Below are 72,089 nucleotides of genomic sequence, written 5' to 3'. Positions count from 1 at the left end.
CAAATTTAGCTCTCAGACGAGCTAGGACACGAGTAGAGGCTATCAATGGCGTACCTAGTTGATCCGTCTAAATAATCAAGTGAAATGAAATTTTCATGTAAAAAAGAATTACAATTAAAAAATGAAATAAATATAGATAAATATAGATAAATATAGAGTGGGATGGAAAAGATAGAAAATCAATAGAATGAGTAGAAAAACTTATTAGATACCACAGAGGCAACGGTATCTAATAAGTTTTACCTACTATTGGATTTGAACAAATGACTCCGGCCGTATGAAAGCAATACTCTAACCACTGAGTTAAGTAGGTCATTTATCATCACAAAGAAAAACAAATGGGCCATATCACATCGATAGATTATAAATCTAATATTATTGATAAGCAATACCAATCAAACAAATCAACAAAATGGATCAGAGAATATTCATCTTGACGAGAAATAATCTACATGATAAGATATGTATCACAAGCACAAGGGCTATAGCTCAGTTGGTAGAACACCTCGTTTACACGCGCGCCAATGTTTTTCAGAGAAGTACATCATGTAATCAAAAAGGTTGATCTTATTGAGAAATCGATGTCTTACTCCATTACTTTTAGGGAACAAAACAAGAGAACAGTAGCCTGACAAAAGAAAGGTTCGGTCCGAATCGAGTGCCCCATTTAGGCACTAAAAAAAAAATCCATCATTGATTTGAGATATTGATAAGGTGAATACCGGGTCTATTCAATGCTAGGCATAATGAGTATTAGGACCTCAAACAAAATTATCTTTCGTCCTATCTTATGAACAACTTTATGGTGTATGAAGTTTCATATTTTATGCCTTAAGCAGAAGCAGGACGATAGAGATTCCATTTAACTTAAGTTGATCTAGGTCAGAAGCAAACCTACGTCAGGATAACCCTTCTTTGAAACACTTTGGTAGTGCTCCTAGATTCGAATCAAAATAATGAATCAGAGCACATGGAACCATCTCTTTTCTTTATGTCAAGAAAAAATATGGTAGACTAACTTGCTTATTATTTATAGCAGTTAATGAAAGAGCCCAATGCAAAAAAAATGCATGTTGGGTCTTTGAAACAGTTCAAATCATTTTGATAATAATAAGTTTGATCTGTTTTACCGAGAAGGTCTACGGTTCGAATCCGTATAGCCCTATATTTTTAATAATTAAAAAAAAGAATTGTTTTCCATTCCTCATTATTGTTTGTATTTGTATTGTTTGTAACTGTCCACTTGATTTGGTTCATCATTAATGTCTCATCTTTGTAGATAAATTACATATGCAAATTTGCCTAGTTTCCCATACAAAATCAAGAAATTTGTAATACTTCTTCTCTTTGGGCTACCTACCCCAATTCTAGTAAATTTTGGGTTTCAAAATCATGACATGAAACCAGTTAAAAACTCCACCCTAACCCAATGCAAATCGAATGCAATAGTAAATCACATGGATCTATGAACGACTTACTGTATTTGATTTGTGGCCAAGCTAGAGTTTGAGAATTTGGTAACTTTCATTGTAAACATTGTCAAATAGGCTTTTCTCTTGGTATACTTTATCTAGTACAGCACAAAACTAAAGTAGTCGTCTTCTGTTTCCTTACTCAATCACTAAAAGTTCCTAAATAGAAGTTCCTACTTTAATATATAAATTATATATAAATATATAATATTTATTATGGATATAATAGATATTATATAAATAGGAATCTAGTGGATGAATCTTCAAACGAGACATGTACCGAAGCAAACAAACGAAAGGAGGTGATTCGGTAAAAAAAAAAAAATGAATTGTTTTTTTGAGGATTACTTAAAACAACAATTCATTTCAATTCGAATCGACTAATACGGTATATTTTCCACATTGATAGGAGTACGTTTATGTTTCTGCTTTATGAATATGATATTTTCTGGGTATTTCTAATAATATCAAGTGTTATTCCGATTTTTTCATTTCTTATCTCTGGAGTTTTAGCCCCTCTTAACAAAGAGCCAGAGAAACTTTTGAGTTATGAATCGGGAATAGAACCAATGGGCGATGCTTGGGTACAATTTCGAATCCGTTATTATATATTTGCTCTAGTTTTTGTTATGAATAGTGGACAAATTGGTGTATTACAAATCTTAATTGTATTTACATTTCATTTTAATATTGATATANTTAAATAGTGGACAAATTGGTGTATTACAAATCTTAATTGTATTTACATTTCATTTTAATATTGATATATATTTCTAGAAATATTATTTACTTTCTTTAATATATTTATATATATTTATATTTAGTATTTCTAAAAATTATATATTCTATCTAATAAACGAAAAGAATGAAATTATTTCATGTTTAAGTTTTAACATTTTCAAGTTATAAAATTTATTTATACTTTACTCTTTTTCTTTTATACTTGGTTTTGAAGTAGAAAACGTTACATCTGTTCCTGAATAGCTTCTTTCAAAAGGGCTTCCGCTTCAGGGGTGAATGTCTTGGTGGAAGATATTATTTCTTGAAACTGAGGTTTATTCGTTTTTACGTAAGTACGTAACTCAACGAGAAATTTTCTTACTTGTTCAATTTCTAATGAATCAAGATAACCATTCGTTTCGGTATAAATAGTCATTATCTTTTCTTCTACCGTGAGAGGGGCTGATTGGGATTGTTTGAGCAACTCACGTAATCGTTGACCTCTTGCCAATTGATTTTGCGTAGCTTTATCGAGATCAGAAACGAATTGCGCAAAGGCTTCTAATTCAACAAATTGAGACAATTCCAATTTTGATTTTCCGGCTATTTGTTTCATGGCTTTAATTTGAGCTGCAAATCCTACTCTGGAGACGGAAATACCCACATTAATAGCAGGTCTGATTCAAGCATTGAATAGATCCGCAGATAAGAATATTTGTCCATCAGTAATGGAAATTACATTAGTAGGAATATAAGCTGAAACATCTCCCGATTTGGTCTCAACTATTGGTAAAGCAGTCATACTTCCTTCACCTAAAGCAGAACTTGATTTAGCGGCTCTTTCCAAAAGGCGTGAATGCAAATAAAAAACATCTCCCGAATAAGCTTCGCGGCCGAGCGATCTTCGTAAAAGAAGAGACATTTGTCGATAAGCTTGTGCTTGTTTGGAGGGATCATCATAAATGATTAAAGTGTGTTGTTTTCTGTACATAAAATATTCAGCCAAAGTTGCTCCTGTATAAGGAGCAAGGTATTGTAATGTAGCCGGAGAATCAGCCATTTCGCCTACTATAATAGTGTATTCCATTGCCCCCCTTTCCTCAAGTAGTAACTACTTGAGCCACAGAAGAGGCTTTTTGACCAATAGCTACATAAACACATATTACATTTTGCCCTTGTTGATTCAGAATCATATCCGTGGCTACTGCAGTTTTATGGGTCTGCCTGTCACCAATAATTAATTCTTGCTCACCACGATCGATAGGAATCATCGCATCAATAGCAATAAGTCTTGTTTGAAGAGGCTCATATACAGAACGTTTCGAAATAATACTAGGAGCGGGGGATTCAATTAACCGAGAGTCAGAAGCTGAAATTTCACCTCGGCCATCAATAGGTTTAGCCAGGGCGTTTATAACGCGACCTAAATAAGCCTCGCTTACTGGTATGTGAGCAATTCTTCCCATTGCTTTTACACAACTTCCCTCCTGAGTACAAGAGAAAAGTGCTTAAAATAGTTTCAAAATATAGAAAAAAAAAAGATAATAGGGATTGGTCAAAGTCAACATTTGTTTTATGGTTAGCATGATACCATCAAAACTTGTTTATTTCTTTGAAATGTTTGAGTTTACAATTTAGACGTTTTCATTTAGAAATGAAGCAAAATTAGTCTTGTTGTCAAATGTTGTCACGCTTAAAACTACCATAAAGGTATAATCGACCTATTATCTTTCCACCAATAGGAGCAAAAGGCAACCTTACTCAGTGAAACTAGTTTCATGTCATTTATTCAACAATAAGGGTGTTAGCATGCATTTGGAAATGAACTCATATTTAAAAAATTTAGATAAAATAAAAAAGAATTGTTATTTCAGAGATAATGATACAATGTGAAACTAGCTTCCAGATGCTTCCTTAACTCTTAGGGGCGGTAAACCAACGGTTCCTTCACCCAAGACCCATGACCCAACTCCAAACATGGAAGGGATAATCTAGGGAATCATTCCAAGAACCCTAACGGATGGGTTACAAACTCACATTATCAAGCTCGACGACAAACAATGTCGCCGGCAAACTTATGAAGACTACATGAAATTATGAATATATTAATGTAGGATTTTTTTAATTTACCGATTTTTAAAATGTTAAATTATGTAAAATTACTGACAAATAAGAATATTTTAGAGAGCTTTTCCTTTTTATTTAAGATTTTGATATTTAAGAAAAGAGAAAATGAATAAAAATAGGAAACATTTTATAGATTTAGGAGTGAAATAAGGGTATTTAAAAAGCTAAAAAACAAGGAGATGAAATATTAATGATATTAATGGGTCATAGGTTGAAGAAGAGGAGTGAGTGAAAATAAAAAGGGAGATGATTTATGCAACTCACTAATAGTTAGAACTTTATTTTAGAATGTTAAGGGCATTAGTTTTGAAAGTTCATGAATATTTTTGGTACTAATGGTTTTGTCAATATAAGAATGCAACTTATATTGATATTCATACTAAAAAATTACTTTATGTTTAAGTCACGATCTATTTCCGGTGGGTTCTCGAAGCACGGATTTCAAGTTAAAAGAGGTTGAACACAAAGTAAAATGTTTTCTCGAAATAAAAAAAGAATTAAAATATAATGAACGTATATATTTACAATATATTCAAAATAGAGTTTATAGGCTCATAGTACAAAATAAGGGAAAGGTTAAAAAAAATCATTTTAAAACATCAAAAAGAGTTAGGCTATCAAAAATAGTTTTGGTGGGTGTTATTGGTCTAGGACAACTACTCTTAGTTACATGAAAAAGATGGAAAAGATGGAGTGAGTACAAGACTCAGTAAGTAGCCTAATTGTACGTTTTTAACCATGTTCATAGTGGGTGCTTGGATACCACACTCTTTTCTTAATGATAGCTTGGTTCTTGTCCGAGAATAGTGGCCCTTAGGTTCTAAGTGGTGGAGGACTTTGGAATAAGGTTTGGAATCAGTAATTATTCTTATTTCAGTAGCCTAATTGTAAGTTTTTAGCCATGTTCATAGTGGGTGCTCGGATACCACACTCTTTTCTTAATGATAGCTTGGTTCTTGTCCAAGAATAGTGGCCCTTAGGTTCTATGTGGTGGACTTTGGAATAAGGTTTGGAATCCGTAATTATTCTTATTTCTTTTCCTTTAGACACTCGGTGGTTGGGAGCAAATCGAACAAAGTGTCTGTCCAAAATAAAAGGAGCAAATCGAACAAAGTGTCTATCCAAAATAAAAGGGCCCAACCAAATTCAAACTAGTGACTGCAATCAAATACTCTACCACTGAGCTATGAACCCATTTTACATGATTTTAGCCTTAGTGGCCCCTTCTACCAAGTGTCAGTCCAAAAGTGTAAAAAGTGTCTGTCAAAAATAGAAAGGCCCAACCAAGTTCAAATGGGTGACTGGTTAAATTCTCTACCATTGAGCCATGGATCCATTTTGTAGGATTTTAACCTGAGTGACCCCTTAGACATAGTGTCGGTCCAAAAAGTGTAACAAATTTCTATCCAAAATAGTAGGGCCCAACTAGGTTCGAATTGGTGACCTCTTGATCTGCAATCAAATGCTCTAATATTGAGCTATGGACCCATTTTGTATGATCTCAACCTTAGTGACCCCTTATATAGATTATCGGTCCAAAACTGACCCTACCGAATCGGCTATGGACCAATTTTGTATAAATGTGTGGATTACCTATCAGAAATTAACACAGATCGTTAGATGCAAAGTCGAAAGTGCTAACCACTACACCATAGAACCACTTGTTAAACTTTATTTTGGCAGCGATTTTGATAAGCGCCAATAACGCTAGATTTTGCAAAGCTAGAGGTCGTAGTATCCTTGCAAACTTTTACAAAGAAAGCTAACTTAACAAATTGATTTCAACCAGGAGCAGGTTAAAAGGATAAATAACTCTTAGATTGAACTTGGAATCTATGATTGTCACTCTTAGATTCCAAGACGACTCACTCAAGAATTAACTTGATCACGACCAATCTAATGAATAGATTTTAACACCAAATCTAAAACAAGGTTTGAAAGAAACATAACACCAAATGGTTTCAAACACAAAGTTTTTGTATTCCAAAATGTTTTCAAACTTGAATATTACAAGCATTTAAATGGCCAAAAAGATAATTCAAACAAAGCTCATCTACAGACTACCCAAAACTATTAAATACAAATTGAAGAAAATAAGAAATAACATAAATAATTTTAAATGTAATTAACTCCCGAAGATAAAAAGTCTTCAAATTACATTCCAATGTCAAGTGATATTTTATTACCACTCAATTCTTTTCTTGATTTATTGTAGTTGAACTTAAAAGTATGACAAATAAGCTGGATTTATTTTAAATTTCCTTTAAAATTTTTGTGCACAAAATACAATGGAAATAATATATATATATTTTTTTTACTGTTTTGTAATTTGTATGGTATTATTAGAGGCTTTTGAATGAAATATGATAATTGATTCCCTGTCCTCTTTGACAATTTTAGATACCTCCAATATTTGATGCGTCACGTTTCACTGTGAGATCTGCCCTTGGGTCAATAAGACTTAAGCAGAGAGTTTATTTGACTAATGGTTTGATTTTTTTGGGTTGTAGAGATATCTTTTACAAATCAAAACTTTGTATTATTTTCAAGACATTCATCAAGACATTTGTGAACGTGCCTGATATCTTGAAGGATTTAAGACACATAATTGAGAGAACCTAAATTTTTTTTGAAGTTGGCTTTTCTAGGATACGTCATCACGAAAGTTTGAGACAAACTCAATGGACCATTGGATGGGTTTTATAAGGCTCAAATAAATTTAAAATCCAAGAAAACAGATCTGAGTTTGATATTATTTGATTTTGGGTATGGTCACAACTAGCTGATTTCTTTTGATTACATTAATGAATGTAGGTAGATATTTAAAGGGTTGATCTTAATGGTTTTAGAAAATATCAATACATCATCATTATAAAAACTATTGAAATTTTTTGAAAGGATTGAAAATATCATTCATAATCATCTGAAATTCGGATGGAGTGTTTTTTAGCTTAAATTGCATGACGTTCCTCTCATATTTTCTAAAGGTGACATTAAATGCTATTTTATATTTGTCCTTTTAGGAAATTAGAATTTTTCGAAATCCCAATTTCATATCGAATTTTATAAAAACATTTGACTACAAATTCTTTTTATCAAATCATTTTTTTTTTATTTATTGAATATCTTATTTATTCTAAAACCTTATTCAAAGGTTTGTAGTTAATTACCGGTATCAGAATTTCTGGTTTCTTTTTAACATGTTGTTAACCTAAAACGTCAGACATGACCACATGCTCTTTAAAGACCTTATCAGCTTCCTCTGCAAAATATCACCTAAAATTTCAAAGTATTTAGTGTTTGATGCTTTTTGACTTAACCCTAGGGTTCTATTTATGGTGAACTTGTGATAATTTTTGTCAAATTATATATTTGAATACCTAATACATTAAGATATAATATCTTATTTAAATAATATTAAAATTTCGTAGAATATCATAATATATGTTTAATTAATATGAATCTCATTCAAATTTTAAATATATATTTTTATTTAATGTTTATGATACACATCAATTATTTTAATATTTAACATATCAAATATGTTAATATGTTTTGATATTATATTTCAAGACTATAGGAACTTACTCAGAGGACTTGAGAGTTATGTTGGCCCACAATGCATCTCATGGACGATGCAAAACTATGGTGGCGCTCGAAGGTGAATTGTATAAAAAACTAGTCATGCACCAAAAAATCATGGGAAGACCATTGATGGAATTGAAGCAATCGACGCTCCCCTGGATGGGTTTCCAATCAAAGACCTAATGTTTGATGTTGACTCTTTTGAAGAAAGAGCCACACGATCGAAGAACAAGAAACGTGGCAGTAGCTCTAAGAACTCTATCACACACATAAAAAAATGTGTGGATGAGTTAGACATTATACAGAAGATCTGGCTTTCATCGAGGAGACCCGAGTTTGATTCTCGACAATGAAATTTTATTTTCTTATTTTTTTTATTTTATAGTTTCATATTTAAACTTTACCTAGGTTTGAGAAGCACTATAATGGATGAGTTCAATAGTATCTTAAATTCAAAAGACTCTTCTGAACTTGGTTTGAGAGTCACTATAATGATAAGTTCAATAGTATCTTAGATGATATAGAAAATGGGTCATGCACCAAAAACTCATGGGAAGACCATTGATGGAATCGATGCAATCGACGCTCCCCTGGATGGGTTTCCAATTAAAGACCTAACGTTTGATGTTGACTCTTTTGAAGAAAAAGCCCCACGATCGAACACTTTGAAATGTCGCGGTAGCTCTAAGAACTCTACCATACGACCCGAGAGTTGAGGGCTACAAGAACTTTCTCATACGACCTGAGAGTTACGTTAGCAGCAATGCATCTCATGGACGATGCAAAACTATGATAGTGCTCGAAAGTGAATGGTATAAAAAAGGGTCATGCACCATATAACTCATGGGAAGATCGTTGATGGAATCGATGCAATCGACGCTCCCCTGGATGGGTTGCCAATCAAAGACCTAACATTTGATGTTGACTCTTTTGAAGAAAGAGCCACACAATCGAACAGCTCGAAACATCTCGGTAGCTCTGAGAACTCTAACACACAGGGAATGAAGTGTCGAAGAGTTAGACATTAAGCAAAAGATCATGCTAAAACTCTTCAGCGATCTAACAAAAGACATCAGGACATCTACACCAAAAATTCATTGTCGTTGGGCTATAGAGAACCACACCTCAAACCAAGTTCATGTGGGCTTAACAAGCTTTAAATCCAAGAACACAACCCCTTAAATGGAAACCGGGATGCTAAGGAATTAAAAAGCTTTATTTTTGACGTAGAACAATACTTGAAGGTTACTGAACTTGCTTATAGGACCTAAGAGTTACGTTGGTCGCAATGCATCTCATGGACGATGCAAAACTATGGTGGCGCTCGAAGGTGAATGGTAAAAAAAAGGGTCATGCACCATAAACTCATAGGAAGACTGTTGATGGAATCGATGCAATCGACGCTCCTCTGGATGGGTTGCCAATCAAAGACCCAATGTTTGATGTTGACCCTTTTGAAGAAAGAGCCACACGATAGAAAAACTCGAAATGTCTCGGTAACTCTGAGAATTCTATCACACACATGAAAGGACGTGTCGAAGAGTTAGACATTACCCAAAGCATCATAGTAAAACTCTTTAGCAATTAGACAAAAGACTCCAAGACAACTACACTTAAAATTCATTATTGTCCAACGGTTTGGATATTTGGCTTTCACATAGGAGATTCTGGTTTGATTCTCTCAAATGGAACATTATTTTCTTATTTCTTTTTATTTTATAGTTTCATCTTTTGTCACCAATTATATTTAAACTTTACCTAAGTTTGAGAGGCACTTTAATGGTCAAGTTCAATAGTATCTTTAGATTAAAAAACTTTTATGAACATCGTACCTATGTTAGTGTTTTGTTATAGATATTTGTTTCAATTTCAATAAGTGGGGTTGAGGTGATTCAAATGGTTAATGCGATAATCCGGCTATTTTTGAGGTCTCCCTTGTTGAACGCCATAATGGTTGAGATGAGCACCCGTGTGAGTTCGACAAGGAGACCCGAATTTAAACTTTACCTACGTTTGAGAGGCACTATAATGGTCAAGTTCAATGGTATTTTAGATTAAAAGAACTTTTATGAACTTTGTACCTTTGTTAGTGTTACTTTGTACCTTTGTTAGTGCGATGTTATAGACATTTGGTCAAGTTCAACAAGTGGGGTTGAGGTGATTCAAATGGTTAATGTTACTTTATTTGATTCAAATTGTTAATGTGATAATCCAGTTGAACAGTTACCAGTTATTTCCAATGTCTCTCTTATTGAACGCCAACAAGGCTGAAATGATTGAGATGAGAACCCAAGTGAGTTTGACAAAATTGAAATAAAATCAAATAAAATCACTCAAACAAATTAATAAAATTGAAAAAAAATTAGCCTTATCACACTTCCTTCAACTGGAAGGGGTGGTAAACCAAGGATTCCTGCGCCTAAGACCCATGATCCAACTCCCAACATGGAAATGATAAGCTATAGAATCATTCCAAGAACCTCAATGGATGGGTTACAAAATCACATTACCAATCTCGACAACTGGACGTGTTGCCGGAGTTAGAAGAACGACTGCAACAGAGCAGTCATGGGGATAGAAGATCCCGTTGAAGGATGATAGACCAACCGTAATCTTCAGCCCAACAAGCCAAGCTTTTGTAGAAGCAAGAACCTTTAATTAAAGAAATTAACACCTTCTTATACAAAATTTGGATAAACCAAGAGATAAAGTTAGAATTAGATTACGAGATCCAAGAGTGAGAAGCAAGATTTGGAACCTTTTTCTAAATTGAGTCACTCCACAATCAAACTTGATCAAGGCTTGATTAAATAACTCAGATGCAGTCTACCACAAGAATTGCATGAAACTTAAAAACGACAAAGATATGCTCAGATTTCTATAAGGGGGAACCTCTCAACTTGAGAGATCAATTTCATTGATCACAAATATGCTTTTACATAATAATTTGTGGGTATTTATAGTCTCCCCACAAAAAAGTTAGTGACAGTGATTTAATCTCGATCCCTTTAAATCTCCACAGAAGACGAAGTCAATTTGAGCATTACAAACTTTATGAAATTAAAATAATAAATAAAGTTTTCTAACCACTATGAAATGATGCTTGCAACTTCATCCGCTACTTCAACCGTGCAAATATTTACTTTTGAATCTCCAAATGGTCTTGACTCAAACGAATCAGCTAGTAACATATGAAATGATGGTTGAACCTAACCTATCCAATTTTGTAGATGAAGTATGAATACTTGTTCAATCTTCTTGGCCTTGGGTTGTGTAATATGTCCAGTTGGAACACCGTAATTTTTATCATCATCCCCCTCTTCAAAAGGATTCGTCCTCGAATCAAAAAAATCATCACCTACGTCAAAATAACTCAACTCAGTAACATTGAAAGTAGAATGTACACCGTGATTCTTATCATCTATCCCTCTCTTCAGGATTCGTCCTCGAATCAGAAAAATCATCATCTTTATCAAAGGGACTCAACTTAGCAACATTGAAAGTAGAATGTATTGACAATTCTACAGGAAGATCAATTTTATTGTTCCATGCAATAAAATGAGTCATCTCATTTTACTAAATGTCTTACAGAGCATTTATAGTCAAATAAATAATTAGGAATCCACGCTATCTTTAAATCTACAGACACGTGGATTGAACACGATTCATTATATTTTAAACATAAATAATCACTAATTTCACTAATTTTAGTATGAACGTGGATGAAACACGTGACCTTCAGATCTTCAATCTAACGGAGCTATCCTTGCAATCATTTGAGTTGTGATTTTAAAAAGAAATAATCACTAATGTAGTGAAGATGGATCAAAAACATAAATAATCACTAATTTTATAGTCAAATTATGCAACGTGAACCAAGTGCTGACCTTCAGATCTTCAGTATGACGCTCTCCCCGCAATTACTAATAATGAAAATTCATCAGTAAATGTATTTTAGCTAATTTTTTATTGAATAGCCAGGTTGTGCGAAACAGGTGTCGTGAACATGGAGATCGAACACGTGACCTTCAAATCTTAAATTTGACACTCTACAAACTGAGATATCCCCGCTAACATTAAAAATGAAAGTTTTTAAGTAAAGGAATTTCCGCTAATTAATTGAAATTTTAGAAAGAAATAATCACTACTTTTAAATTGAAGAGTCAAATTATGCAAGATCGAACATGAGACCTTTAGATCTTCAATCTAATGCTCTCTCAACTGAGTTATCAACACTAACATTAAAAATGAAAATTCATCCGTAAAGGTATTTTCGCTAATTCATTTTAATTTTAAATAGAAATAACCACTAATTTTTAATAAGATATTCAAGTTATCCAACTTGTATAAGGTGAGGTGAACTAGAACACGTTAGGTATTTCCGATAATTCATTGAGATTTCAGAAAGGAATAATGACTAATTTTAGATTGAATAGTCGGGTTATGCAACTAGAATCAGGTGCAGTGAACGTGGAGATCAAACACGTGACCTTCAAATCTTCAGTCTGACACTCTCCCAACAGAGCTATCCCCACCGCTAATATTAAAAATGAAAATTCATAAGTAAAGGTACTTCCGCTAATTCATTATATTTAAAAAATAAATAATCACTAATTTTAGATTGAATAAGGAAGTTATGTTTTTAGATTGTATAGTCAGGTAATAAACTTGTATTATGTGCGTTGAACGTGATAAAACACGTGTGATCTTCAAATCTTCAGTCAAATAATCTCCCAACTGAGCTACTGTTGCTAACATTAAAAATGAATATTCATCAGTAAAGGTATTGGGTACGCTTCTGGAAATTCAACAAAAGGCAATAGTATTAGACCGAGATGCGAGATTTAAATCTCGCTTCTGGAAAATTCAACAAAAGGCATTGGGTACGCAGTTATAGTACGACATTCCACCCATAAACAGATGGTCAAACAGAAATGCTCAAGCAAATATTGGAAGACATGTTGAGGGTATATGTGATGGATTTTGCAGGAAGCTGAGATAAGTACCTACCCCTTATGAAATTCGCTTATAATAATAGTTGCCAAGCAACCATACAAATGGCCACATACGAGGTTCTCTACGGATGAAGATTTCGATCCCCTATCTTTTGGGAAGAAGGGGGTAAACGACAACTATTGGGCCAGAGCTGGTGCAAATTACCAACGCCGCAGTCAAGAAGATTAAAGCTAGGATACAAACCGCACAAAGCCGAGAGAAAAGCTATGTAGACCTAAGGCGCAAGGACATGGAATTGTAGGTAAGGGATCATATATTCCTAAAGGTTCCCAATTTGAGGGGTGCTCAGGTAAGGTAAAAAGGTAAGCTAAGCCCTAGGTTTATCCGTCCTTTTGAGATCTTAGAAAGGACTTGATCTGTGACCTATAGAATCGGGCAATGCCCAAATTTGTCTGCAGTACGTAATATCTTCATGTATCCATATTACGGAAGTATACCCTAGATCCTTCGCACGTACTGGCTCATGAAACTCTCTTCTTGAGAGATGACCTAACGTATAATGAAGACCCGATTCAAATAATAGACAAGCAAGTCAAAAAATTGAGAAACAAGGAAATCGCTCATGTTAAGGTCCTATGGAAGAATCATAGAGTAGAAGAAGCCACTTGGGAAACAGAAGGAAAATAAGAACCTTGTACCCTGACCTATTTTAGAATAAGCACTTTCGATGACCGAAAGTTTTCAAAGGAGAGGAGAATTTGCAACACTCAAGGTCTCCAATAAGAGACAGTGTATAATCCCTACTAAGTTGTATCTAGAAGCAAAGAACAAGTAGAATTGAGAAAATGGTACTTTTTCTAATTTTTATAAACTTCCCAATCATTAAATTTTTTATAGAATAATAATTACAAGGGGCTTAAAAAAGAAAGGCTCCAATAGACGAAGACATTTCTGGCAGAAGATTCAAAAAAATCAAGAATGAAATTATAGAAATTCTAGATGTTTCAATGGTAGTGGAAAATCCGTCTATAAATTATGAATTAGGGTAGACTATTAGGGGCAAGAAACAGGCTTAATCGAGTACCCAATCGAGAGATACAAGTTTTTTGTTTTGGGGTATCGTGTTCATGGGTTTACCTCAAATTCGAGAACTATAGTCCACTATTCATTTTCCAAACTTGTTCCTGCACCTTCTAAATAAGTTTACCCATAAGTTTGGTGAAGGAAAGAGGTCCTCAAAGTGCTAGTAGATTTTCACACGAATCAGTCCATGTTAGGTTACCCTTTAATGTTTTCCTAAGCTAAGACCTCAACTCCTAAAGCCTAACCCAAGACATTATGTATAAAACCTAGGTTCATCAATAATCCATGTACCAAGTACCTAGAACTATGTGAATAACATGCTAAATAAGTTGCTAGGATCCATACCCATAAGTAACCATTATCTGCCATTACGATGTGTACTAAAAGGCCCCTATTCCTCTTTAGGTAGGATATCCTGCAATATGTATCATGAGCTGGATATTATAATAGGCCTACCTTTCCCATCAGCTAAACGAGATGTCTTGTACCACGATTTACCAGTAGGATTACATGATTAAGACGACACCACTCATGTGTTCATGGGGAGAAAATTGAAGGTTGTTTTAGGGGAAGGTTTTCAAGATCAAAATATGATACATGACACGATGACCTCTTAGCTACAAGATCCTATAAACATAACAAGAAGTAATATCCTAGCTTAAGGTCGCGATTAAGACCCTATTAGTAGGCTACTTACTAAGTTTTACTCACTCCATGTTTATCATTTTTTTTTCAAGTAACTAAGAGTTGGTCCTGGATGAGAGCGGACTCCATGGACTAACCTCTGTTTTTAAAATAGTATTTTTTGTTCTTCTTTTGAATCTGCTTCTTATTTTGTGTTTGTAACGAGTATGTATATGTAACACCCCAAACATGAAGAAAATTAGCTCCCATAAGAATAAGTCACTCATGAAAGACCCAAAGGATAGAAAGGAAAAAAAATTAAAGTTTTAAGCTAAGAACAAGGGACTTAGTCAATTGAGTACCCTAACAAGTGATTTCAAGGAGTTAAAAGCCCTTTTAAAAAGGATTGGAAAGGAAAAAGTAAATGAAAAGGGCAAAAAGGTCATTTTATCAATTATAAAAAATCTTTCCCGATTTGTAATTCCTTATCTAGAAGGAATCTCAAGATTCAAAATAAGAGGAAAATGATCAAAAAGCAATGAGGAATTTGTAGAAAAATTATGGATTTTTTTTTGAGAAAAATAATGATAAAATATTCGAAAAGTGGTAAATTACCAAAATACCCCTGAAAGAATGGATAATTAGAGAAATGCCACTCTAATTAGAATCAGAGCATCTACTGTGACCATCCGAGAAAAATCCTTCAAACTCAAATCTCAACTGTTAGATCTCCTCCAAAATTTGATATGATCTAGAACGAACACGCACGGATCATCACATCCAACGACTAGTATTCAAAGCCAAGGTCGGTAAGGCTATGATCGGAGTTGATATCTCCGAAAAATTATCTAGAGAGTTCGATCTCTAAATAACGAAGATTCTAGAGCTCTCAATGTCGGTTTAAGCTCCTCCTATAAAGTCTGAAGTAGGAGCAACAATATGAAATAAGAATCGAGAAAGGTTGATCCCCCAATCGAAGGCAATAAGCGTTTAGATTATGGGTCTCCTACTCTCAGATTTCTTCCAAATTCGAGAGCAATCCTCCTCCATTTCTCTTTGAACTTCTAAATAACGAAGATTCTGGAGCTCTCAATGTCGGTTTAAGCATCTCCTATAAAGTCTTAAGTAGGAGCAACAATACGGAATAAGAATCGAGAAAGGTCGATCCCCCAATCGAAGACAATGAGCGTTTAGATTATGGGTCTCCTACTCTTAAATTTCTTCCAAATTCGAGAGCAATCCTCAACCATTTCCCTTCAAACTTATTCCTACAGTTTCTCAACAAGATTATCCACAAGTTCTCTGAAGGAATGGAGTGCTGAAAGTGCCCAGAAACCATTCCTCCAATTCAATCCTCCATTAAATAACTTTAAGAAAAACTTGAAAATCCAATCCGAGGATACATGATAACTCATTGAGCAAAAATGATTCCAATCAGTTTCTGCACCTCCAAGGAATGTTTCCATAGAAGACCACGAAGAAAAATAACCTCGAGAGCATGCCGAATTGAAGGAAATAGGTTTCGAAATTAAATTGGGGATAAGAGTCGAATTCCTATCTACGATCTTTTTTCCTTCAAATTAAGGATTCCTCTAGCTTCGGAGGAATAAGTTGAGTAAACTTGATAAAGGAATCGAGAGCTGAAACATCGTAGAACAAGCTACCGAAGTGATCGAAAATCTTGCATTTCGAGTGAGTTCCATACTGGGAACGATTTTTGGAAATTAAGGTCCTAGACTCAAAGACATTCCTCCAAACCAATTCCTTTAGCTTGAAGAAAGGATATTAAAGAGGTTCAATGAAGAAATAGGGCCTTGAAACCCCTAGAATCGTCTACCCAATAAAAAATCCTTTGTTTTATCTCCAGCGATAAATCATATTTTGGATGAACTTTGGAAGCGAATATCTTAGGCTACGATCTACGAGGAAATCAATCCCTAGCCCTTCCTTGTAACACCCATCTTTAAGTTTCACGAAGAAATCAAGGAGACAAATGCTGTAAATGTGGCTATACAGGCCGAGTTTCAGATAGCGGCGACGCAAAAAATACGCATCTTCTTCCTGTTCAGAGAAAGAAAACGATGATATGGCCAGTTCAACTAAACTATCCAAGTCAACTCAAAATTTGACATTTTTTCGGGTTTTCTCAATTTTAACCCCATTCCAGACTGATTCTCATAAAAACATTATGGTTTCATAAACTAGATACAATAAGGAGTACGTGGAAGGAAATTTGAAGTAATTCAGATACTGGAAGCTCAAGAATAGAGGTCCCAAACGTCAGCAACGAGGCAAGTAGCCACCTTGGACTCTTTGTTAAGAAATACTTGTAGAAATCGCTTGGATTTTCATATGAACCCTAAACTAAGTATGAATTAAGGACATATGAAAAAAAAACCCAAAGAACCCTGAGTTGAGACCCTGAACCGATCAAATAGCTCGAGCTTTAAGTAACGTTAAAATAACCCACAATAGTATGTGGAGGTTAGATATGAAATTTGGTGGTCATTGGACAAGGATAAGTAGGTAAACCAAGAAACTGTGTAAAATGACCACAATGCCCCTAAGGTAATTTACCTTCAGCTCATGAGCTAGATGACCTTCAAATGCTATGAAATTCATCCGTAGATCTTATTTTATGAAATGTTATATGAATCCTTATCCCAAGAGGTTATATAAGGTACTGAAGTTTGGGAGTTATTGGAAAACTTTAGTTAGCGAAACCAAGATATGGGAGAAAATGCTATCCATATGACTTTTGCCATAAAGCACGATGTTTATAAGTTTTGTAGTCAATGTTGCCAATGTTTGCTGCACACAAAAAAAAAAAAGATAGGGATGTTAAATTTTTAAGTCACTTTTGGAAAATATGATAGATAAATTGGGTTCCAAATTATTGTTTTCAACTGCATGTCATCCTCAAACTCATTAGCAAACTGAGGTGGTTAATAAAATATTAGGAGCATTGGTTAGAGCTATTATTTATAAGAATATTAAGTCATAAATTGGTAACAAATTATTGTTTTCAATTGCATGTCATCTTTAGATTAATGAGAAAACTGAGATGATTAATAGAACATTAGAAGCATTGCTTAGGGCTATTATTTGTAAGAATATTAAGTCTTGGGATGAATGTTTGTCACTCATTGTTCTCTTCTTGAAGTTGTTTATGGATTTAATCCACTTACGTTTCTTGGTTTTCTTTCTATTCATTCTAATATTTTTGTGAGTAAAGCAGCCACAAGTAAGGCAAATGGGATCAAAACATTGCATAAAGAGGGGAAGGAGACAATTGAGAAACAAAATTTCAATGTTGCTTCAAGAATTAACAAAGAACGGAATGAAATCATTTTTCAACCCGGTAACTGGCTTTGGATACATTTTCGCAAGGAGTGATTCTCATCTCAAAGGAAGACAAGGTTACATCCAAGAGGGAATGACCCTTATCAAGTCCTTGAAAGAATTAATAACAATGCATATAAAATGATCTTCCATGAGAATTTTCAGCACATTCTAATTTCAATGTTGCTGACTTAGTCCTATTGATGTAGGTGATGATTTTTTGATTCGAAGATGAATCTTTTTGAAGAGAGGGAAGTTGATAAGGATCACGTTGTTCCAAATGTTCCAACTGGACCTATTACACGAGCCAAGGCCAAGAAGATTCAACAAGCATTCATTTTTCATCTACAAAATTGGATAGGCTCGGTTCAACTATTATTTCATGTGTTACAAGCTTATTAGATTGAGGAAGGACCATTTGGAGCTTCAGAAGTGAATATCTACACGGTTGAAGGAGCAGATGAAGTTGCAAGCATCATTACATGAGTTGTTAGAAAACTTTATTTATTTTTAATTTCATAAAGTTTGTAATGGTAGAATTGTCAAATTGACTTCGTCTTTTGTGGAGATTCAAGGGGATCGAGATTAAATCCCGGCCACTAACTTCTTTTGTGGGGAGACTATAAATACACACAAATTATTATGTAAAAATTTGATTTGTAATGAATGAAATTGATCTCTCAAGTTGAGAAATTCCCCTTCAAAATGTGGGCATCATCTATGTCATTTATAAGTTTCATGCCATTATTGTGGTAGAATTGCATGTGAGCCATTTAGTCAAGCTTGATATTGAGTGGTTGAGTGAAATTCTCAACCTTCTACTTATTTTTGGGATTTCTTTTCTCCGTATTCATTGTAATTTATCCTGATACAAACAAGTTTATTTTTCTAGGGAATTTATTAAGCACATGAATTTATTAATTATGGTGAACTTTTGTATAAAACGAAGTAAATACAAATGGAGTAACATGAGATAGAAGTAAACATAGTAATAAAAAGAAACTACATAAACTTAAAGGAAGTTAATCCCATTTTACAATATAAATATTGTTTCAAAGAAGTAGTTTTGAAAATTGGCCACTCCATATCTATCTATGTTTGGAAAACTAAAATAAAGAAAAACTAAATAAATAAAAATATTTTTCAAAAACTTAGTTTGGGGTGAAATTTTCCTCAAAATTCAAATGTTTTATTTTAATAAAAGAATAAAGTACATAATTTTGAAAAAAAACAAAAAAAAAAAAACAAAATAGTTATCAAAGGGGTCTAATTTTTAACATATCTATCCCAATGGAGTGCATGGACTTTAGTGGCAATGCTGTTTCAACTGTGTGATAGACCATGTGAAGTTAACATGACAATAATAATTGGTTCTAAAGCACAAAAATATGTGGATAAATTTGATATATTGAGGTGCGGAAAACATATACACACGGGCAACTAAAAATGATAGATCCACTATAAGAGCATTTGGTCTAGTGGTATGATTTTTTTTTTTTACAAATTAGGTGGAATGAACAAACAAAAATAATAAGTTTAAAATTACCCAACAAATATCAATTTTCAAATGGAATGGAGATATAAGACTATTCCAAAAGAAGAAAAGCACAAAAGAAAAATATTAAATACATTTTCAACTAATGCATTTGGTTGAGAGATATTATGGTTAATATAAGAAAAATATAGCATTAACTAATTTTTATGGATACATATGGATCCTTACCATACTAAAATGACTGTTCTTATTTGTTATCAAACCAATAACAATTCATACGAGCTAAATCTTCCAATTGATAATTAGGCCAGAGAAAGAACTTGAATTCATTTTTTATATCTATCAACATGTTTACTACTTTTATCTAAAACTTGATCACGAGTTTTTCTTATTTGCATTGTAAAATTATGTATTTCTGTGGATATCATTTCTATTTCTAGAATTGAAACACATTAGAATTCTGAACTCTCACAGACTTATGGGTGATAGGAAATTTTCCCGAAGTAAATCATAATGATTTTTTGTTCTCTTTTCATTCATTTTTTGATTTATTGCAATGGATTTACTAAAACTCTTTTTTGTAAGGATAGTCTTTTTCTTGATATCTTTGATTAATTTAGTACTTATTTTTATGAATTAATAAAATACATATGGTTTGATATATAATAAATTGTCCATCATTTTGTATAAAGACGAACATGTTCAATAATAAATATTTATTTTTTAATAATTCCTTATTAACCTGAAACTCCATGGGAACCATCAGAATCTCCAAATTCATTTCTCATCTTTAAATACAAGATACAGTAAATTTTATGAGATTTATCTGTTTAAGCTAGATACAATATACATTGATAGTATTCATGTCAATTCAGGAATTATCCATCTCAATTGAAAAATAAAATATCTATTTAGGAAGAAATAAAGTTCCCCTTTCTTTGTTTTTGTTGTATTGTTTTTTCTTTCTACTATATTTAAGCCAAATCATTACAGAGTTTTTTTCTTGGCTAGTATTAGAGGAGATTTTTTTTTTCTTTCCAATTACTTTTTTTTTTTAATTTTTACTAATAATGGAATTTTTATTTTTATTCAAATTTTAAAGAAATAGTTTGATTGGTATGATCCATGGATTACTCAAAACCAAAGTTCTAGATTAATATAGAACAACTTAGTATTTTTTCCTTAGTTCTCATCCAATCAAAAAAATTTATTTTTTTATTGTTCAATGGGTTGAATTCTTAATTTATTGTGGGATAATTAAAGTCTTCTTTATAAATTTTTTCAATGAGTTCAAAATTATTACCCTAGGTTTAGTATTTTGATTAGAGATTCCTTTTTCTTATTCTTAATCAAAAATTTTAGTGGGCTTGACTTAGTTGATACATGATTTAGGTTGTCTTTCATTTTTTTTAGTTTGTTTGAAAAAACATATCAATTAATTTCGATTCTTTCTTTTTCTATTTATTGTTTTCTGGTTGAGATGTATGGATCCATGAGCCTATGTGTCTACATAGAACTTGAACATGGATTAATGAAAATGTGCAAAAGCTAATTTAGTTCGTTGTCTCGGTTCAGTTTCAAGACATTCATCAAGCAAGAACCTGATTACATACATTTTATCCCTATTAAACAGACATTTCAACCTGATTACATCACGCAAGAACCAATAATTTTATCCCTATTAAACAGACATTTCAAGTCAATTGAACCTGATTACATATTATAACTTAAATAAACTTAACATGATATGATATGGACTTTATTTATGTCAATATTTCTTAACAATATTAATTGAAATACATCCAAATGATTTGAGAACAAATTCTAAAAAAACAATGATAAATTTCAAACCTTGAGGTGCATAAAGCACATGGACTAGCAACGAAAAACGATAGATTAGCAAGAAAGACAATTGGTCAAGTAGTATGATTCTCATTCCTGTGTAAGAGGTCCCGAATTCCATAATCAGAATGCCCCACAAACTCTATCAAATGGTTTTGTGTTGTAAAAACAATAGTAAAAAAACTTAAAATGATAACTGCAAATAAATGATCTCCAAATAAAACAAAAGTATTTTTAGTGGTAGAATTATGTTCCTTAGACTTTATTTCCCTAGTATACCAAGTAATGGGAAAGTATATATGGGATGCCTTAAAGAAAGTAATCGAGTATGTTTTTATATTTAGAATTTTCATGATTGTCATTTGTATGAAGTGACAGGTCTACTACTTGAGACACATTACAAAATAGAAAAAAATAGTATAATATATTAAAAAGATAATGTTTCTAAATATTTGAGTTCATAATTATACAAATATTGATAAGTTAAGAAATCACTATAAGGGGAGTAAGATTCAGATTACCTTGTTGTTTGAATATCTCAAGGCAAGAACATTGTTTGAGATTCGAATCACTCCACAAGCAAGATCGATCATGTCTAGCTTGAATGATTTTTGTTGATCAAATATCTCAACGCAAAAATACTTGTTTGAGATTCGAATCACTCCACAAGCAAGATTGATCATGTCGAGCTTGAATGATTCTACATGCAACCTAAACTACATAGAATTGCAAAGAAACTTAGCTATTGGCTAAAGAAAAGCACAAATGCTTCTTTTACTATATTTTCTAAGTCTCCCTACAAATACAACATACATGACTTTATAGTTTCTCAAAATGAAACTATTAAAGGCATTCCAAGAGTTGTAACATTCATACTTAATGGCTATAATTAACTATTATGTAATTGTAACCTAAAGTAAATAAAAAGTCTTAAAATACATTAATGAAATACAGTAACTCTAAATTACTCTAAAATGTAATCCACCCAAAATTTATAACAAGAAACTTCATTCTTCTTCAATGTGCCATGAATTGAAATATCTTTTGATAATTTCAACAATATTTTCTTCATATCTTCATTGAAGAATATTGTATGATTAATGTCTCTTGGTTCATATAAAATATTATCATAATAAGGTCAATGAGGGGAATACACCAATTGTTGGGCAACAAAGTCAAACACAACGAAATTAGAAAAGAAATATGAAAACTTGAGTTGTGAAAGGTGTAAATTGGAAAGAATCTTAGTGCCCGAGGACAATGTAGTGTTATGAAAACTAGCTAGATTGAATCTTCAAAGATTAATGTAAATTTTGTGAAAATTGAGAGGAACCTTTTTAGTATGTTTGCAATAGTTTAGCCATGCAGCAACAACAACGTAATGCTTCAAATACTCTTTCTTATGATTACATACTAATGGTTCATGAGATCAGAAGTCTTTCTTTAATGTTAAGGATATTTAGTCCTAAATTATAACTTATCATATATATCATATTTGATATTTTATTATAGGATATTTGTCTTCTAGCTCACCATAAGTATCATGTTTGCCTTTTATTACCGGCTCTTTTCATTTATTGTTATTCCCATATCCTTTATAATTTATTTGATTATTTGAGAACTTCATTTATGTCGGGTGGTTTTAGCAAATACATGAGATTATAATGATGGTGGTAATATAACACATGCGGAAGCAATTTGAATCTTAGACACTTTTAGAACATCAATTATAGTAAATAACTAGCATGTTCATGAGTATTAAAACTTAATGAGTTTGAATACTAACCTTTTGTAGTTCAAATTCCTTTTTCCTCACGAACCGGTTTCGAACCACCACTAGTGTCTTCTCCACTATCCTCCGACCTTAGAACGGGATTGTGGAATCCGGTGAGTGACTAAACTTGGGAGGAATTTTGTATATATAAAAAGAGTGTTTGTGAGAGGTTTTTCTCAAGGTTTTTCACCAATAAGAAGACATTTCATGTTTTATGGTCACTCTATTTATAGAGTCATGTTTGCATGTTCGTGCAAATTTGAGATCACCAAATTTTGACACTGAAAATTCCACTCAAATGTTTGGGATTATGTGGCAAGCATGCATACTTAGTTAACCAAATTTTGACACTCAAAATTTCACTCAAATTTGTAGGGTTTATTTGGCAAACATGCAAGTTTGGTTAAACAAAATTTTAAAACCTCAAAATTTCACTCACATATATTTTTCCATTAAATGAAGTCAACATTTTGACTTTCTTCATTTTGATTCAACAATCATTTTGAATTATAAATTTCAAATTAAAGTAATATTTAATTAATGATTAATTAAATATTTAATTAATATTTAATATTAATTCAAATGTCAATCCCAATTAATTCCTACACATATTTGATTAAGATATTTAAATATCTTAGATTCTCTCTTTTTGTTTAATTCGTAAATAAAACAAAAACGTGGTTAAATATATCGTATATATGTAGTGCATTCTCCCTAATTTGAATTCGAACACTTTGAACTCACTCGTCACACTGTTCTATGGTTTAGTCTGATATGAGTTAGCAGAGGGACCTAATGGACCTATACATCATGGGCTCCAACGATCCAAGATTAACCGGTTAAACTTATTAACTTTGTTAACCAACATTCGTTAAGTACTAGGACATTCCACTATAGCCTAGTAGTTGCACTCCCCTCACTATAGATATATTTCTGTCCATTTGATATAGTCATGATTAGTAAGTCGATCCTTCACAGGTTGTTCGTAACTAGAGTTGGGTCAATTTACCGCTTTACCCCTAAAGTTACTTCTTGTTTCTTATGTCTCACTGATTCTCTAATGAAAAAATGGTTTGTGGTCCAACTAGTAAACCGGATCCCTCTCAGGCCAATGAGAGGGTGAGGCCCCTTATTCAAGACCTGGAGTCAATACTTAAGAGAACTACCTCTCTTCTAACCCTAAAAGTGGGTAGGAGTGAATTCCATCTTGCACCCCACGTCCTCAGCCATTTACCCAGTTATACCCCTGAAATGAGAGGCCAATTGAGTTGGCGAACTTGAGCCACTCTCACCCATGAAAATCTAAAGATAATTCCGAATAAATAGAAGTTCATGGTTAGCTCAAGATTAAGATCGAGTTACTTAGGTCATCGAATGAAAAGAAAATCAGTCTCAATAGTAAACGACATTATAAAGTGAGAGTGATTTTCTTCATGGTCCGATCTTATGCAATACTCATTGCATAAGACGCCCCCACCCACATGTCTCCACATGTACAATTTTAGTGATCACATTGTTTATATCATATACAAAAGTGGGCCGCATCCATAGTTTTCTCAGGATAAGGTACTTAGCCTTATCCTTATACTATAGATCATATTGACTATATACTTGAACTTGATCAACTCTTATGTCTCTACATATAGTTGAAGTAATCATACTATAGCCCGAGTGTTTTTTGTTTATTGAATTTAGATTAATGATCGTAAAGTTCACTTTATTCAATAACAATCTTTACTGAATAAACAACAATTATAACTTTATTGAAAATAGAATATGTTTTTGTTTACAAACTTGAGTTTTAGAACATAAAACCCAACAAACTCCCACTTGGACTAAAACTCTAGTGGGGTTTTATAATGTTGAGTAGAGAGAAAGACATAAATACAATAAACTAGGGTATCACATACTCATGCCTTTTCTCCCACTTTCCCTAGATTACATAACTCGTAGTCCTAGACTCACTAGGTGCCCTTCATACACTTTAGCCGTGAGGGGCCCTGAAAATGGACCAGCAATGTTGTGCTCTGAAGCTATCTGTGTGACGATCACATCTCCTCATTGCACAATCTCCCTTATGAGATGATATTTGCGCTCAATATGTTTTCCTCGCTTATGACTTCTTGGTTCTTTTGAATTTGCAACTGCTCCACTGTTATCACAATAAAGAGTGACGGGAAGATGCATATTTGGAACGACTTCCAAATAAGTTAAGAACTTCCTAAGCCATACAGATTCTTTCGCTGCTTCACAAGCGACGAAATGTGTTAATACAACACATGCATTAGCAATTTGGATCTTAGGCACTTTTAGAACATCAATTATAGTAAATAACTAGCATGTTCATAAGTATTAAAACTTAATGAGTTTGAATACTAACCTTTTGTAGTTCAAATTCCTTTTTCCTCACGAATCGGTTTTGAACCACCACTAGTGTCTTCTCCACTATCCTCCGGCCTTAGAACAGGATTGTGGAATCCGGTGAGTGACTTAAACTTGGGAGAGATTTTGTATATATGAAGAGAGTGTTTGTGAGAGGTTTTTCTCCAGGTTTTTCACCAACAAGAACTACCTTCCATGTACCATGATCACTCTATTTATAGAGTCATGTTTGCATGTTCATGCAAATTTGAGATCGCAAAATTCTGACACTCAAAATTTCACTCAAATTTGTGGAATTTATTTGGCAAACATTCAAGTTTGGTTAAACCAAATTTGACATCTCAAAATTCCATTAACATGGATTTTTCCATTCAATGAAGTCAACATTTTCACTTTCTTCATTTTGATACAACAATCAATTTGAATTATTAATTTCAAATTAAAGTAATATTAAATGATTAATTAAACTATTTAATTAATATTTAATATTAATTCAAATGTCAATCTCAATTTAATTCCGACATATATTTGATTAAGATATTTAAATCTTATTTAAATATCTCAGATTCTCTCTTTTTGTTTAATTTCTAAATAAAACAAAAATGCAGTTAACCCATGACATTATGTATAAATCTAGGTTCATCAATAATCCATGTACCAAGTACCTAGAATTATGTGAATAACATGCTAAATAATTTGTAAGGATCCATACCCATAAGTAACCATTATCTGCCATTACGATGTGTACTAAAAGGCCCCTATTCCTCTTTAGGTAGGATGTCCTGCAATATGTATCATGAGTTGGATGTTATGATAGGCCTACCTTTCCTATCAGCTAAACGAGATGTCCTGCACCACGATTTACCAGTAGGATTACATGATTATGACGACACCACTCATGTGTTCATGGGGAGAAAATTGAAGGTTATTTTAGGAGAAGGTTTTCAGGATCAGTATATGATACATGACACGATGACCTCTTAGTTCTAAGATCCGGAAAACATAACAAGAAGTAATATCCTATCTTAAGGTCGCGGTTAAGAACCTAATAGTAGGTTACTTACTAAGTATTACTCACTCCATGTTTATCATTTTTTTTTCAAGTAACTAAGAGTTGGCCGTGGATGAGAGCAGACTTTGGAGTGTGGGCCGTGGACTAACCTCTCTTTTTAAAATAGTATTTTTTGTTCTTCTTTTGAGTCTGCTTCTTATTTTGTGTTTGTAACGAGTTTGTATATGTAACACCCCAAACATGAAGAAAATTAGATCCCATAAGAATAAGCCACTCAGGAAAGACCCAAAGGACAGAAAGGAAAAAAATTAAAGTTTTAAGCAAGAACAAGGGACTTAGTCAATTGAGTGCCCTAACAAGTGATTTCAAGGATGGGAAAGGAAAAAGTAAATGAAAAGGGCAAAAACGTCATTTTATCAATTATCAAAAATCTTTCCCTATTTGTAATTCCTTATCTAGAAGGAATCTCAAGATTCAAAAATAAGAGGGAAATGAACAAAAAGCAATGAGGAATTTGTAGAAAAATTATGGATTTTTCGAGAAAAATAATAATAAAATATTCGAAAAGTGGAAAATTACAAAAATACCCCTGAAAGAATTGATAATTAGAGAAATGCCACTAAAAGGCTATGATCGGAGTTGATATCTCCAAAAAATTATCCAGAAAGTTCGATCTCTAGATAACGAAGATTCTAGAGCTCTCAATGTCGGTTTAAGCTTCTTCGATAAAGTCTGAAGTAGGAGCAACAATACGGATTAAGAATCGAAAAAGGTTGATCCCCCAATCGAATGCAATAAGCGTTTAGATTATGGGTCTCCTACTCTCAGATTTCTTCCAAATTCAAGAGCAATCCTCCACCATTTTTCTTTGAACATCTAAATAGTGAAGATTCTGGAGCTCTCAATTTTGGTTTAAGCATCTCCTATAAAGACTGAAGTAGGAGCAACAATACAGAATAAGAATCGAGAAAGGTCGATCCCCCAATCGAAGGCAATGAGCGTTTAGATTATGGGTCTCCTACTCTCAGATTTCTTCCCAATTCGAGTGTAATCCTCCCCCATTTCTCTTCAAACTTATTCCTATAGTTTCTCAACAAGATTACCCACAAGTTTTATGAAGGAATAGAGTGCTGAAAGTGCTCAGAAACTATTCCCTCAATTCAATCCGCCATTGACGAACTTGAAGAAAAACTTGAAACTCCAATTCGAGGATACATGATGACACGTCGAGCAAGAATGATTCCAATAAGTTTCTGCACCTCCAAGGAATGCTTTCATAGAAGACCATGAAGAAAAATAACCTCGAGAGCCTGCCGAATTGAAGGAAATAAGTTTCAAAATTAAATTGGGGATAAGAGTCGAATTTCTATCTACGATCTCTTTTCCTTCAAATTAAGGATTCCTCTAGCTTCAGAGGAGAAGTTGAGTAAACTTGATGAAGGAATCGAGTGCTGAAACGTTGTAGAACAAGCTACTCAAGAGATCGAAAATCTGGCGTTTTGAGTGAGTTGCATACTGAGTACAATTTCTAGAAATTAAGGTCCTAGACTCAAAGACATTCCTCTAAACCAATTCCTTTAGCTTGAAGAAAGGATATGAAAGAGGTTCAATAAAGAAATAGGGCCTTGAAACCCCTAGAATCGGCTACCCAATAGAAAAATCCTTTGTTTTTTCTCCAGCGATAAATCACATTTTGGATGAACTTTGGAAGCGAATATCTTAGGCTACGATCTACGATAAGGTATCAAATCAATCCCTAACCCTTCCTTGTAACACTCGTCTTTAAGTTTCACGAAGAAATCAAGTAGAGAAATTCTGTAAATGTGGCTGTACAGGCCGAATTTCAGATGGCGGCAATGCAAAAAATGAGCATCTTCTTCCTGTTCAGAGGAAGAAAACGATGATATGGCCATTTCAACTGAACTATCCCAGTCAACTCAAAATTTGACCTTTTCTCGGATTTTCTCAATTTTTATCCCATTCCAGACCGATTCTCATAAAAACATTATGGTTTCATAAACTAGACACAATAAGGAGTACGTGGAAGGAAATTTGAAGTAATTCAGATACTCGAAGCTCAAGAATAGAGGTTCGAAATGTCAGCGACGAGGCAAGTAGTCACCTTAGACTCTTTGTTAAGAAATACTTGTAGAAATCACTTGGATTTTCCTATGAACCCTAAACCAAGTATGAATTAAGGATATATGAAGAAAAAAAAAACCAAAAGAACCCTGAGTTAAGACCCTAAACCGATCAAATAGCTCGAGATTAAAGTAATGTTAAAATAACCCACTATATGAGCTCTACTGGCCATCAAATTTTAATACTGAGCATATTATAGTATATTGAGGTTAGATATGAAATTTTGTGCTCATTGGATAAGGATAAGTAGGTAAACCAATAAACTGTGTAAAATGACCATAATGCCCCTAGGAAAATTTACCTTCAGCTCATGACCTAGATGACCTTCAAATGCTATGAAATTCATCGGTAGATCTTATTTTATAAAATGTTATATGAATCCTTATTCCAAGAGGTTATATAAGGTAATGAAGTTTTGGAGTTATTGGAAAACTTTAGTTAGCGAAACCAAGATATGGGAGAAAATGTTATCCATATGACTTTTGCCATGATGCACGATGTTTATAAATTTGTAGTCATTGTTGCCAATGTTTGCTGCACACAAAAAAAGATAGGGATGTTAAATTTTTAAGTCACTTTTGGAAAGTATGGTAGATAAATTGGTACTAAATTATTGTTTTCAACTGCATGTCATCTGAGGTGGTTATTAGTTAGAGCTATTATTTATAAGAATATTAAGTCATAAATTGGGTAACAAATTATTGTTTTCAACTCCATGCCATCTTTAGATTAATGAGCTGGTTAATAGAACATTAGGACCATTGGTTAGGGCTATTATTTGTAAGAATATTAAGTCTTCGCACGAATGTATGTCACTCATTGTTCTCTTTTTGAAGTTGTTTATGGATTTAATCCACTTACGTGTCTTGATTTGCTTTCTATCATCTAATATTTTTGTGAGTAAAACAGCCACAACTAAGGGAAATGAGATCAAAACATTGCATAAAAAGGGGTATGAGACAATTGAGAAACAAAATTTCAATGTTGCTTCAAGAATTAACAAAGGACGGAATGAAATCATTTTTCAACCCGGTAACTGGGTTTAGATACATTTTCGCAAGGAGTGATTCTCATCTTAAAGAAAGACAAAGTTACATCCAAGAGGGGATGACCCTTATCAAGCCCTTTAAAGAATTAATAACAATGCATATAAAATGATTTTCCATGAGAATTTCAGCACATCCTACTTTCAATGTTGCTGACTCGAGTCCTATTGATGTAGGTGATGATTTTCTGATTCGAGGACGAATCCTTTTGAAGAGGAGGAAGATGATAAGAATCACGGTGTTTTAAATGTTTCAACTAGACCTATTACACGATCCCAGGCTAAGAAGATTCAACAAGCATTCCTTCTTCATCTACAAAATTGGATAGGCTCGGTTCAACTATTATTTCATGTGTTACAAGCTTATTAGATTGAGGAAAGACCATTTGGAGCTTCAGAAGTAAATATAGTAAGAAAAAGAAACTACATAAACTTTAAAAAAGTTAATCCCATTTTACAATAAAAATATTGGTCAATTGTAGCCCAGAAGTAGTTTTGAAAACTCCCACTTCATATCCATCTATGTTTGGAGAACTAAAATAAAGAAAAAAATATATATATATATTTTTCAAAAACTTATTTTGGAGTGAAATTTTGCTTAAAATTCAAATGGTTTTTTTTAATAAAAAGATAAAATACATAATTTTGAAGAAAAACAAAATAATTATCAAAGGGGCCTAATTTTTAACATATCTATCCTAAAGGAATGCATGGACTCTAGTGGCAATGTTGCTTCAACTGTGTGATAGATCATGTGAAGTTAACGTGACAATAATAATAGGTTCTAAAGCACAAAAATATGTGGATAAATTTCATATATTGAGGTGCGGAAAACATATACACACGGGCAACTAAAAATGATAGATCCACTATAAGGGCATTTGGTTTAGTGGTATGATTTTTTCTTTTTTTACAAATTAGGTGGAATGAACAAACAAAAATAATGAGTTTAAAATTACCCAACAAAATATCAATTTTCAAATGGAATGGTCTATTCCAAAAAAGAAAAGGATAAAAGAAAAATATTAAATACATTTTCAACTAATGCATTTGATTGAGAGATATTAGGGTCAATATAAGAAAAGTATAGCATTAACTAATTTTCATGGACACATGGATCCTTACCTTACTAAAATGACTGGTTTATTGTTATCAAACCAATAACAGTTCATACGAGCTAAATCTTCCAATTGATAATTAGGCCAGAGAAAGAACTTGAATTTATTTTTATATCTATCAACATGTTTGCTACTTGAATTTATCTAAAACTTGATCACAAGTTTTTCTTATTTGCATTGTAAAATTATGTATTTCTATGGATATCATTTCTATTTCAAGAATGGAAACAAATTAGAATTCTGAACTCTCACGACTTCTAGGTGATAGGAAATTTTTACGAAGCAAATCATAATGATTTTTGGTTCTCTTTTCATTCATTTTTTGATTTATTGCAATGGATTTACTAAAACTATTTTTTTGTAAGGATAATCTTTTTCTTGATATCTTTGATTAATTTAGTACTTATTTTTATGAACTAATAAAATACCTATGGTTTGATATATAATAAATTGTCCATCATTTTGTACAACAGCCGAACAATGTTCTTGCCTTTAGTATTTTGATTAGAGATTCCTCTTTCTTATTCTTAATCAAATTTTTGAGTGGGTTAAGTTGATACATGATTTATGCTGTATTTCATTTTTTTTTTTGTTTGTTTGAAAAATTATATCCATCAATTCCAATTCTTTCTTTTTCTATTTATTGTTTTCTCATTGAGATGTTAATATTTCTTAACAATATTAATTGAAACACATCCAAATGATTTGAGAACAAATTCTAAAAACACAATGATAAATTTCAAACCTTGAGGTGCATAAAACACATGGACTAGCAACGAAAAATGATAGATTAGCAAGAAAGACATTTGGTCAAGTAGTATGATTCTCATTCCTGTGTAAGAGGTCCCGAATTCCATAAGTAGAATTTTCATGGTTGTCATTTGTATGAAGTGACAGGTTTGCTACTCGAGACACAATACAAAATAGAAAAAAGTAGTATAATATATTAAAAATATAATGCTTCTAAATATTTGAGTTCATAATTATACAAATATTGATAAGATAAGAAATCATATAAGGGGAGTAAGATTCAGATTACCTTCTTGATCGAATATCTCAAGGCAAGAACATTGTTTGAGATTCAAATCACTCAACAAGCAAGATCGATCATGTCTAGCTGGAATGATTCTCGTTGATCAAATATCTCAACACAAAAACACTTGTTTGATATTCAAATCACTCCACAAGCAAGATTGATCATGTCGAGCTTGAATGATTCTACATGCAACCTAAACTACATAGAATTGCAAAGAAACTTAGCCATTGGCTAAAGAAAAGCACAAATGCTTCTTTTACTATATTTTCCAAGTCTCCCTACAAATACACCACACATGGCATTATATAGTCTCAAAATGAAACTATTAAAGGCATTCCAAGAGTTGTAACATTCATACTTAATGGCTATAATTAACCATTATGTAATTGTAACCTAAAGTAAATAAAAAGTCTTAAAATACATTAATGAAATACAATAACTCTAAATTACTCTAAAATGTAATCCACCCAAAATTTATAACATGAAACTTCATTCTTCTTCAATGTGCCATGAATTGAAATGTCTTTTGATAATTTCAACAATATTTTCATCATATCTTCATTGAAGCATATTGTATGATTGATGTCTCTTGGTTCATATCAAATATTATCATAATAAGAATAATGAGGGGAATACACCAATTGTTAGGCAACAAAGTCAACACAAAGAAATTAGAAAAGAAATATGAAAACTTCAGTAGTGAAAGCTGTAAATTGGAAAGAATCTTAGTGCCCGAGGACAATGTAGTGTTATGAAACTAGCTATATTGAATCTTCAATGATTAATGTAAATTTTATGAAAATTGAGAGGAATCTTTTCCGTATGTTTGCAATAGCTTAGCCATGCAGCAACAACGTGATGCTTCAAATACTCTTCCTTATGAATACATACTAATGGTTCGTGAGGTCAGAAGTCTTTCTTTAATGTTAAGGATATTTAGTCCTAAATTATAACTTACCATATATATCATATTTGATCTTTTATTATAGGATATTTGTCTTCTATCAAAGATCACCATAGGTATCATGCTTGCCTTTTCTTACAGGCTCTTTTCATTTATTGTTATTCCCCTATCCTTTATTATTTATTTGATTATTTGAGAACTTCATTTAGGTCTGGTGGTTTCAGCAAATACATGAGATTATAATGATGGTTTTAATATAACACATGCGGAAGCAATATGGATCTTAGGCACTTTTAGAACATCAATTATAGTAAATAACTAGCATGTTCATGAGTATTAAAACTTAATGAGTTTGAATACTAACCTTTTGTAGTTCAAATTCCTTTTTCTTCATGAACCGGTTTTGAACCACCACTAGTGTCTTCTCCACTATCCTCCGGCCTTAGAACGGGATTGTGGAATCCGGTGAGTGACTAAACTTGGGAGGGATTTTGTATATATGAAGAGAGTGTTTGTGAGAGGTTTTTCTCAAGGTTTTTCACCAAGAAGAAAACTTTTCATGTATTATGATCACTCTATTTATAGAGTCATGTTTGCTTGTTCTTGCAAATTTGAGATCACCAAATTTTGACACTCAAAATTCAACTCAAATGTTTGGGATTATGTGGCAAGCATGCATGCTTGAGTTAACAAAATTTTGACACTCAAAATTCCACTGAAATTTGTGGGGTTTATTTGGCAAGCATTTTGACACCTCAAAATTCCACTAACATGGATTTTTCCATTAAATGAAGTCAACATGTTGACTTTCTTCATTTTGATTAAACAATCAATTCGAATTATTAATTTCAAATTAAAGTAATATGAAATTATTAATTAAACTATTTAATTAATATTTAATATTAATTCAAATGTCAATCCCAATTAATTTCGACACATATTTGATTAAGATATTAAATCTTATTTAAATATTGCAGATTCTCTCTTTTTGTTTAATTCGTAAATAAAACAAAAATGCGGTTAAATATATCGTATATACGTAGCGCATTCTCCCTAATTTGAATTCGAACACTTCGAACTCACTCGTCACACTATTCTATGGTTTAGTCCGATATGAGCTAGCAGAGGGACTTAATGGACCTATAGATCATGGGCTCCAACGATCCAAGATTAACCGGTTAAACTCATTAACCTTGTTAACCAACATTCGTTAACTACTAAGACATTTCACTATAGCCTAGTAGTTGCACTCCCGTCACTATAGATATACTTCTGTCCATTTGATATAACCATGATTAGTAAGTCGATCCTTCATAGGTTTTTCGTAACTAGAGCTGGGTAAATTTACCGTTTTACCCCTGAAGTTACTTCTTGTTTCTTATGTCTCACTGATCCTCTAATGAACAATTGGTTTGTGGTCCAACTAAGTAAACCGGATCCCTCTCAGGCCAATGAGATGGTGGAGCCCCTTGTTCAAGACCTGGAGTCAATACTTAAGGAAACTACCTCTCTTCTATCCCTAAAAGTGGGTAAGAGTGAATTCCATCTTGCACCCCACGTCCCCAGCCATTTACCCAGTCTTACCCCTAAAATGGGATACCTATTGAGTCGGCGAACTTGAGCCACTCTCACCCATGCAAATCTAAGGATAATTCTGAATAAACAAGAGTTCATGGTTAGCTCAGGATTAAGATCGAGTTACATAGGTCATCAAATGAAAAGAAAATCAATTTCAATAGTAAACGACATTATAAAGTGAGAGTGATTTTCTTCATGGTCCGATCTTGTGCAATACTCATTGCATAGGATGCCCCCACTCACATGTCTCCACATGTAAAATTTAGTGATCAAATTGTTTATATCATATACAAAAGTGGGTCGCATTCATAGTGTCCCCAGAATAAGGTACTCAGCCTTATCCTTATACTATAGATCATATTGACTATATACTTGAACTTGATCAACTCATATGTCTCTACATATAATTCAAGTAATCATACTTTTTCCAGAGTGTTCTTAGTTTATTGGATTTAGATTAATGATCGTAAAGTACACTTTATTCAATAACAATCTTTACTGAATAAACAACAATAATAACTTTATTGAAAATAGAATATGTTTTTGTTTACAAACTAAGAGTTTTAGGACATAAAACCCAACAATTATAACTTACCATGTATATCATATTTGATCTTTTATTATAGGATATTTGTCTTCTAATACAACTCACCATAGGTATCATGTTTGGCTTTTATTACAGGCTCTTTTCATTTATTGTTATTCCCCTATCCTTTATAATTTATTTGATTATTTGAGAACTTCATTTAGGTGTGGTAGTTTCAGCAAATACGAGATTATAAAACGTAGGGTAATCGGCTTATCAACAATGTGAAGTTAACATGACAATAATAATAGGTTCTAAAGCACAAAAACATGTGGATAAATTTCAAATATTGAGGCGCATAAAAGATATGGACCAACAACTAATATTGATAGATCCACTATAAGTAATTTGGTCTAGTGTATGATTCTCGCTTCGGGTGCGAGAGGTCTCGAGTTTGATTCTCAAAATGCCCCCAACAATTATATCAAATTGAAGCATGCAATATAATAAGATTTGAAATAGGTTTTTTAAACCTTGAACCAAGAAGTAATTCAAATGAATATTTGGGAAGAAAAAAAAAAGCTATATTTAATTATAATTTACAAGCGTCTTTATAACATGTTAATTGAAGAGAGCAAACAACAAGAATAAACAAACAAAGAAAATTTGTGTATGTATGATTCTCTTTAAATCTTAGAAACTATGAGGATTCTTCTCCTTTCTTGACATCAAGACTTACTTTTTCGGGACTTGAACCATTAACAGTCATCTACTCTTACTCCTACTCCCTTCTCTAAGAATCAACATAGCATAATCATTCAATGAAGGCCGAGGTAGTCTTATAAAAGAAGATGAGGGTACAACTTTCAAATCATTCCATGAGGACTTGAGAAAGTTTTGTAAAAGAAGATGAGGGTACCACTTTCTATTACAGAATTTCTATGTGAATAGAGAATGAACAATATTCTTGGGAGATAAAATAGAGCCTCGAGCCTAACTTCAAAGGCATTACACAAATTGTTCTATGATATTTTTTCTAGGAACTCTTTGTTATGTTGTACGCTGAAGGTTTCAGGAAAGGGACAGATTCTCTATTGCACTGATCTCCCAATAGAAGTTTTAACTAGGTCATCTGTCGTCACAATTCTTTTAAGGAAGATGCGCCAAAATAACCGGTGAACAATAACATTTAAAGAAGTTTCAGAGAGCAAGAGGAGGATTGTGATAGAAGTTGCTCTAGGTAAAACTTCTTTAAATGTCTTAGCCAATCATGACCTCATAATGAGGAGTCTCTTGGACAACAATAGCATATGGACAACAAATGTCTTAGCCAATTGTGATGGTCATGATTGCTCAAGACGTGTCGCCCAAATAACCGGCAAACAATAACATTGCCCAAATAACAACCTTGGACAACAAATCGTTTACAAGAATGGCTGAGACATGCAACATGCAACCACAGGAAACACGCCTTGGCCAATCATGACTGCGACATCTGACCCCACACAATTTATTGGATGAGGCTGACTTTAGGTCTCTCGATGCGCTTTCAGCTGATCTCATATTGAGGAGTCTCTTCGAACCTACTGGTTGATGTTGAAAATCACTTCTCGGTTTGTTGAGTCTTCATGTCTTCTCTATTCGTGTCTTTCCTACTTTCTTCGCTTGAAACTTTTTCTTATTTGTATGACGTCATACCACCTACTTCTGCTTGATGTCTTCTTGGTCAAAATAATTACGTTTCAAGTTACTAACGTGGACAACAAGGTTAGTCCACATCCATAAGAGCAATTAGATTCTATATGATGTCTTCATAATCTTATGGATAACTTTAACTAGTCCATAGTATTTTCACACCAGCCTTTGATCTTGTTGCTTTGAACTCGAAGTTGATCTGATTTTAACTTATATGAACTCTTTATTTTTCTTGAAATTATTGTGGTTGACGCTTCCAACTGACCCTTCTCTTCATCCGCATAGATGATATTTCTATGTGAACATGTGTTGCTTTAGTGGTTTGTTTTTGTCTCCCTTCTTTAGTATCAGACCTTGTTTTTTGTTTCTCCTGGTGGGGATAAATCCATTATCTGATCATTTTTTTCGTCGTGGTGTTTATGTAGTGGCAACAAGGTTTCTATTGAGGTTTGCTCACTCAAGCTCCCCTTTTCAATTACAACAATAACAGCAAGCGTAGATTCATCATGGCTATGATTTTTTCTCAATTGTAGTATCGACATCATTTTCAACCCTCTTGGTTGATGGATGTTTTTCTGAATGATCATCGGGTTAGACTCCGTTACTACTAGTCATTTTGTTAGGGACATTTAAATTACTTTGTGTTTCAGTAGGACGTTCATTCCTGACACGACGTCAAAGTCATCCATTTCAACTATCACTAAACAATTTGTCAAGTCCAAGGCTTCAGCTTTATTAGAGTTCTCATTGTGACTCTTAAGACAGGCAAAGCTTCCAATTTGACGGCGTTCATCTTTCCTGTATCTTGATGCCAAAGGACGTTAAAATATTTTGCATCGGTCTCCATCATGAGTTGTGGGAGGCTCTAGAGTTTACAATGGTGTTTCTTACTACTTTGTGCTTTATCCAGACCTCAACATACATAATATATATATATTCATTTAACTATAAGACATATGGTCCATGGAAGAATTGTAACTCTTATACTCATTAATATTATAATGGCTACTACCTAAATTGTAACCTAAAGTTGATAATTGATGTTCAATTAGCCAACCTTAAATTTGTAATCATTGTGGAGTGATTGAAATTACATGGAAGTAGCTTAAACTCCTAGTACGTTAAATGAAATTGGTCTCTTCTAATAAAACACGAATTTCTCTTTAATAACATTAATACAATTATGCTTCATATTGAACCTACCGAACATGAAACTAAAATTGCATTCAATTTAACTCCATTTTATTGTCATCTTGAATGACGTGTGGGATATATTCTTGATTTAACTCGATATTTCATATTAGTTAAGTTTTTTTTGCAAAATCACAATTAGACAACAACAAAGATGAACTTGGTATGTTTATTATTTTAAAGAAAATTTCTTTCTTCATCTTATTCCTAATAACTCTTCAACTAAATTCATATTATGCTAAGAAACAAATTTTTTACTCACAAGAAGTAAAATATGCAACTTTAACTAAAATTTCATCTAAACAATTTTTATTGTCATACAACATAGATGACAATTATAGCCTTCAAACAAAAACTAGAGTAGTTGTGGTGAACGGGATAGAAACTCTAGTGTTCATCCATAATATACAACAACTACCTAAATTATGACCTATAAATTTGAAAACATAAGTTGTAGTTGAAAAATACATAAAACAATTCCCTAAATCCAAGAACTATGTGTCCAATTAGTCAATCCTAAAGATAGTAATTAACAGCGAGAGGTACGGGGATCGATACCTCGCATCTCCAAAAGAAACTATTTTATTATTAATATTTTATTTCTATTCAATATTTCCTTATTTATGACATAATATGCAGATATACTTTTTCATTTTCACATTTATTGATGAAGGGGCATTTAGGGTGTTCATTTCCCATGTGGAAAGTATGGGGATCATTACCTTGCATCTTCAATTGAATCGATTACTAAATATATTATTTCTTTTCAATTTTTTCTTATCTTTTCAATTTTTTCTTATTTAGGACATAATGAGCTGGGATAGTTTTTCATTTTCACTATTACAGATGACGAGATGCTTAGGACTTTATGATAAAAGAATTGTGGGGATATAGCGTAGATGGTAGAGCACTTGCTTTGCATGCAAGAGATATGAGTTCGCCTATCAAATTTTAATACTGAGCATATTATAGCATGTTGAGGTTAGATATGAAATTTGGGGGTCATTGGATAAGGATAAGGAGGTAAACCAAGAAATGGTGTAAAATGACCATAATGCCCCTATATTATTTCAATATTCACTCTAGAAACAAGGGTTAAAAAACTATATTATTTCAAACCCTCCATGGTTGCTTCTACTTTGCATGAAAATGCTTCCACTAAATCATGTTACTAACTAGTTGGTTTGGGTTCGATTCAATTCTTGGACCACTAGATTGAAACGACCTAGCTCAATTAAACTCTTGATAATATAAAAATCATAAGTTTCTTAAATTACATTAACTTAAACCCCTAATGTTTTTTTTAGAATGTTTAGGTTTGTGTCTAGTTGATCTCTAAATGCTTAAAAGTATCTAATAAGACTTCTTTTCAAATGAGTGATTTGATATATCATAGAGGACAAAATATTTAGTTAGCATGGTACCATCAAAACTTGTTTATTTCTTTGAAATGTTTTGAGTTTACAATTTACACGTTTTCATTTAAAAATGAAGCAAAATTAGTCTGGTTGTCAAATGTTGTCACGCTTAAAACTACCATAAAGGTATAATCGACCTATTATCCTTCCACCAATAGGAGCAAAAGGCAACGTTACTAAGTGAAACTAGTTTCATGTCATTTATTCAACAATAAGGGTGTTAGCATGCATTTGGAAATGAACTCATATTCAAAAAATTTAGATAAAATAGAAAAGAATTGTTATCTCAATGATAATGATACTATGTGAAACTAGCCTCAAGATGCTTCCTTAACTCTTAGGGGCGGTAAACCAACGGTTCCTTCATCCAAGACCCATAGCCCAACTCCCAACATGGAAGGGATAATCTGGAGAATCATTCCAAGAACCCTAACGGATGGGTTACAAACTCACATTATCAAGTTCGACAACAAACAATGTTGCCGACAAACTTATGAAGACTACATGAAATTACGAATATATTAATGTAGGATTTTTTAATTTATCGATTTTTAAAATGTTAAATTATGTAAAATTACTGGCAAATAAGAATATTTTAGAGAGCTCTTTTTTTTTTTTTTTTTTTTTTTAAGATTTTGATATTTTAGAGAGCTTTTCCTTTTTTAAGATTTTTTTTTTCCTTATTTTTTTAAGCTTTTCCTTTTACAGAGTGTCAGTCCAAAAGTGTAAAAAGTGTCTATCCAAAATAGAAAGGCCAAAAAGATAATGCAAACATAGTTCATCTACAAACTACCCAAAGCTATTAAATACAAATGAAAGAAAATAAGAAATAACATAAATAATCTTAAATGTAATTCAACTCCCGAAGATAAAAAGTCTTCAAATTACATTCCAATGTAAAGTGATATTTTATTACAACTCAATTCTTTTCTTGATTTATTGTAATTGAACTTAAAAGTATGACAAATAAGCTGGATTTATTGTAAATTTCCTTTAAAATTTTTGTGCACAAAATACAATGTAAATAATATATATTTTTTTTTACTTTTTTGTAATTTGTATGGTATTATTAGAGGCTTTTGAATGAAATATGATAATTGATTCTCGGTCCTCTTTGACAATTTTAGATACCTCCATATCCGATATTTGATGCGTCACGTTTCACTATGAGATCTGCCCTTGGGTCAATAAGACTTAAGTAGAAAGTTTATTTGACTAATGATTTGATTTTTTTGGGTTGTAGAGATATCCTTTACAAATCAAGACTTTGTATTATTTTCAAGACACTCATCAAGACATTTGTAAATATGCCTGATATCTTGAAGGATTTAGGACACATAATTGAGAGAACCTAAATTTTTTTTTGATGTTGGCTTTTCTAGGATACGTCATTACGAAAGTTTGACACAAACTCAATGGACCATTGAATGGGTTTTATAAGGCTCAAATAAATTTAAAATCCAAGAAAGCGATCTGAGTTTGATATTATTTGATTTTGGGTATGGATACAACTAGCTGATTTCTTTTGATTGCATTAATGAATGTATGTAGATGTTTAAAGTGTTCATCTTAATGGTTTTAGAAAATATCAACACATCATCAATATAAACTATTGAGATTTTTTGAAAGAATTGAAAATATCATTCATAATCATCTGAAATTCGGATGGAGTGTTTTTTAGCCTAAATCGCATGACGTTCCTCACATATTTTCTAAACTGGACATTAAATGCTATTTTATATTTGTCCTTTTAGGAAATTAGAATTTTTCGAAATCCCAATTTCATATCGAATTTTATAAAAACATTTGACTCTAAATTCTTTTTATCAAATCATTTTTTATTTGGATTGGATATCTTATTTATTCTAAAACCTTATTCAAAGGTTTGTAGTTAATTACCAGTATCAGAATTTCTGGTTTCTTTTCAACATGTTGTTAACCTAAAATGTAGACACGACCACATGCTCTTTGAAGACCTTATCAGCTTCCTCTACAAAATATCACCTAAAATTTCAAAGTATTTAGTGTTTGATTCTTTTTTACTTAACCATAGGGTTCTATTTACGACTCTTTATCTTAAGAAAAAATCTATATAATTTAAAATCCAGTTGCTCTGATACCAATCTGTCACAACCCAAATTTCAAGGGTTCAAAACTCAAATAGAAACTAAATTTGAAAGTTAAAACAAATAAAAACTAAATTAATATAAAATAATGCTGTAAAATTAAAATAAGATTGAAAAAACAACACCACATTAAATATAAAATAAACTTAAATTATAAGACGGTGTTGTTCAAATTTATCCCAACAAAAAAAAAAAGTGTTTGGGATAGAATTACAAAAAAAAAAAGTACAAAAAAACTCAAACACAAAGACAAACTAACGCTGCATAACAACCCCATCTGTGAATGCACAATCTTTGAAGGCTCCCTCATACGAACCCATCCAAAATAATCACACCTGTGACCGCATCTCCTGACTTTAAACTGCTAGTCTAAACATGGTTTTGTCACCAAAGCTTTAGAGTTTAATCTATCTTTACAAAAATATTTTTCTCTTAATTTATAATTAGTCATAAAAAGAAATAATTAGATACAAATTTCGTCTAGAATTCAAAACTTTCAAATCTTACTGTTTCTTAACCAGATTCAAATCCAGATTCTTGAACTCCTAGTACCTTAAATAAAGTTGGTCTCCTCTAATAAAATAGGAATTTCTCTTAAGATCATTAATACAATTATGCTTTATCTTAAACAGGCCAAACATGAAACTAAAGTGCGTTCAATTTAACTCCATTTTATTGCCATCTTGAATGATGTTTAGGGTATATTCTTGATTTACTTTAAAGTTCTTGTGACATGACAGTTCATATTAGTTAAACTTTCTGCAAAATCACAAGTTAAAAAACAACAACGATGAACCTAAGTCTATTAGTCATTTCAAAGACAATTTCTTTCTCCATCTTATCGATAATAATAGTTCAACTAAATCCATATTATGCAAAGAAACAAGTTTACGACTCATAAAAACAACTACCTAAATTATGTCCTAAAAATTTGAAAACATAAGTTGTAGTTGATAATTTCACAAAAAAATCCATAAATTCATGAATTTGTGTCCAATTAGTTAATCCTAAAGATTGTAACTAGCATATAGTAATTGAAGCTCCACATGAAGTAATTTAAAGTTCCCCAAAGTTTATCTCATCTTTAATGAAGCATGAATTGCACGGAAGTTCATGAAATGCTTATAGACTCCAACTATGAGTACTATTAATGCAATTATGTTTCATATGAGTTTGTCATAAATGAAACTAAGGTGCATTCAACACAACTTTATTTTCTTGTCATATGAGACAAAATAGAAAAATTAAATCAAACAAACTGATGAACTAAACCGAATCAATCCAACCCAAATTGATTAGTTTGTTTCTTTTGTTGGGTTGTTGAGTTGTTTGATAACCCTTTTATATTATAACAATTCAACTTTTCAGGAGAGAAAAATATATTTAAGTAGAAGTTAAAAATATTGAGTGTTCAAGAAAAGACATTTAGTTTAGTGGTATGATTCTCACTTGTGGTGCAAGAGGAGGTTTTGAGTTCAATTTTTGAAATGCCCCTATGTCTAATTCTTTTCTTATCGAAGGACTTAATCTCCCATCCCATCTCAAGGCTTTATTCTCCAAGACACATTCTAATCAACCTAACTTCATATTCAACATTTTATACTCACCATCATGCTCTTAATACAACATCTCATCCCAAGGCTTTATTCTCCAAGACACATTCTACCTCTGAGGACCTCACGTGTTTCCTGCAATACGAAAAAATACAAACTTAATACCTAGGCCTAAGGCTTCATGCATACGTTTCAAGTTGTATAACAAGCTCTGGGAGTGAGAGGTCTCGAGTTTGATTCTCAAAATGCTCCTCCAAGAGATTGTAGTACGAATTTTGGGGATGTAGCTCAGATAGTAGAGCGCTCACTTCTAATGTGGAAAGTTCCGGGGCTGATAGCTTGCATCTCCAAAATGAATCGATCACTAAATATATTATTTCTTTTCAATTTTTTCTTATTTACGACATAATGAACCGGGATAGTTTTTCATGTCACTATTATTAAAAATTACTTCTTTTCAATTTTTCCTTATTCATGACATGTTGAGTAGTGATATTTGTTCATTTTCACTATTATTGATGATAGAAAATTTAGGGTTTTGTGATGCAAGAATTGTGGGGATGTAGCTTCGCTTAACATGCGAGAGTTGCGGCTTAGCATACGAGAGGTATGGGGATCGATACCTCGCATCTTCAAAAGAAACTATTTATTATTAATATTTTATTTCTATTCAATATTTCCTTATTTATGACATAATATGCATATATATTTTTTCATTTTCACAATTATTGATGAAGGAACGTTTAGGGTTTTTTTATGTAAGAATCGTAGGGATGTAGTTGGAATGGTAGAGCGTTCATTTTCCATGTGGAAAGTATGGGGATCAATACCTTGCATCTTCAATTGAATCGATTATTAAATATATTATTTCTTTTCAATTTTTTCTTATTTAGGACATAATGAGCTGGGATAGTTTTTCATTTTCACTATTACTGATGACGAGATGCATAGGACTTTGTGACGTAAGAATTGTGGAGATATAACTTAGATGGTAGAGCGCTTGCTTTGCATGCAAGAGGTATGGGGATCGATACCCTAGATCTTTAGATTTATTATTAAGGGGATATCTTGCATCTCCAAAAGAAACTATTTGTTATTAATATTTTATTTCTATTCGCTCATTTAGCATGCGAGAGGTAAGCGCTCTCGCATGCTAAACTATTTGTTATTAATATTTTGACATTTTTTTATTTTCACTATTATTGATGATGGGACATTAATAGGATTTTATGATATAAGAGCCATGGGGATGTAGCTCAGATGGTAGAGCGCTCGCTTCGCATGTGAGAGGTACGGGGATCGATACCCCGCATCTCCAAAAATAAGACTATTTATTATTAAATATATTGTTTCTTTTCAATTTTTCCTTATTCATGACCTGTTGTGTAGCAATATTTCTTCATTTTCACTATTATTGATGACGAAAAATTTAGGGTTTTGTGATGCAAAAATTGTGGGGATGTAGCTCAGCTCAGATGGTAGAGCGCTCGCTTAGCATGCGAGAGGTACGGGGATCGATACCCCGCATCTCCAAAAGAAAGAAATGATTTTTTTAAATATGAGTTAATTTAACATGTTATGTATAAGGTGGGTAGGAGAGAAAAAGAAAAGATACTTATATAAGGAGGACTTCTTCACTTCTTCACAATTGCAATATCTGACCAATGAATATAATGGTCATTTATAGCTTCTATCACAATAATATAAAATTTGGGAACAAAACCTATATGAGACTGAAAAAGACCGTTCACCACACGCTTGTAAAATAAATTATATCTACCAACAGCTTGCACCTCTTCATCGTTGACACCCTTCTTCATCGTTGACACCCTTAATTGGAACTAGATTTTAAGGCAAATCTTCTCCACAACTCACTTTGGAACACTTTTATAGATAGTTTCAACAAACTTACTTTGCTCGTGAATACTTTGGAGTTCGATATTTATAGTTATGGAGAACGCTATTCAAATTGATATGGTCGAATCTTACAACAAAGTCTAATTGAGCCTCCCTCTATTAGGAGATAGCTTCGAATCAAATTCTTTAGTTTGGACAATGATTGCATTGTTTTAGTCAAACAACCGAGACTAGTGTATTACCAATAGTATAAATATTTTGTACGTGTATTTTCTTACATATTAACAATTGTATACAAATAATAACTAAATTTATGAGTAGAAGTTTGGATGGAGTTTTATTAAATAGGTAATCTTAAATTATATCTAAAAATATATAAGATTTTTTTTTTTTTATATACATTTAGGAGAACAAATCAAAGATTCAAGAAGATGTCATTCATGCCATGTTTTAATTTTTATTCTTTCTTATTTCTCAAAGATTAAAAAAAAAATATATCCTCTCTCGCATATGGTTCGTTATTTGATTATTTTCTCTTGAGTGAAATTTAAGTGAAACACATTCTCTACCAAGGTAATTGCAAGATGCAAGCTTCACACTAAGAGGAATCAAAGTCCCTATCAACGTCCTTAAGTGTCAATTTTTATTCTCCATCTCAATATAAATTAAACTTATTTTCGTGAAGATATCTATTTATAAAAGCAAAATATCTCAGAGTCACAAAAATAAAAATGAGATATAGATACGAGACATAAATATGATACCAAATAGATATGGTAACATGTCATTTGTAAAAAACTAGGACACCGATATGACAATGATACATTAATTAAAAAGAATTATTTCAAAAAATTTATCAATTTTATATTAGAAATAAATTCATATAAATAAGTTTATATGTTTGTATACTTAAAAAAAAACTTAAGGTACGTTTCACTCTCAAAATATATTCAAAGTCAAGGGTATGATACGAAATGCTGGATTATAAATTTGTAATGTATCCATTGTATTAACAAGTATTCAGTACATGCCCAACACGTTTCAGATTAGTGAAACTAAGTTATTCTCATGCTTTCTTTACACCTATTTAAAGTAGTTTGAAAACTAGCACGTCAAATATTATAATTGACTAACTACAACTTCAATTTTATCCTTTAAGGATGGATGGTTTTGACCGAAGAGAAATAAAATCCTACATTTAGTACATAGTTGCAAAGATGGACATGAGAATGAACTATTCTCATATGGAAAGAGATTTAACACGTAAGTTATATCTCATATCCTCTCTTTACCAATTATTTAGTTTTATTTAGTATGTTTCATAAAGATAGGTCTATCAATAGCAAAAATAAATAAATAGAATAGATTAAATTATCCAAAAGTAATGGCTAACATAATTTAAAAAAAAATCATAAAAGGAAGAATGGATTAAATTGGCTCATTGCTAACATAATTAAAAAAAAAACACAAACAATCAAAAATCAAGATTTGGAAAGTGTTAAACAGTTTTGATATATAGAAATTTCAAGACTTTACTACTGCAATATTCCAATGAAATCTAACACTAGAGCATCATAAAATTTAGAGAAATGATTGAAATGGTGAATGGGTCATTGACGATAGAAATGGAAATGGTAAATGGGTCCTTGACGATAGTCGACCGCTATACTCTGGTTTTGGATGTAAGTGATGATTATCGGCAATATGAGTTGTGTCATTACCACACCGTTATCAAGAGGAAGTAAAGTATAGTAGAATAGATCAAGCGATCCATTTGTTGAGAGTACTGTAAGAGGCACACAAGGAATATTTTAGGTTACTTTTAAGATTAAAGGTAATAAAGTAATTACTGCCAGTTTTTTTTATGCATCTTATTTTGATCTAGCACATAAATGCTTCCTAATTATTTTATTTATTTTTTTATGAATTAGGTTATGAAGATCATTTGAATTATAAACGCTTTAATTCAAACAATATTTAATAACTAATCGTTTTAATATTTATACTCAAATATACTAACAAGTACTAGTAACACTAGTCTCAATGACTTAAAGAATACAACTATTATCTCGAACTATAAAGAAGTTAATTCTAACCTATTCTAATGGACAAATGCTTTATTAGACTATTGTAAGATTTCACTTCGTCAATTTAAGTAGCGTTCAACTACAACTATAAATATCAAATTCTTAAGTATTCATGAACAAAATCGGCCTAACAATGTCTCTTGGAACAATTTACCAAAGGTGTTAGAATGAGCAGTGTGGAAGGGTTGCCTTTAGATGTTTTAGTACCAATTAAAGATGTCAATATCCTAGTAGTGCAAAATGCAGGAAGGTTCGTAATTGAAAAGAATAACGAGAATAGTGAACATCGTGTCATCTACAAGCGTGTGGTGAATAGTCTAGTTAGTATGACTAGAGAACATCGTCCTTGCAGAATTTATATTATTGTGATAGAAGTTATAAATAACGATGATATTCCTTGGTCTTTTATTACAAAGGTGCAGAATTTTCTTTTTGTGCATGTGATATATCCATCGCCACCTACTTATAAGCTCTCATCTTTTCAAGAAGTTCTCGAGTTCCTTGTCCCCAAGTAGCAATACAACTACTAGAATGCTATCCCTTCTTATAATAAGCCCTCTCTCTCTCTCTCTCTCGAAATATGTGTGTGTGTATTTGTGGGTGTATTAATCTCTTTAATTAATGAAATATGGCATAGTCATAATGATATTATGAGTATCTTTTTTATTCCTCCCTTCCTTATTGCTATATAAAGAAAATGAAGATTATAAGTAAAAGTGTACAAGTAATTTGTTACTTTTGAACTTAAAATGCTTATAATTCAATTTATCTTTGTTATCAACAATAATTATCAAACGGTATATAATTTTGTCCAAGTAAGGTCGCTTCTGATTCCCTATATGATATCATAACACAAAATCGAGTGGAAGGGTTAACGATAAAATGATAACAAAAACCCATTCGTCGAACTAACTATAAAGGAAGGGTTGGTTGGAAACCATGTCTATACTTCTTTGCTTTAATCACAGGTAACTAAAGATATATAAGAACAACTGAATATGGCATGCCCAGTCAAAACAGAAAAAATTTCTTGCCATGTTATAGTTAATGAGTATGGTATGCACAAAGATCCGACGTCACACTTCATGATTGGAGACCAATACAATTAGCTAAGGTCGTCCATACCGTCTTTGGTCGAATTATGTCAAGCAAATGTTCCAGCAAGCAAAGAGATTTAAGGCACAAATGTCTCTGATGTGAAAGGCGCACCAATTCAATAAGATTTAAGTAACCATGAATAAGACACATGATACAGCTTGTAAACGAAAAAAAGTCCATGACTCATGTTATTTTCTTCCACTACAAACCTTCTAACCTCGTGCACTTTTTTGTCATTGACATCCTTAATTGAAATTAGAGTTGAAGGAAACACTTCTCCACAACTTATATGGAACACCTTTGATAGACAGTTTCAACAGATTTACTTTGTCGAGGAATACTTTAACATTCGATATTTATAGTTGAACGCTACTTAAATTGATGAAGTGAAATCTTACAATAGAGGTTAATAAATCATTTGTCTATTAGAAGGGAGCTTGGAATTCAATTCTTTATAGTTGGGATAAGGGATGTTTTAGTCCAACCAAGTATACTTTTTAGTTTTAAAATTAATTAATTTTTTTAGTTTAAAATAAATTGATTTTTTAGTTTTAATTTTATTCCGAATAAATTAATTTTGATGTGGTGTTATGTATTTTAATAAAATTAACATCAACTTAATCAACAAAAATTTGTATTTTTTTTTAAATTATAAACTAAATTAATAAAAATACCATTGAAATTTGCACTTTATCTAAAAAAAAATTACTCATAATTTTTTTTAAAAAAAAAATACTGTGGAATTTTCAAAAAAAAAAAAAAAAAAGCTTCAAAACTACTCTTTAACTTTCAAAAGTGTTTAAAAAAAGATAGATGAGGAGAAAATTGTGTTCATGGGGAGAAAATTGAAGGTTATTTTAGGGGAAGGTTTTCAAGATAAGTATAAGATCGTGAAAACATAACAAGAAGTAATATCCTAGCTTAAGGTCGCCATTAAGAACCTACTAGTAGGCTGCTTACTAAGTTTTACTCACTCCATGTTTATCATTTTTTTTCAAGTAACTAAGAGTTGGTCGTGGATGAGAGAGGACTTTGGAGTGTGGGCCATAGACTAACCTCTGTTTTTAATCTAGTATTTTTTTGTTATTCTTTTGAATCTACTTCTTATTTTGTGTTTGTAATGAGTATGTATATGTAACACCCCGAAAATGAAGGAAATTAGCTCCCATAAGAATAAGCCACTCATGAAAGACCCAAAGGATAGAGAGGAAAAAAATTAAAGTATTAAGCAAGAACAAGGGACTTAGTCAAGTCACTCTATGCCTATCAAGTGATTTCAAAGAGTTGCCTTTTGAAAAGGATTGGAAAGGAAAAAGTAAATGGAGAGGGTAAAAAAAAAGTCATTTTATATTATCAAGAATCTTTCCGGATTTGTAATATTTTATCTAGAAGAAATCTCAAGATTCAAAATAAGGGAAAAATGATAAAAAAGCAATTAGGAATTTGTAGAAAAATTATGATTGGTCGAGAAAAATAATTATAAAATATTCAAAAAGTAGAATATTACCAAAATACCTCTGGAAGAATGGATAGTTACAGAAATGACACTCTAATTAGAATCAGAGCATCAACGGTGACCATCCGAGCAAAATCCTTCGAACTCAAATCTCAACCGTCGGATCTCCTCCAAAATTTGATATGATCTAGAACGAACAAGCACAGATCATCACATCCAACGACGAGTATTCAAAGCCAAGGTCGGTAAGGCTATGATCAGAGTTGATATCTCACAAAAATTATCCAAAAAATTCGATCTCTAAATAACGAAGATTCTAGAGCTCTCAATGTCGGTTTAAGCATCTCCTATAAAGTGTGAAATAGGAGCAACAATATGGAATAAGAATCAAGAAAGGTTGATCCCCCAATCGAAAGCAATGAGTGTTTAGATTATGGGTCTCCTACTCTCAGATTTCTTCCAAATTCGAGAGCAATCCTCCACCATTTCTCTTCAATCTTATTCCTACATTTTCTCAACAAGATTACCCACAAGTTCTATGAACGAATAGAGTGCTGAAAGTGCCTAGAAACCATTCCCCCAATTCAATCCACCATTGAAGAACATCAAAAAAAACTTGAAAATCCAATCCGAGAATACATGATGACTCGTCGAGCAAAAATAATTCCAATTAGTTTCTGCACCTCCAAGGAATGCTTCCATAGAAGACCACAAAGAAAAATAAGCTCGAGAGCGTACCAAATTGAAGGAAATAGGTTTCGAAATTAAATTGGGGATAAGAGTTGAATTCCTATCTACATTCTCTTTTCCTTCAAATTAAGGATTCCTCTAGTTTCAGAGGAAGAAGTTGAGTAAACTTGATGAAGGAATCGAGAGCTGAAACGTCGTAGAACAAACTACCCACGAGATCGAAAGCTGGAGTTTCGAGTGAGTTGCATACCAAGAACGATTTCTAGAAGTTAAGGTCCTACACTCAAAGACGTTCCTCCAAAACCAATTCCTTTAGCTTGAAGATAAGATATGGAAGAGGTTCAAAGAAGAAATAGGGTCTTGAAACCCCTAGAATCGGCTACCCAATAAGAAATCCTTTGTTTTATCTCCAACGATAAATCAGATTTTGCATGAACTTTGGAAGCGAATATCTTAGGTTACGATCCACGAGAAGGTATCAAATAAATCCCTAGCCCTTTCTTGTAACATCCATCTTTAAGTTTCACGAAGAAATCAAGGAGAGAAACGCTGTAAATGTGGCTGTACAAGCCGAGTTTCAGATGGTGGCAATGCGAAAAATGTGCATCTTCTTCCTGTTTAGAGGAAGAAAACGATGATATGGCCAGTTCAATTGAACTGTCCAAGTCAACTCAAAATTCGACATTTTCTCAAATTTTCTCAATTTTAACCTCATTCTAGACCGATTCTCGTAAAAAAACATTATAGTTTCATCAACTAGACACAATAAGGAGAATGTGGAAGGAAATTTGAAGTAATTCAGATACTGGAAGCTCAAGAATGAAGGTCCCAAACGTCGACGACGAGACAAGTAGCCCCCTTGGACTCTTTGTTAAGAAATACTTGTAGAAGTCGCTTGGATTTTCATATGAACCCTAAAGCAAGTATGAATTAAGAATATATGAAAAAAAAACCCAAAGAACCCTGAGTTAAGACCCTGAACCAATCAAATAGCTCGAGATTTAAGTAATGTTAAAATAACCCACTATCTGAGCTTCGCTGTCTATTAAATTTTAATATTGAGCATTTATAGCATTTTGAGGTTAGATATGAAATTTGGTGGTCATTGGATAAGGATAAGTAGGTAAACCAAGAAACGGTGTAAAATGACCTTAAGGGGTAAAAACTATATTATTTCAAACCCTCCATTGTTGCTTCTACTTTGCATGAAAATGCTTCCACTAAATCATGTTACTAACTAGTTGATTTGGTTCGGTTCAATTCTTGGGTCCACTAGATTGAATCGACCTAGCTCAATTAAACTCTTGATAATATAAAAATCATAAGTTTCTTAAATTACGTTAACTTAAAAGTTTAGCCCCTAATTTTTTTTTAGAATGTTTAGCTTTGTGTCTAGTTGATCTCTAGATGTTTAAAAGTATCTAATAAAACTTCTATGCAAGGAACTTTTCTGTATAAGTGATGTAAGACTTAGGTTTATTATTAAGGAATTTTAAAGGAGTGATTTGATATATCATAGAGGACAAAAGATTTATTTGTTTCAAATATCTTATGTTGACCATTTTTTTTTTGTCAAGTATTTTGAATATTATCATTGTGAATTACTAATGTCGATTGAATCTCATTAATAACAATATCCCAAAACTCCGGTAAAGATGACATCATAATAGTCACCCATACACAAATGTTTACAACCTTAAAAGGTAAATTTGTAAGGAGTACACGAGAAAAGTGCTTAAAATAGTTTCAAAATATAGAAAAAAAAAATATATAGGGATTGGTCAAAGTTAACATTTGTTTTCTGGTTAGCATGGTACCATCAAAACTTGTTTATTTCTTTGAAATGTTTGAGTTTACAATTTACACGTTTTCATTTAGAAATGAAGCAAAATTAGTCTGGTTGTCAAATGTTGTCACGCTTAAAACTACCATAAAGGTATAATCGACCTATTATCCTTCCACCAATAGGAGCAAAAGGCAACGTTACTAAGTGAAACTAGTTTCATGTCATTTATTCAGTAATAAGGTGTTAGCATGCATTTGGAAATGAACTCATATTTAAAAAATTTAGATAAAATAGAAAAGAATTGTTATCTCAATGATAATGATACTATGTGAAACTAGCCTCAAGATGCTTCCTTAACTCTTAGGGGCGGTAAACCAACGGTTCCTTCACCCAAGACCCATGGCCCAACTCCCAACATGGAAGGGATAATCTAGAGAATCATTCCAAGAACCCTAACGGATGGGTTACAAACTCACATTATCAAGCTCAACAACAAACAATGTCGCCGGCAAACTTATGAAGACTACATGAAATTATGAATATATTAATGGTGGAGGACTTTGGAATAAGGTTTGGAATCGATAATTACTCTTATTTCTTTTCCTTTAGACACTCGGTGGTTGGGAGCAAATCGAACAAAGTGTTCGTCCAAAATTTTTTAAAGAGCACAACCAGATTCGAACCGGTGACCCTCTTGATCTGCAGTCAAATGCTCTACCACTAAGCTATGAACCCATTTTATATGATTTTAGCCTTAGTGACCCCTTCTACCAAGTGTCAGTCCAAAAGTGTAAAACGTGTCGGTCGAAAATAGAAAGGCCAAAAATATAATTCAAACATAGTTCATCTACCAACTACCCAAAGCTATTAAATACAAATTGAAGAAAATAAGAAATAACATAAATAATCTTAAATGTAATTCAACTCCCGAAGATAAAAAGTCTTCAAATTACATTCCAATATCAAGTGATATTTTATTACAACTCAATTCTTTTCTTGATTGATTGTAATTGAACTTAAAAGTATGACAAATACGCTGGATTTATTTTAAATTTCCTTTAAAATTGTTGTGCACGAAGTACAATGGAAATAATATATATATTTTTTTTTTACTGTTTTGTAATTTGTATGGTATTATTAGAGGCTTTTGAATGAAATATGATAATTGATTCTCGGTCCTCTTTGACAATTTTAGATACCTCCATATTCAATATTTGATGCGTCACGTTTCACTATGAGATCTGCCCTTGGGTCAATAAGACTTAAGTAGAGAGTTTATTTGACTAATGATTTGATTTTTTTGGGGTGTAGAGATATCTTTTACAAATCAAGACTTTGTATTATTTTCAAGACACTCATCAAAACATTTGTAAATATGCGTGATGTCTTGAAGGATTTAAGACACATAATTGAGAGAACCTAAATTTTTTTTTTGAAGTTGGCTTTTCTAGGATACGTCATTACGAAAGTTTGACACAAACTCAATGGACCATTGAATGGGTTTTATAAGGCTCAAATAAATTTAAAATCCAAGAAAGCGGATGAGTTTGATATTATTTGATTTTGGGTATGGCACAACTAGCTGATTTCTTTTGATTGCATTAATGAATGTATGTAGATGTTTAAAGTGTTCATCTTAATGGTTTTAGAAAATATCAACACATCATCAATATAAACTATTGATATTTTTTGAAAGAATTGAAAATATCATTGATAATAATCTGAATTCGGATGGAGTATTTTTTAGCCTAATTCGCATGACGTTCCTCACATATTTTCTAAACTGGACATTAAATGCTATTTTATATTTGTCCTTTTAGGTAATTAGAATTTTTCGAAATCCCAATTTCATATCGAATTTTATAAAAACATTTGACTCTAAATTCTTTTTATCAAATCATTTTTTATTTGGTTTGGATATCTTATTTATTCTAAAACCTTATTCAAAGGTTTGTAGTTAATTACGAGTATCAGAATTTCTGGTTTCTTTTCAACATGTTGTTAACCTAAAATGTCAGACACGACCACATGCTCTTTGAAGACCTTATCAACTTCCTCTGCAAAATATCACCTAAAATTTCAAAGTATTTAGTGTTTGATGCTTTTTGACTTAACCCTAGGGTTCTATTTACGGTGAACTTGTGATAATTTTTGTCAAATTATATATTTGAATACCTAATACATTAAGATATAATATCTTATTTAAATAATATTAAAATTTCGTAGAATATCATAATATATGTTTAATTAATATGAATCTCATTCAAATTTTAAATATATATTTTTATTTAATGTTTATGATACACATCAATTATTTTAATATTTAACATATCAAATATGTTAATATGTTTTGATATTATATTTCAAGACTATAGAAACTTACTCAGAGGACTTGAGAGTTATGTTGGCCCACAATGCATCTCATGGACGATGCAAAACTATGGTGGCGCTCGAAGGTGTATTGTATAAAAAACTAGTCATGCACCAAAAAATCATGGGAAGACCATTGATGGAATTGAAGCAATCGACGCTCCCCTGGATGGGTTTCCAATCAAAGACCTAATGTTTGATGTTGACTCTTTTGAAGAAAGAGCCACACGATCGAAGAACAAGAAACGTGGCAGTAGCTCTGAGAACTCTATTACACTCATAAAAAAATGTGTCGAAGAGTTAGACATTACATAGAAGATCTTGCTTTCATCGAGGAGACCCGAGTTTGATTCTCGACAATGAAATTTTATTTTCTTATTTCTTTTATTTTATAGTTTCATATTTAAACTTTACCTAGGTTTTGAGAAGCATTATAATGGATGAGTTCAATAGTATCTTAAAATCAAAAGACTCTTATGAACTTGGTTTGAGAGTCACTATAAAGATCAAGTTATCTTAGATTAAAAAGACTTTTATGAACTTTGAACCTTTAATAGGGTTATGTCATAGATATTTGGTTCAATTTCAACAAGTGAGGTTGAGGTGATTCAAATGGTTAATGTGATAATCCGGTAATTTTCAAGGTCTCTTTTGTTGAACGCCATCATGGCTGCGATGACTGAGATGAGCACCCAAGTGAGTTTGACAAGGAGGGTCGTAGAGAACCCCATCCCAAGCCAAGCTCATTTTGGGCTTAACAAACTTAAAATCCAAAAACACAAACCCTTAAATGGGAACTCGGATTCTAAGGAATTAAAAAACTTTATTTTTGACGTAGAACAATAATTGAAGGTTACACGAACTTGCTCGTAGGACCTAAGAGTTACGTTGGCCACAATGCATCTCATGGACGATGGCGCTCGAAGGTGGATGATATAAAAAATGGGTCATGCACCATAAACTCATGGGAAGACCGTTGATGGAATCGATGCAATTGACGCTCCCCTGGATGGGTTGCCAATTAAAGACCTGAGGTTTGATGTTGACTCTTTTGAAGAAAAAACCAATGATTGAACACCTCAAAATGTCGCGGTAGCTCTAAGAACTCTACCATACGACCTGAGAGTTGAGGGCTACAAGAACTTTCTCATACGACCTGAGAGTTACGTTAGCCGCAATGCATCTCATGGACGATGCAACACTATATAGTGCTCGAAGGTGAATGGTATATAAAATGGGTCATGCACCATAAACTCATGGGAAGATCGTTGATGGAATCGATGCAATCAATGATCCCCGGATGGGTTGCCAATCAAAGACCTAACATTTGATGCTGACTCTTCTAAAGAAAGAGCCACATAATCGAACAGCTCGAAGCATCCTGGTAGCTCTGAGAACTCTAACACACACAAGGAAGGACGTGTCGAAGAGTTAGACATTAAGCAAAAGATCATGTTAAAACTCTTCAGCGATCTGACAAAAGACTTCAGGACATTCTCACAAAAAATCCATTGTCATCTAGCGGTTAGGATATTTGGCTTTCATTGAGGAGACTTGGGTTCGATTCCTGTCAATGAAATATTATTTTTCTTATTTCATTTTATTTTACCGTTTCTATCTTAGATTAAAAAGACTTTTATGAACTTGGTACTTAGAGTTATGTTATAGATATTTGGTTCAATTTTACAGTTTCTATCTTAGATTAAAAAGACTTTTATGAACTTGGTACCTTTGTTAGAGTTATGTTATAGATATTTGGTTCAATTTCAACAAGTGGGGTTGAGGTTATTCAAATGGTTAATGCGATAATCCAGTCGTTTTCGAGGTCTCTCTTGTTGAACGACATCATGGTTGAGATGAGCAGGTGATTCAAATGGTTAATGCGATAATCCAGTCGTTTTCACGGTCTCTCTTGTTGAACGACATCATGGTTGAGATGAGCAGGTGATTCAAATGGTTAATGCGATAATCCAGTCGTTTTCACGGTCTCTCTTGTTGAACGACATCATGGTTGAGATGAGCACCCGAGTGAGTTTGACAAGTTGGGCTGTAGAGAACCACAGCTCAAGCCAAGTTCATGTGGCCTTAAAAAACTTAAAATCCAATAACACAACCCCTTAAATGGAAACCGGGATGCTAAGGAATTAAAAAGATTTATTTTTGACGTAGAACAATACTCGAAGATTACTGGAACTTGCTCATAGAACCTAAGAGTTACGTTGGTCGCAATGCATCTCATGGACGATGCAAAACTATGGTGGCGCTCGAAGGTGAATGGTAAAAAAAAGGGTCATGCACCATAAACTCATGGGAAGACTGTTGATGGAATCAATGCAATCGACGCTCCTCTAGATGAGTTGCCAATCAAGGACTCGATGTTTGATGTTGATCCTTTTGAAGAAAGCGCCAAACGATCGAACAGCTCGAATAGTCTCGGTAACTCTAAGAATTCTTTCACACACATGAAAGGACGTGTCGAAGAGTTAGACATTACCCAAAACATTATAGTAAAACTCATTAGCGATTAGACAAAAGACTCCAAGACAACTACACTTAAAATTCATTGTTGTCCTACGGTTTGTATATTTTGCTTTCACATAGGAGATTCTAGTTTAATTCTCTGAAATTGAATATTATTTTCTTATTTCTTTTTATTTTATAGTTTCATCTTTTGTCACCAATTATATTTAAACTTTGCCTAAGTTTGAGAGGCACTTTAATGGTCAAGTTCAATAGTATCTTAGATTAAAAAGACTTTTATGAACATCGTACCTATGTTAGTGTTATGTTATAGATATTTGTTTCAATTTCAACAAGTGGGGTTGAGGTGATTCAAATGGTTAATGCGATAATCCGGCTATTTTTTAGGTCTCTCTTGTGAAACGCCATCATGGTTGAGATGAGCACCCGAGTGAGTTTGACAAGGAGACTCGAATTTAAACTTTACCTACGTTTGAGAGGCACTATAATGGTCAAGTTCAATGGTATTGTAGATTAAAAAAATCTTTTATGAACTTTGTACCTTTGTTAGTGTTACTTTGTACCTCTGTTTGTATTACTTTGTACGTTTGTTAGTGCTATGTTATAGACATTTGGTCAAGTTCAACAAGTGGGGTTAAGGTGATTCAAATGGTTAATGTCACTTTATTTGATTCAAATTGTTAATGTGATAATCCAGTTGAATAGTTACCAGTTATTTCCAAGGTCTCCCTTATTGAACGCCAACAAGGCTGGAATGATTGAGATGAGCACCCGAGTGAGTTTGACAAATTGAAATAAAAACACTCAAACAAATCAATAAAATTGAAAAAAAACTAGCCTTTTGACACTTCCTTCAACTCGAAGCGGCCGTAAACCAAGGATTCCTTCGCACAAGACCCATGATCCAACTCCGAACATGGAAATGATAAGTTAAAGAATCATTCCAAGAACCTCAATGGATGGGTTACAAACTCACATTACCAATCTTGACAACTGGATGTGTCATCGGCGTTAGAAGAACGACCGCATCAGAGCAAGTCATGGGGATAGAAGATCCCTTTGAAGGATGATAGACCAACCGTAATCTTCAGCCAAACGAGCCAAGCTTTTATAGAAGCAAGAACCCTTGTATGAAAGTGTGAATGTTTGATTAATCCACCACACCTAAATGGTGTGAAAGTTATCTTATTTATAATCAAATAAATTACAAGGATATGAAAATAGTAAAAAATGAAAATAACAATAAATAGAAAGATACCTATGATAATAAGAAAAATATCTAATATTTGCCTTATAATAAAATATCAAATATAATATATATGGTAAACAATAATTTATTACTAAATATCCTTAACACCCCACCGCAAGCTAAGCGTCGGATTTAAACGAACGTGAAGCTTGAATCTGAAAAATTCAAAGAGGTTGAGAAACAATAATTCAAACGACCGTGATTCTTATCATCATCCCCCTTTTCAGGATTTGTCCTCGAATCAGAAAAATCATCACCTACATCAAAGGGACTCAACTTAGCAACATTGAAAGTAGAATGTATTGACAATTCTATAGGAAGATCAATTTTATTGTTCTATGCAATAAAATGAGTCATTTTACTAAATGTCTTACCCAGCATTTATAGTCAAATAAAGAATTAGAAATCCAAGCTATCTTTAGATTTACAGACACCACTCCCAATTTAGATAAGATAGTAAGTTATACTACTTGAATCAGGTGTGGTGAAGGTCGAATAAACACGTGACCTTCAAATCTTCAATATTACTCTCTCCCCTATGACATTGAAAATGAAAATTCGGAAATTTTAAAAAGAAATAATCACTAATTTTAGATTGAATATTCAGGTTATGCAAGTTAGTCAACTTGAATTAGGTTTCGTGAACGTGGATCAAACACGTGACTTTTAGATCTTCACTGATGCTAGGAATCTAAGCTATCTTTAGATCTACAGACAACACTCCCAATTGAATTGTGTTATCTATGCTTAACATTAAAATGAAAATTCATCAGTAAAATTATTTAAGCTAATTCATTGAAATTTTTATCTATGCTTAACATTAAAATGAAAATTCATCAGTAAAATTATTTAAGCTAATTCATTGAAATTTTAAAAAGAAATCATCTCTAAATTTAGATAAGATAGTAAGTTATACTACTTGAATCAGGTGTAGTGAAGGTCGAATAAACACGTGACCTTCAAATCTTCAATATTACTCTCTCCCCTATAACATTGAAAATGAAAATTCGGAAATTTTAAAAAGAAATAATCACTAACTTTAGATTGAATATTCAGGTTATGCAAGTTAGTCAACTTGAATTAGGTTTCGTGAACGTGGATCAAACACGTGACTTTTAGATCTTCACTGATGCTCTCCAAACTGAGCTATCCCACTAACATTAAAAATAAAAATTCATCGGTAAAGATATTTTCACTACTTCATTGAGATTTTAAAAAGAAATAATCATTAATTTTAGATTGAATAGTCAGGTTATGCAACTCAGTCAACTTGAACGTGGATCAAACCCGTGACCCCTTGAGATCTTTAGTGACTCTCTCCCAACTAAGCTATCCCTTGTAACATTCAAAATGAAAATTCGAAAAATTTAAAAAGAAATAATCACTAATTTTAGATTGAATAGTCATGAGTCAAGTTCTGTGACTTGAATCCGGTGCGGTGAACGTGGATCGAAGAACACGTGACCTTCAGATTTTCAATCTGACGCTCTCAAAACTGAGTTATCCTCAGTAATATTTGGAAAAAAAATCATAAATAAAGGTATTTCCGCTAATTCATTATATTTTAAAAAGAAATAATCACTAATTTTAGATTGAATAAAGTCAACTTAATGGACTTATGCAACGTAAACCAAGTGGAGTGAACGTGGGTTAAACATGTAACCTTCAGATATTGAATCCCATCTGAGCTATCCTTTATAACATTAAAAATCAAAATTCATGTGTAAGGGTATTTTCGCTATTTCATTATTCATTGAAATTTTAAAAATAAATAATAACTAATTTTTTATTGAATAGTTAACTTATGCAAATGGAAATAGGTGCAGTGAACGTGAAGATTAAAACATGAACTTTAAATCTTCAATGTAACGCTCTCTCAACTGAGCTACCCACACTAACATTAAAAATGAAAATTCATCAGTAAAGGTATTTTCGCTAATTCATTTTAATTTTAAATATAAATAATCACTAATTCTTAATAAGATATTCAAGTTATCCAACTTGTATAAGGTGCGGTGAACTAGAACACGTTAGGTATTTCCGATAATACATTGAGATTTCAGAAAGGAATAATGACTAATTTTAGATTAAATAGTCGGGTTATGCAACTAAAATCAGGTGTGGTGAACGTGGAGATCAAACACGTGACCTTCAAATCTTATGTTTGACGTTCTCCCAATAGAGCTATCCCCGCTAATATTAAAAATGAAAATTCATAAGTAAAGGTACTTCCACTAATTCATTATATTTAAAAAACAAATAATCACTCATTCTAGATTGAATAAGCCAGTTATGTTTTTAGATTGTATGGTCAGGTAATAAACTTGTATCAGGTGCGTTGAACGTGGATAAAACACGTGTGACCTTCAAATCTTCCGTCTAACAATCTCCCAACTGAGCTACTCTTGCTAACATTAAAAATGAATATTCATCAATAAAAGGTATTAGGTACGCTTTTGGAAATTCAACAAAAGACATTAGTATTAGACCGAGATGCAAGATTTAAATCTCGCATCTGGAAAATTCAACAAATATTGGAAGACATGTTGAGGGTATATGTGATGGATTTTGCAGAAAGCTGAGATAAGTACCTACCCCTTATGAAATTCGCTTATAATAATAGTTGCCAAGCCACCATACAAATGGCCACATACGAGGTTCTCTATGGACGAAGATTTTGATCCCCTATCTTTTGGGAAGAAGGGCGGCAAACGATAACTATTGGGCCAGAGCTAGTGTAAATTACCAACACCGCAGTCCAGAAGATTAAAGCTAGGATACAAACCACACAAAGCCGAGAGAAAAGCTATGTAGACCTAAGGCGCAAGGACATGGAATTATAGGTAGGGGATAATATATTCCTAAAGGTAGCACCCCATGAGAGAGGTGCTCAGTTGGGGTAAAAAGGGGAAGCTAAGCCTTAGGTTTATCCGTCGCTTTGAGATATTAGAAAGGATTGGATCTGTGGCCTATAGAATCGGACAATGCCCAAATTTGTCTATAGTACATAATATTTTTCATGTATCCATACTACAGAAGTATACCCTAGATCCTTCGCACGTACTGGCTCATGAAACTCTCTTCTTGAGAGATGACCTAACGTATAAAGAAGACACGATTCAAATAATAGACAAGAAAGTCAAAAGATTGAGAAACAAGGAAATCGCTCTTGTTAAGGTCCTATTGGAAGAATCATAGAGTAGAAGAAGCCACTTAGGAAACAGAAGGCAAATAAGAACCTTGTACCCTGACCTATTTTAGAATAAGTACTTTCGATGACCGAAAGTTTTCAAAGGAGAGGAGAATTCGCAACACTCAAGATCTTCAATAAGAGACAGTGTATAATCCCTTCTAGGTTGTATCTAGAAGCAAAGAACAGTAGAATTGAAAAAACATTGAGAAAATGGTACTTTTTCTAATTTTTATAAACTTCCTGAATCATTAAATTTTTTATAGAATAATAATTACAAGGTGCTTAAAAAAGGAAGGCTACGATCGGAGAAGACTTTTCTGGTAGAAGATTCAGAAAAATAAAGAATGAAATTATAGAAATTCTAATTCTAGATGTTTCAATGATAGTGGAAAATTCGTCTATAAATTATGAATTAGGGTAGACTATTAGGGGCAAGAATCAAGCTTGTTCCTGGACACGAATCATAGTGCTAGTAGGTTTACATACGAATAAGTCCATGTTAGGTTACCCTCTAATGTTTTCCTAAGCTAAAACTTCAACTCCTAAAGCCTAACCCAAGACATTATGTATAAACCTAGGTTCATCAATAATCCATGTACCAAGTACCTAGAATTATGTGAATAACATACGAAATAAGTTTCTAGGATCCATACCCATAAGTAACCATTATCTGCTATTACGATGTTTAGTAAAAGACCCCTATTCCTCTTTAGGTAGGATGTCCTGCAATATGTATCATGAGTTGGATGTTATGATAGGCCTACCTTTCCTATCAGCTAAACGAGATGTCCTGCACCACGATTTACCAGTAGGATTACATGATTATGACGACAACACTCATGCTTTCATGGGGAGAAAATTGAAGGTTATTTTAGGGGAAGGTTTTCACGATCAGTATATGATACATGACACGATGACCTCTTAGTTCTAAGATCCTAAAAACATAACAAGAAGTAATATCCTATCTTAAGGTCGCGATTAAGAACCTACTAGTAGGCTACTTACTAAATTTTACTCACTCCATGTTTATCATTTTTTTTCCAAGTAACTAATAGTTGGTCGTGGATGAGAGCAGACTTTGGAGTGCGGGCCATGGACTAACCTCTGTTTTTAAAATAGTATTTTTTGTTCTTCTTTTGAGTCTGTTTCTTATTTTGTGTTTGTAACGAGTATGTGTATGTAACACCCCAAACATGAAGAAAATTAGCTCCCATAAGAATAAGTCACTCATGAAAGACCCAAAGAACAAACAGAAAAAAATTAAAGTATTAAGCAAGAACAAGGGACTTAGTCAATTGAGTACCCTAACAAGTGATTTCAAGGAGTTAAAAGGGCTTTTAAAAATGATTGGAAAGGAAAAAGTAAATGAAAAGGGCAAAAAAATCATTATATCAATTATCAAAAATCTTTCCCGATTTGTAATTCCTTATCTAGAAGGAATCTCAAGATTCAAAATAAGGGGGAAATAATCAAAAAACAATGAGGAATTTGTAGAAAAATATTAATAAAATATTCAAAAAGTGGCAAATTTGATATGATCTAGAACGAACATGCACGGATCATCACATCCAACGATTAGTATTCAAAGCTAAGGTCGGTAAGGGTATGATCGAAGTTGATATCTCCGAAAAATTATCAAGAAAGTTCGATCTCTAGATAACGAAGATTCTAGAGCTCTCTATGTCGGTTTAAGCTCCTCCTATAAAGTCTGAAGTAGGAGCAACAATATGTAATAAGCGTTTAGATTATGGGCCTCCTACTCTCAGATTTCTTCCAAATTCGAGAGCAATCCTCCACCATTTCTCTTCGAACTTCTAAATAACGAAGATTCTGGAGCTCTCAATGTCGGTTTAAGCATCTCCTATAAAGTCTGAAGTAGGAGCAACAATACGGAATAAGAATCAAGAAAGGTCGATCCCCCAATCGAAGGCAATGAGCATTTAGATTATAGGTCTCCTACTCTTAGATTTCTTCCAAATTCGAGAGCAATCCTCCACCATGTCTCTTCAAACTTATTCCTACAGTTTCTCAACAAGATTACCCACAAGTTTTATGGAGGAATAGAGTGTTGAAAGTGCCCAGAAACCATTCCCCCAATTCAATCCGCCATTGAAGAACTTCAAGAAAAACTTGAAAATCCAATCTGAGGATACATGATGACTCGTCGAGCAAAAATGGTTCCAATCAACTTCTGCATCTCCAAGGAATGCTTCAATAGAAGACCACGAAGAAAAATAACCACGAGAGCATGTTGAGTTAAAGGAAATAGGTTTCGAAATTAAATTAGGGATAAGAGTCGAATTCCTATCTACGATCTCTTTTTCTTCAAATTAAGGATTCCTGTAGCTTCAGAGGAAGAAGTTGAGTATGAAGGTGTTAATATAACACATGCTGAAGCAATTTGAATCTTAAGGAACTTTTAGAACGTCAATTATAGTAAATAACTAGCATGTTCATAAGTATTAAAACTTAATGAGTTTGAATACTAATCTTTTGTACTTCAAATTCATTTTTCGTCACGAACCGGTTTCGAACCACTACTAGTGTCTTCTCCACTATCCTCCGGCCTAAGAACGGGATTGTGGAATCCGGTGAGTAACTAAATTTGGGATGGATTTTGTATATATGAATAGAGTGTTTGTGAGAGGTTTTTCTCAAGGTTTTTCACCAATAAGAAGACCTTTCATGTATTATGATTACTCTATTTATAGAGTCATGTTTGCATGTTCATGCAAATTTGAGATCACCAAATTTTGACACTCAAAATTCCACTCAAATGTTTGGGGTTATGTGACAAGCATGCATGCTTGAGTTAACCAAATTTTGACACTCAAAATTTCACTCAAATTTGTGGGGTTTATTTGACAAGGAAGTTTGGTTAAACCAAATTTTGACACTTCAAAATTCCACTAACATGGATTTTTCCATTAAATGAAGTCAACATGTTGACTTTCTTCATATTGATGTAATAATCAATTTGAATTATTAATTTCAAATTAAAGTAATATTAAATGATTAATTACTATTTAATTAATATTTAATATTAATTCAAATTACAATCCCAATTAATTCCGGCTCATATTTGATTAAGATATTAAATCTTATTTAAATATCTCAGATTCTCTCTTTTTGTTTAATTCGTAAATAAAACAAAAATGCGGTTAAATATATCGTATATATGTAGCGTAGTCTCCCTAATTTGAATTCGAAGACTTCGAACTCACTCATCACACTGTTCTATGGTTTAGTTCAATATGAGCTAGCAGAGGGACCTAATGAACCTATACATCATGGGCTCCAACGATCCAAGATTAACCGATTAAACTCATTAATCTTGTTAACCAACATTCTTAACTACTAGGACATTTCACTATAGCCTAGTAGTTGCACTCCCCTCACTATAGATATATTTTTGTCCATTTGATATAACCATGATTAGTAAGTCAATCCTTCACAGGTTGTTCGTAACTAGAGCTGGGTCAATTTACCATTTTACCCCTGAAGTTAATTCTTGTTTCTTATGTTTCACTGATCCTCTAATGAACAATTGGTTTGTGGTCCAACCAGTAAATCGGATCCCTCTCAGGTCAATGAGAGGGTGGGACCCCTTGTTCAAGACCTGAAGTCAGTATTTAAGGGAACTACCTCTCTTCTATCCCTAAAAGTGGGTAGGAGTGAATTCCATCTTGCACCCTACGTCCCTAGCCATTTACCCTCTTACCCCTAAAATGGGAGGCCTATTGAGTCGGCAAACTTGAGCCACTCTCACCCATGCAAATCTAAGGATAATTCCGAATAAACAGGAGTTCATGGTTAGCTCAGGATTCAGATCGAGTTACCTAGGTCATCGAATGAAAAGAAAATCAGTCTCAACAGTAAACGACATTATAAAGTGAGAGTAATTTTCTTCATGGTCTGATCTTATGCAATACTCATTACATAGGACACCCCCATTCACTTGTCTGCACATGTACAATTTATATCATATACAAAAGTGGGTCGCATCCATAGTGTCCCCAGAATAAGGTACTCAGTCTTATCCTTATATTATAGATCATTTTCACTATATACTTGAACTTGATCAACTCTTATGTCTCTACTTATAGTTCAAGTAATCATACTATAGCCCGAGTGTTCTTAGTTTATTGAATTTAGATTAATGATCGTAAAGTTCACTTTATTCAATAACAATCTTTACTGAATAAACAACAATTATAACTTGATTGAAAATAGAATATGTTTTTGTTTACAAACTTGAGTTTTAGGACATAAAACCCAACAAACTTCCACTTAGACTAAAACTCTAGTGGGGTTTTATAATGTTGAGTAGAGAGAAAGACATAAATACAATAAACTAGGGCATCACATACTCATGCCTTTTCTCCCACTTGCCCTAGATTACATAACTCGTAGTCCTAGACTCACTAGGTGCCCTACATACACTTTAGCCGTGAGGGGCTCTGAAAATGGATCAGCAATGTTGTGCTCTGAAGCTATCTGTGTGACGATCATATGTCCTCGTTGCACAATCTCCCTTATGAGATGATATTTGCGCTCAATATGTTTTCCTCGCTTATGACTTTTTGGTTCTTTTGAATTTGCAACTGCTCCACTGTTATCACAATAAAGAGTGACGGGAAGATGCATATTTGGAACGACTTCCAAATCAGTTAAGAACTTCCTAAGCCATACAGATTCTTTCGCTGCTTCACAAGCAACGGAATGTGTTCATATAACACATGCGTTAGCAATTTGGATCTTAGGCACTTTTAGAACATCAATTATAGTAAATAACTATCATGTTCATAAGTATTAAAATTTAATGAGTTTGAATACTAACCTTTTGTACTTCAAATTTCTTTTTCCTCACGAACCGGTTTTGAACCACCACTAGTGTCTTCCCCACTATCCTCCAGCCTTAGAACGGGATTGTGAAATTCGGTGAGTGACTTAAACTTGGGAGAGAGTTTGTATATATGAAGAGAGTGTTTGTGAGAGGTTTTTCTCAAGGTTTTTCACCAACAAGAACCACCTTCCATGTACCATGATCACTCCATTCATAGAGTCATGTTTGCATGTTCATGCAAATTTGAGATCATTTTGACACTCAAAATTCCACTCAAATTTGTGGGATTTATTTGGCGAACATTCAAGTTTGGTTAAACCAAATTTTGACACCTGAAAATTCTATTAACATGGATTTTTCCATTAAATGAAGTCAACATTTTGACTTTCTTCATTTTGATTCAACAATCAATTTGAATTATTAATTTCAAATTAAAGTAATATTAAATGATTAATTAAACTATTTAATTAATATTTAATATTAATTCAAATGTCAATCCCAATTTAATTCCGACATATATTTGATTAAGATATTTAAATCTTATTTAAATATCTCAGATTCTCTCTTTTTGTTTAATTCGTAAATAAAACAAAAATGCGGTTAACCCATGACATTATGTATAAATCTAGGTTCATCAATAATCCATGTACCAAGTACCTAGAATTAGGTGAATAACATGCTAAATAATTTGCTAGGATCCATACCCATAAGTAACCATTATCTACCATTACGATGTGTACTAAAAGGCCCCTATTCCTCTTTAGGTAGGATGTCCTGCAATATGTATCATGAGCTGGATGTTATGATAGGCCTACCTTTCTTATCAGCTAAACGAGAAGTCCTGCACCACGATTTACCTGTAGGATTACATGATTATGACGACACAACTCATGTGTTCATGGGGAGAAAATTGAAGGTTATTTTAGGGGAAGGTTTTCAGGATCAGTATATGATACATGACACGATGACCTCTTAGTTCTAAGATCCTGAAAACATAACAAGAAGTAATATCCTAGCTTAAGGTCGCGGTTAAGAACCTACTAGTAGACTACTTACTAAGTATTACTCACTCCATGTTTATCATTTTTTTTTCAAGTAACTAAGAGTTGGCCGTGGATGAGAGCAGATTTTGGAGTGTGGGCCATGGACTAACCTCTATTTTTAAAATAGTATTTTTTGTTCTTCTTTTGAGTCTCCTCCTTATTTTGTGTTTGTAACGAGTTTGTATATGTAACACCCCAAACATGAAGAAAATTAGATCCCGTAAGAATAAGCCACTCATGAAAGACCGAAAGGTCAGAAAAAAAAATTAAAGTTTTAAGCAAGAACAAGGGACTTAGTCAATTGAGTACTCTAACAAGTGATTTCAAGGATTGGAAAGGAAAAAGTAAATGAAAAGGGCAAAAAAGTCATTTTATCCATTATAAAAAATCTTTTCCTATTTGTAATTCCTTATCTAGAAGGAATCTCAAGATTCAAAAATAAGGGGGAAATGAACAAAAAAACAATGAGGAATTTGTAGAAAAATTATGGATTTTTCGAGAAAAATAATAATAAAATATTCAAAAAGTGGAAAATTACCAAAATACCCCTGAAAGAATGGATAATTAGAGAAATGCCACTCTAATTAGAATCAGAGCATCTACCGTGACCATCCGAGCAAAATCCTTCAAACTCAAATCTCAACCGTTGGATCTCCTCCAAAATTTGATATGATCTCAATGAACACGCACGGATCATCACATCCAATGACTAGTATTCAAAGCCAAGGTCGGTAAGGCTATGATCGGAGTTGATATCTCCAAAAAATTATCCAGAAAGTTCGATCTCTAGATAACGAAGATTCTAGAGCTCTCAATGTCGGTTTAAGCTCCTCCAATAAAGTCTGAAGTAGGAGCAACAATACGGAATAAGAATCGAGAAAGGTTGATCCCCCAATCGAATGCAATAAGCGTTTAGATTATGGGTCTCCTACTCTCAAATTTCTTCCAAATTCAAGAGCAATCCTCCACCATTTTTCTTTGAACATCTAAATAGTGAAGATTCTGGAGCTCTCAATTTTGGTTTAAGCATCTCCTATAAAGACTGAAGTAGGAGAAACAATACAGAATAAGAATCGAGAAAGGTCGATCCCCCAATCGAAGGCAATGAGCGTTTAGATTATGGGTCTCCTACTCTCAGATTTCTTCCAAATTCAAGTGTAATCCTCCCCCATTTCTCTTCAAACTTATTCCTACAGTTTCTCAACAAGATTACTTACAAGTTCTATGAAGGAATAGAGTGCTGAAAGTGCCCAGAAACCATTCCCTCAATTCAATCTGTCATTGAAGAACTTCAAGAAAAATTTAAAAATCCAATTTGAGGATAAATGATGACTCGTCGAGCAAGAATGATTCCAATCAGTTTCTGCACCTCCAAGGAATGCTTCCATAGAAGACCACGAAGAAAAATAACCTCGAGAGCCTGCCGAATTGAAGGAAATAAGTTTCGAAATTAAATTGGGGATTAGAGTCGAATTCCTATCTACGATCTCTTTTCTTTGAAATTAATACTTTAATTTCATCTTCAAAATTTATTTCTACTTAACTCAGTTGACTTATAATCATAATAGCCACCCATACACAAATATTTACAACCTTAAAAGGTAAAATTAGAACGACTCAACTCTTAAAAATTTTTCCTATTTCTTTTCTAGAAATAACTTCACTGCATTTCTTGGTGTCAAAATAGGTTAAGATAGAGAATCTATTCTCTTAAAAAAAAAAATGATCTTGGAGATTGTGTAATGCTTACTCTAAAACTATTTGTTTATACAGTAGTAATATTCTTTGTTTCTCTCTTCATTTTCGGATTCCTATCTAATGACCCGGGACGTAATCCGGGACGTGAAGAATAAAACAAATGATTTTTTTCCTTGCTTGATTTTGAAATGTTCTAAAAATTTTATCTATTCCACATCTTTCCTAAGCTCTAAAAAAATGCCAAGTAATTGACAGAAACGGAAAGAGAGGGTTTCGGTACAAAAAACTCGTACAACGGATTAGCAATCCGACGTTTTAGTCCACTCAATCATCTCTCCCCAAATTGAAAAAGGATAATTACTATGATACATAGTATAAAAAATAGAAAATGAAGGCTTGAAAAACGCCCTTCTCTATCTCTCTTTATTATCTTTATCTACCCTTTAATTATATGGATATATAATTATATCGATATATATAATTATCTAGATATATCGATGGATATCGATAAAATCGATAAATACTTTTATGAGCAATTCCATCTAGATAAATTAGATAAAGTAAGGGCTCAAAAGAAGAGATATCTCCAATCCTAATATATAATTAATACCAATATATTAAAGATTGCTAAAAGCATATATTTCTAAATAAAAAAAAAAATATAGTACCTCTTTTATTTTATTTCATCCCAAAAGTCCTTGTCATTTTATTTCCACGGCCTGGCCTCGCCTGTCCAGGGTTGAGCCCTATGATTTGATGCGGACTTAAAAAGCCACTTACAGACGCTTTACGCCCAATCATTCCGGATAACGCTTGCATCCTCTGTATTACCGCGAGTGCTGGCACAAAGTTAGCCGATGCTTATTCCCCATATACCGTCATTGCTTCTTCTCCGGGAAAAGAAGTTCACGACCTGTAGGCCTTCTACCTCCAAGCGGCATTGCTCCGTCAGGCTTTCGCCCATTGAGGAAAATTCCCCACTGTTGCCTCCAGTAGGAGTCTGGGTCGTGTCTCAGTCCCAGTGTGGTTGATCATCCTCTCGGACCAGCTACTGATCATCGCCTTGGTAAGCTATTGCCCCACCAACTAGCTAATCAGACGCGAGCCCCTCCTCGGGCGGATTCCTCTTTTGCTTCTCAGCGAACGGGATATTAGCAGCCGTTTTCAGCTGTTGTTCCCCTCCCAAGGGCAGGTTCTTACGCGTTACTCACCTGTCCGTCACTGGAAACACCACTTCCCATCCGACTAGCATGTGTTAAGCATGCCGCCAGCGTTCATCTTGAGCCAGGATCGAACTCTCCATGAGATTCATAGTTGCATTACTTATAGCTTCCTTGTTCGTAGACAAAGCTAATTCGGAATTGTCTTTCATTCCAAGGCATAACTTGTATCCATGCGCTTCATATTCGCCTAGAGCTCGCTCCTAGAAATATAGCCATCCCCACCCCCTCACGTCAATCCCACGAGCCTCTTATCCATTCTCATTCGATCACGGCGGGGGAGCAAGTAAAAATAGAAAAACTCACATTGGGTTTAGGGATAATCAAGCTCGAACCGATGACTTCCGCCACGTCAAGGCAACACTCTACCGCTGAGTTATATCTCTTCCCTTGCCCACATTGAGAAATAGAACTGACTAATCCTAAGGCAAAGGGGCGAGAAACTCAACTCCACTATTCTTGAACAACTTGGAATTGGGTCTTCCTTCTTTTCGCACTATTACGGATACGAAAATGAAAATAATGGGCAAAATTGGATTCAATTGTCAACTGCTCCTATCGTAAATAGGATTGACTACGGATTCGAGCCATACCACATGGTTTCATAAAACCGTACGATTTTCCCGATCTAAATAAAGCAGGTTTTACATGAAGAAGATTTGGCTCAGCATGTTCTATTCGATACGGGTAGGAAAAGAACCCAACTCGGTATTATTAAAAAAATAGAGAAATCAGAACCCAGTCAAGATGATACGGATCAACCCCTTCTTCTTGTGCCAAAGATCTTACCATTTCAGAAGAAACTGAAAGAAATGATTTTAGTTACGAATAGTGGACAAGTTGGTGTATTACCAAATCACGACCTATTGCCACAGGTGTAGATATAGGTATTTTGAGAATATGCCTTACAGATAATGAGGGATGGTTAAGGATGACTCTGATGGGTGGTTTTGCTAGAATAGGCAATAATGAGGTCCCTATTTTAGTAAATGATGCGGAGAAGACTAGTGACATTGATCCACAAGAAGCTCAGCAAACTATTGAAATAGCGGAAGGTAACTTGAGGAAAGCTCAGGGCAATAGACAAACAATCGAGGCAAATTTAGCTCTCAGACGAGCTAGGACACGAGTAGAGGCTATCAATGGCGTACCTAGTTTATCCTTCTAAATAATCAAGTGAAATGAAATTTTCATGTAAAAAAGAATTACAATTAAAAAATGAAATAAATATAAAGTGGGATGGAAAAGATAGAAAATCAATAGAATTGAGTAGAAAAACTTATTAGATACCATACTATTGGATTTGAACCAATGACTCCCGCCGTATGAAAGCAATACTCTAACCACTGAGTTAAGTAGGTCATTTATCATCACAAAGAAAAACAAATGGGCCCTATCACATCGATAGATTATAAATCTAATATTATTGATAAGCAATACCAATCAAACAAATAAACAAAATTGATCAGAGAATATTCATCTTGACAAGAAATAATCTACATGATAAGATATGTATCACAAGCACAAGGGCTATAGCTCAGTTGGTAGAGCACCTCGTTTACACGCTCGCCAATGTTTTTCAGAGAAGTACATCATGTAATCAAAAAGGTTGATCTTATTGAGAAATCGATGTCTTACTCCATTACTTTTAGGGAACAAAACAAGAGAACAGTAGCCTAACAAAAGAAAGGTTCGGTCCGAATCGAGTGCCCCATTTAGGCACTAAAAAAAAATCCATCATTGATTTGAGATATTGATAAGGTGAATACCCAGTCTATTCAATGCTAGGCATAATGAGTATCAGGACCTCAAACAAAATTATCTTTCGTCCTATCTTATGAACAACTTTAAGGTGTATGAAGTTTCATATTTTATGCTTTAAGCAGAAGCAGGACGATAGAGATTCCATTTAACTTAAGTTGATCTAGGTCAGAAGCAGACCTACGTCAGGATAACCCTTCTTTGAAACACTTTGGTAGTGCTCCTAGATTCGAATCAAAATAATGAATCAGAGCACATGAAACCATCTCTTTTTCTTTCTGTCAAGAAAAAATATGGTAGACTAACTTGCTTATTATTTATAGCAGTTAATGAAAGAGCCCAATGCAAAAAAATGCATGTTGGGTCTTTGAAACAGTTCAAATCATTTTGATAATAATAAGTTTGATCTGTTTTACCGAGAAGGTCTACGGTTCGAATCCGTATAGCCCTATATTTTTAATAATTAAAAAAAAGAATTGTTTTCCTTTCCTCATTATTGTTTGTATTT

The 72,089-nt window shown here is 33.0% G+C and overlaps 3 non-coding genes across 3 annotated transcripts; 2 read left to right on the top strand and 1 right to left on the bottom strand.

Moving 5' to 3' along the window:
* The first annotated feature begins 43,991 nt into the window (after positions 1 to 43,991).
* Positions 43,992 to 44,064, top strand: TRNAA-CGC. Its single transcript has one exon. It is a non-coding gene; the product is annotated as a tRNA-Ala (tRNA).
* Positions 44,065 to 44,201: 137 nt separating this feature from the next.
* Positions 44,202 to 44,279, top strand: TRNAA-AGC. Its single transcript has one exon. It is a non-coding gene; the product is annotated as a tRNA-Ala (tRNA).
* Positions 44,280 to 52,382: 8,103 nt separating this feature from the next.
* On the bottom strand, positions 52,383 to 52,455 carry TRNAC-GCA. The gene has a single exon. It is a non-coding gene; the product is annotated as a tRNA-Cys (tRNA).
* Positions 52,456 to 72,089: the final 19,634 nt, after the last annotated feature.

This window comes from Cucurbita maxima, unplaced genomic scaffold (genome assembly GCF_002738345.1).
Source record: "Cucurbita maxima cultivar Rimu unplaced genomic scaffold, Cmax_1.0 Cma_Scf00004, whole genome shotgun sequence".
In the NCBI taxonomy this organism is placed as follows: Eukaryota; Viridiplantae; Streptophyta; class Magnoliopsida; order Cucurbitales; family Cucurbitaceae; genus Cucurbita; species Cucurbita maxima.
This window is presented reverse-complemented; position numbering and strand designations above follow the sequence as displayed.